At 41.9% G+C, this 72,089-nt stretch overlaps 1 protein-coding gene across 1 annotated transcript; it reads left to right on the forward strand.

Annotated features, from left to right (window-relative positions):
* Nucleotides 1-21,327: 21,327 nt before the first annotated feature.
* Nucleotides 21,328-37,570, forward strand: LOC132403453 (echinoidin-like). The gene is made up of 6 exons (XM_059986857.1): nt 21,328-21,411; nt 25,140-25,210; nt 29,302-29,450; nt 35,380-35,520; nt 37,022-37,133; nt 37,442-37,570. Coding segments are annotated over exons 1-6 (552 nt in total). The 5' UTR covers nt 21,328-21,409; the 3' UTR covers nt 37,519-37,570.
* The last annotated feature ends 34,519 nt before the right edge of the window (nt 37,571-72,089 follow it).

Consider the following 72,089-nt stretch of genomic DNA (forward strand, 5'->3'; position numbering starts at 1 on the left):
CATGGAGAGTATGTGTCAGATTGTTCATAATGGATAACAGATTACAGTCAGTGGGATGAGAATATGTAACAGGGGGCCAAAAGCAAATCGATTGAATAATACAGGACTGGAGGCATAAAATTTGAATGCACGTCTTACACAGAAGAAGGTAGATGTTCTTTTTGTGCAGACAGAGATCGGCCGGCATGACATTGTGGGCATCTCTGAGTCATAGCTGAAAGAGCATAATGAAGAGCTTAACATCCAAGGATACATATTGAATTGAAAGGACAGGCAAGCAGGCAGAGGAAATGAGATGACTCTGTTGGTAAAAAATTGAAACCAAATCCTTAGAAAAAGGTGACATAGGATCAGAAGGGGTAGAACTCTTGTGGGTAGAGTTAAGAATATGCAAGTGTAAAAAGACCTCAACGGGAGTTATATGCAGGCCTCCAAACAGTAACACAGATGTGGGATACAAATTCCAATGAGAGATAGAAAATGCATGGAAGAAGGACAATGTTACAATAGCCATGGAGGATTTCAAAAAGCAGGTAGATTAGGAAAATCAGATTGGTATTGGATCCCAGGAGATGGAATTTGTTCAATGCCTACATGATTTGTTCTTTTAATACAGCTTGCAGTTGAGCCATCTATGGGAAAGGCATTTCTATTTTGGATATTGTGTAATGAATTGGAATTGATTAGTGAGCTTAATGTAAAGGAACACTTAGAAGTCTGTGATCATAAGATGATAGAATTCACCCTGCAGTTTGAGAGGGAGAAGTAAAAGTCCGATATATCAATATTACTGTTGACTAAATAGAATTATTGAGCTATGAGAGAGGAGTGGCTAAAGTTGATTGACAGGGGACATTAGCGATGTAGAACAGCAATGGCTGCAATTTCTTGGAGCAACACAGAAGGTGCAAGATAAATATATCCCATGAATGAAGAAGGATTCTAACAGGAGGATGAGGCAACTGTGGAAGTTAAAGATAGCATAAAAGGACAAGAGAGGGCTTATAATAGAGTAAAAATTAGCAGAAAGTTAGAGGATTCAAATGCTTTTAAAAACCAGCAGATGGCAAATGAAGGAGAGAAAAGATAAAATATGAAGGTAAACTAGCCAATAATATCAAAGAGGATATTAAAAGATTTTTCATATAAAGTAGAAGAGAGAGACATGAGAGGATATCATGCCCCTGAAAAATTACACAGGAGAGGGAAAATAGGGGGACAATGAAATGGCAAAGGACCTTTATAAGTATTTTATGTCAGTCTTTAGAATGGAAGACTATGATTGACAGACAGACAGACAGATAGACATACAGTAATAACAATAGTAAACACAAAGTTCACTGCAGATGCTGTGGTCAAATCAACATGTACAACAAACTGGAGGAACTCAGCAAAGTTTGTAATTGTTTAAGTAATTTAAGTAATTAAGTAATGATTTAAGTAATAACAATTGTTGCTATTACTGAGGAGAAGTTGTTTGGGCAGCTGAAATTGCTGAAGGTAGATAATCACTGGACCAGATGGACCCCATTCCAGTACAGACTATCAGGTCCACTGAGATATATCAGTATGCACAAAACTATAAAACATTATCTGTGTAATTCACCTCGCTCTGTGAAGACATAGTTATCAGTTTGTTTACTGTTCAAAGTAACTTCCGTGTTGGCTTTTATTCAATGTTTCATCTTCTTTGTCAGCACATTTCCATGGAGAAAAGAGAGAGGAAAATCAGGAACTATATACCAGTTTGGTTAACAGAAGCTGTACAATAAACATTGAAATCCACTAATGAGGAAATGGGTGCCAGGCAAATGGAAGATCAAGGCATGATGAGGGAGGACCAACATCAACACTGGTGCACCTCAGGGGTGTGCACTGAGCTGACTGCTCTACTCTCTATATACCCATGACTGTGTGGCTAGGCATACCTCAAATATCATCTAAAAATTTGTTGGTGATACAACCATTTTTGATAGAATCTCAGATGGTGACAAGAGGGCGTACAAGAACAAGATATGAGAAGTAGTGGAGTGGTGCCACAGTAGCAAACTGGCACTCAACGTTGGTAAGACAAAAGATCTGATTGTGGACTTTGGGAAGGGTATGATGAAGGGACACCTACCAATCCTTATAGAGGGATCAGCAGTGGACAGAGTGAGCAGTTTCAACTTCCTGGGTGTCAAGATCTCTGAGGATCTAACCTGGTCCCAAAATATCAATGCAGTTACAAAGAAAGCAAGACAATGACTAAACTTCATTAGGAGTCTGAAGAAATTTGGCATGTCAGCAAATACAATCTGACAGACTGCACCACTGTCTGGTATGGGGGTGGGGGGCTATTACACGGGACCAAAAGAAGCTACAGATGGTTGTACATGTAGTCAGCTCCATCTAGGCTAATAGCCTACAAAGTACCAAGGACATCTTCAAGGAGTGGTATTTCAGAAAGGCAGCATCCTTTATTAAGGACCTACAGCACACAGGCCATGCCCTTTTCTCACTGTTACCATCAGGTAGGAGGTACAGAAGCCTGAAGGCACACACTCAGTGATTCAAGAACAGTTTCCTCCCCTCTGGCATGCGATTCCCAAATTGACATTGAACCCTTGGACACTACCTCACTTTTTAAATATATATTATTTCTGTTTTTGCATGATTTTTCATCTATTCAATATACTTATACTGTAATTTTTTATTATTATTATTTTTGTTTTGTTTTTTTCTTCTGTATTATGTATTGCATTGAACTGTTGCTGCTCAGTTAACAAAATTTCACGACACATGCCGGTGATAATAAACCTGTTTCTGATTCTGATTCTGATACTGAAAATTCACAGTACAGAAAATATTTGAAGCTCAGACAGAAACCACAAGGTCACAAAATTATGCTGATGATAAAATATTTGCTGTAATCAAATTCTGTTTCACACTGACATGGTGTGAAAACCAGAGCAGTGATTTTGTCAGTTAGTCTGTGTTGGATCATAAATTGCCTGGGTGAGAACAACTGTGTTAATTGAATGAGGAATATACAATTGGAAACAAGTAAATTCAGGTCAACAGCCCAATTGAGAGATGGAGAGAACCGACTGAAAGATAAAACATTCATGAGTGATCAGAATGAACAAGACTGTCTGTCAGTAAGAGTGGATGTGTGTGTGAATGGCTGGGTAGGAAAGAGTCTGTTTTGGTATTGTCTTGTTGCTTGTTATGTTCAGTTTTGTTCTACATTGATGTGGACATGCTATGTAGGTGATGGATTGGCTTTTCATCTCCATCTGGAAATGAAAGAAGCAGCCGGTGCTGGAAATGGAGTTAATGTGCCAGGTGAAAGACTGTTTGACACAAATGCGGAGTTAGATTTCAGTATCAGAGAAGGTGTGTGAGGGACACATGGAACAATGGAAATATTTCTGATGGGAGACCAAAGCAGTGAGCTGGAAGCATTGGTCATGGAAAGAGATGTCATTGGTTTCAAATTTCAAAGTTCAAAGTGAACTTATTATCAAAGTACATATATGTCACCAAAGACAATCATGAGATTCATTTTCATGCAGGTATTGAAAGACCACAGACACCAAGATGCACAAATATCAATGTGCTAAAGATGATAAACAGTGCAAATACAAAGGGAGAACAATTAATAATAATAATAATAATAATAATAAATAAGTAAGCAATAAATTTTGAAAACGTGAGATGAGGAGCCCTTGAAAGTGAATCCAGAGGTGTTAGACTCAGATCATTCAGCCTTACATGAATCTCCATGAACACAGCCAAATGAAACAGAAGGCAGTTCCTCCAGAGCCAACATGCAAAACACAAAGCTATCAGTCATAGACAGCCAAAGACACACAGAGCATGTATAAGAGAACAAGTGAACATATAAGCACACAAAAATATTTGTAGCTCCAGTAAATTGATGGTGCATGGGTGTCGTCGGCAAGAACAAACAGTTCTCAGGCAAATGTATGCACACAAACCAGCTGAGCAAACACTGGAGAGCAGCATCAACAGAAGAGGCTAGACCCCAACCCAGCATAGACGCCACTCGACACCACCTCTGGCATCTCCTCTCCTGAACTGCTGCAACATGCAAGCCCATGGTTTGAGGGCCAGATCTCACTACAATTGAGGCCACACAGCACCCAGGCCATCCGTCTCACTATTAAATAAGGGAAACAGTATTTTACATTACCAATGTCAAACAATGCCTTTGATCACAAGAGACACATCCAAGACAATCATTTCCTGTTAAACTGCACACCACTTTTGTTCAATAACTCCGATGCCTTCCGTAGGAGGCAGTAAAGTGGTCCACATCAGATCCAGCTCCTCCACCAACAAGCAGTTTGTTCATAGGGTAGTCCAGCAGTACTTGAAGCTCTTAAAGCCCAGCATTCTCTTATGAAAATAAAAATGACTAAATGAAATTCAAAACACACCTTTGGTTGACCCTGGAAAGGCAGCTGTGACAATAAGATCATAAGACATCGGAGCAGAATTAGGCCATTTGGCCCATCAAGTCTGCTCCACCATTCAATCATTGATGTTCCTTTTTCCCTTCCTCAATCCAGCTCCACGGTCTTCTAACCATAATCTCTGATGCCATGTCCAAACCAGAACCTATCAATCAATGCCTTAACTACACTCAACGTCCTGGCCTGCCAGTGCTGCCAGTTGTAACAAATTCCACAAATTCTCCATCCTCTGGCTTATGAAATTTCTCCATATCTCTGAATTAAATGGCTGCCCCTCTATCATGAGGCTGTATCTTCTAGTCCAAGACTCCCCAGACATGAGAAACATCCTTTCCACATCTACTCTGTCTTGGCCTTTCAACATTCAAAAGTTCTCAATAAGATCCACCACCCCATCCTTCTAAATACCAGAGACCCAGAGCCATCAAACATTCTTTGTATGATAACCTTTCAATTCCCAGCATCGTCCATATAAACACACTTTGATACACAACAAACACCATAGTTTTTTATTTTTATTTCCTTTATTTAATTGTCACTTGCACTTTGAAAATGCAGTGAAATGTGAGGATGGCTTCCCCAACCAACACAACATGCCCACAGCACACCAGCCCCGATGACACAGAACTGGAACACAGGAAACTGATGCACCCAGATGAAATCCACATGGTTGTGAGGAGAATTTACAATTTCCTTACAGAGAGCAGGCAGACTCCAATTTTGAACTTACAGCTGACTCTGTAAGGCATTGCACAAAATGCAAATAATGTTTTCTTTGACATGGTACCTTACAGAGAACCCAAATGTGCTGCTGTTCCTGAAGCTGGTGAAGTGGGTCCAGAGAGTCCTGTACCTCCTTCCTGGTGTTAGCAGTGAGAAGAGAGTATGACCTGGAAGGTCAGGACCTTAATTATGGATGTTGCTTTTCTGCATCAAAACTCCATGTAGATATGGTCAATGGTTGGCAGGACTTTCTCTGGGCATTATACACTATTTTTGTAGGCCTTTCTAATTAAGGGTATTGGTGTTTTCATACCAGGCTGCAAAGCCAGTCAATATGCTCTCCACAGCACATCTATAGAAGTTTGTCGAAGTTTTGGATGACATGCCAAATCACAAACTTCTAAGAAAATAGAGGTGGTGCCCTGCTTTCTTTGTAATGACACTTTCATGTGAAACTCAGGACAGATCCTCTGAAATGATAACACCGAAGAATTTAAAGTCTGATCTTTCCCATCTCTGATCCCCCAATGAGGTCTGACTCATAAACATCCGGATTCCTCTTGCGAAAGTTAATAATCAGCTCTTCCTTTGCGATGACATTGAATGACACCACTCAGCTAGATCTGATTCGGCCAACAACAGTGGTGTCATCAGCAAACTTAAATATGGCAATGGGAGCTGTACTTAGCCTCTGAGTCATATGTAAAAAGAGAGTAGTACAGGGGCCAGGTACACAGCCTTGAATGCACTTGTGCTGATATACTTTCGGAGGAGATGTTGCTGCTAATATGACCAGACTCAGCTTTACAAGTGAGGAAACTGAGGAGGTAGAGAGGCCTAGGCCTTGCAATTTATTGATTAGTTTTGAGAGGATGCTAGTATTGAATGCCAAGTGTAGACAATGAAGAGCATCCTGATGTATACATCTTCACTGCCCAGATGTTCCAGGTTGAGTGAAGAGATAATGCAATGGCACTTGCTGATGACCTGTTATAACAAGAGGCAAATTGCAACACATCCAAGTTGGTTCTCAGACAAGATTTGATGTATTTCATCAGCAGCCTCTGAATGCTCTTCATTACAGTGGATGTAAGTGCTACTGGATGATATTCATTAAGGTAGGTTACCACGTTCTTCTTTAGCTTTGGCAAAATTGAAGCCTGTTGAAGTAGCAACCTGCTGAACTGAGGGGTTAAAGATACTATTGAACACTCCAATCAGTTGATCAGTACAGCTCTTCAGAACTGACCAGGTATCCGGTCTGGGCCAGATGCTTTCCATAGGTTCACTCTCCTGAAGGATGCTCTCATGTCAGCTTCAGGGACTGAAATCATAGTGCCAATGGGGTCTGTGGGATTTTGTGAAGGTGCTTTCACATTTTGATGGTCAAAGCAAGCTTAAAAGGATTTGGACAACAGAGAAAAAAAACTTACTGTTCTCTATGTCACTTGGTTTCACTTTGTTAAAAGGGATAGCAACTAAGCCCTGCCAAAGCAATTGATCATCCATCAGTAATTCAAGTTTAGTCCAGAATTGCATGTTAGATGCCTTTATGGTGGTTGTAGCTGGACCTCTTCTATTTTGCTTGCTTGCCAGACCTGAACACCACTGGCCCAGCCCTCAGCAGATCGCAGATCTCATGGTTGGGGGAACAAGATTGTGACAAAACCACTATATCAAGCATAACAAAAAGTTTTTCATGAAACACAAAATCCAACCTTTTGCCTTCTTCGAATCAGCAGTCCAGTTCACCCGGTCTGCTGAGAAACCTCCGTGTCTTACTGATGTACCCAATGTATCTGAGGTCAGCCATATCTCTGTAAAACACAGAATGCAGCAATCTCTCATTTCCCTTTGATACAGCTACCTTGCCATGAGATCCTCAATCTTGTTTTCTAGTGACTTGTTTTGGGAAGCCATGAGTCTGATGTTTAAGAAAAGCTCCAAAAAGCAAAGCAGGAAATATGAGGCTGGTGAGCCTAGTGTCAGTAATAAGGAAGTTATTGGAAGGTATTTCATGGGAGTGGATATGAGTATTTGGATCGTCATCGCTGATGCAGTGTGATGTATTATTTTAGAGCAATGACTGCACTTAGCACTACATATGTGTTGTCTACGCATGCGTATTGATCTGTTGTCTACACAAGTACATTTATCTCTTTGCTGAATTGATATATTCTTTGCTGAATGTGCGCTAGAGTGTGCAGTCTCTTATTTTACTTAGTAGCACCTAAAAAGCCAAAAAGCAAGATATTTGACCAAATAGTTACGATTATACAAAACCACTTGAGCTCTAAACCACTGGTAAGAGCTGAGAGACTTTGTTTTTTTATAAAGCAAGCAGTCAAAGGAGGAAAGCATTTCTGAATATATTGCAGAACTGCACAAAATTTCTGATACCGTGACTTCAGAGATGAACTTTCTGATGCATTAAGGGGCAGGCTTGTATGTGGCATGCTTAGTCAAAACACTCAAAAAAGGCTACTGTCAGAAAGAGACCTAACCTCAGAATGGACATTGACCATTGCAATATCATGAGATATTGCAGCAAAGGATGCAGCAGAAATACAGAAAAGGTGTTTAGAGTGTGAAATGCACAAAATGTCCCTGAATTATAACCATATAACCATATAACAATCACAGCACGGAAACAGGCCATCTCGGCCCTCCTAGTCCGTGCCGAACTCTTAATCCCACCTAGTCCCACCTACCTGCACTCAGCCCATAACTCACCACTCCTTTCCCGTCCATATACCTATCCAATTTTACCTTAAATGACACAACTGAACTGGCCTCTACTACTTCTACAGGAAGCTCATTCCACACAGCTGTCACTCTCTGAGTAAAGAAATACCCCCTCGTGTTTCCCTTAAACTTCTGCCCCCTAACTCTCAAATCATGTCCTCTCGTTTGAATCTCCCCTACTCTCAATGGAAACAGCCTATTCACGTTAACTCTATCTATCCCCCTCAAAATTTTAAATACCTCGATCAAATCCCCCCTCAACCTTCTACACTCCAATGAATAGAGGCCTAACTTGTTCAACCTTTCTCTGTAGCTTAAGTGCTGAAACCCAGGTAACATCCTAGTAAATCGTCTCTGCACTCTCTCTAATTTATTGATATCTTTCCTATAATTCGGTGACCAGAACTGCACACAATATTCCAAATTTGGCCTTACCAATGCCTTGTACAATTTTAACATTACATCCCAATCTCTGTACTCAATGCCCCGATTTATAAAGGCCAGCATTCCAAAAGCCTTCTTCACCACCCTATCTACATGAGACTCCACCTTCAGGGAACTATGCACTGTTATTCCTAGATCTCTCTGTTCCTCTGCATTCCTCAATGCCCTACCATTTACCCTGTATGTTCTATTTGGATTATTCCTGCCAAAATGTAGAACCTCACACTTCTCAGCATTAAACTCCATCTGCCAACATTCAGCCCATTCTTCTAACCGACATAAATCTCCCTGCAAGCTTTGAAAACCCACCTCATTATCCACAACACCTCCTACCTTAGTATCATCGGCATACTTACTAATCCAATTTACCACCCCATCATCCAGATCACTTATGTATATTACAAACAACATTGGGCCCAAATCAGATCCCTGGAGGCACCCCGCTAGTCACTGGCCTCCATCCCGATAAACAATTATCCACCACTACTCTCTGGCATCTCCCATCTAGCCACTGTTGAATCCATTTTATTACTCCAGCATTAATACCTAACGACTGAACCTTCTTAACTAACCTTCCATGTGGAACTTTGTCAAAGGCTTTGCTGAAGTCCATATAGACTACATCCACTGCCTTACCCTCGTCAACATTCCTCGTCAACATTATGCAAAAAGCCAAAATGTTATTGATGTGATAAACCCTCCCATGATGCAAAAAATTTGATTCAAAGAAGAAATTTGCAGAAAGTGTCACAGACAATGTCACGTAGACAACGTGCAAGGCAGACAAAAAATACAACCAAGTGAAACGTTTGAAACACAAAACTAAGCAAATGCATTAAGTGACTGAATGTGAAACAAAGTCAGACAACAAAGAGTCCAACAAAGGTGAGTTGTTAAGCAAAGAATCACATCATATTACTGAAGAAGATCACAAAATCATAGATCACAATAGATGTGTCCAGTGTAAAAGTAAAAATGGAGCTGGATGCAGGGTCAGCTTTGTTGATAATTTCAAGGGCAGGCCGCAGCAGACTGTTTTCTAAGTTACCATGAGAGAAAATCTCAGAGATGTTAAAGATTTAGGTTGTCACGAGGTGGGGACAAGGGTGTTGGGAGAGGACCCACAAGCAGAACACAAACACTTCTTTCTTAGGTATAATAAAATAGCATTTATTATTCGCTACACAGAAGATCGGGAAATCAAGGAGGACTAAGAGGAACACGAACCTCGGACTAGGGGACTAGTGACTAGGATCGCCGCAGACCTGAGACTTGGAAACATGGAACTGGGGTCGCTGCGGCCATGACTTGGACAGGGGGAACATGGACAGCTGCGGAACTTGGGCTTGGACAGGGTGAACATGGACAGCCGCGGAACTTGGGCTTGGACAGGGGGAACATGGACAGCCGCGGAACTTGGGCTTGGACAGGGGGAACATGGACAGCCGCGGAACTTGGGCTTGGACAGGGGGAACATGGACAGCCGCGGAACTTGGGCTTGGACAGGGGGATCATGGACAGCCGCGGAACTTGGGCTTGGACGGGGAGCATGGACAGCCGCGTAACTTGGGCTTGGACAGGGGGAATATGGACAGCTGCGGAACTTGGGCTTGGACAGGGGGATCATGGACAGCTGCGTAACTTGGGCTTGGACAGGGGGAACATGGACAGCCGCGGAACTTGGGCGTGGACAGGGGGAACATGGACACCCGCGGAACTTGGGCTTGGACAGGGGGAACATGGACAGCCGCGGAACTTGGGCTTGGACAGGGGAACATGGACAGCCGCGGAACTTGGGCTTGGACAGGGGGATCATGGACAGCCGCGGAACTTGGGCTTGGACAGGGGGATCATGGACCGCCGCGGAATTTGGGCTTGGACAGGGGAGCATGGACAGCCTCGGAACTTGGGCTTGGACGGGGGAACATGGACAGCCGCGGAATTTGGGCTTGGACAGGGGAGCATGGACAGCCTCGGAACTTGGGCTTGGACAGGGAGAGCATGGACATCCGCAGCCATGACTGGGACCATTGGGACTGGGACCGCCACGGCCCTTGGACTTGAAGACTAGGACCTTGATTCACCGCCGCCAGACACTTGGATACCATGGATTGCTGCAGCCAGAAACATGGACACTAAAACACAGGACAAGGAATCTTGAACCATGACTCCTCCTTCAGATCAGGCACCGAGCCGGGACTCTTCTTCAGGGGGTAGACACAGACAATGGTCATGAACCTCGAGCCAGGACTCTGCCTTCAACTCAGGCACCAAGCCAGGACTCTTCAAGGGGTAGACATGGACAAAAGCATGAACGTCGAGTCAGGACTCTGCCTTCAGCTTGGGCACCGAGCCGGGACTCTTCAAAGGGTAAGCATGGACAAGGGGTATGAACAGCGAGTCATGACTCCGCCTTCAACTCACCCCCGGTAGATTGACCTTACCCGGACCCACTCCGGCGACGGAAGGCGAATTGCTGGTACTCCGATGCGGGCTGGATCACTCTGGCTTGTGGTAGCGGCGGCAGCGAACTGCGAAGGCTTCTTAACACTCTCGCCCCGAACGGCTAAAGCCAGGGGCTTATAAGCTGCCGGTTCAGGTCAAGGGTAGATGACCTTGATTGCCAAGCTCAAGGGACGTGCAAAACGGAATCAGAAGGGAACAAGTCGTCAATGGTCCGGATCGCAACCTAACTAAATTTAAAGGGGAACCAATCAGGACTATGACATAGATAGGGGAAAAAGTATCTCCACAAGGCAAATTGAAAATAAATATGACCAATAGAAGCCAAACATAGCAATTAGAACTGTATGTGTTGAAAAGTGGAGGGCCAGCACTTTTCAGGTGTGAATGGTTAAGAAAGATACAACCAGACTGGCACACAATCAAAGCTCTCAATGTGACATAAACAGGCAACTACAGCTCAAACGATAGCACTGACCAGAGACAGTCACAGCTGCTTAATGTTAAGGAGAATGTATTTGAGAAGAGTATTGGTAAACTCAAAGGCATGAAGGCCAGAAATGAACTGGATGAAGCAACATCACCAAGATTCCATAAAGCATGTGAAGTGCCTTACACACTACTTTCCAAAGTTAATGCTGAATTTCCGAGCTTGGAGGTGTCTAAAATTCACTGTAAGTGAGTAGAGTGATTGGGCCATGCCCATTGTCCTGGTGATCATGGAAGGAGTGGCCAAAGACATTCACATATGTGTGGATTTCAAAGTGAGCATTCACCCGGTGCTGTATACTGTACGGAGTCCCCTGCTACAAATAGAATGCATTTCTTGCATCTTCAGCAGACAGGGAATGATTTTCAAAGATTGAATTGTCTCAAACCTATCTGCAAATGGAGATTGAGGAGTCAAGAAAGTAATTCCTCCAATCAACACTCTCAAGGGACTATTCCAATGTAATCACCACATCATTGGTGTTGCATCAGCTCCAAAAACTAAGCAAAGAGCAGTGGACCAAGTGCTCCAAGATATCCCAGGAACATAATGTTACCTTGATGACATCATTATGACTGGCAAGAATGATGAAGAGCACATTTGGAACCTTGGTAAAGTGCTTACCAGGCTGAGTGAGTCAGGTCCGCATGCAGAGAGAGAGAAAAGTAAATTTTTCCAGATTGAAATCTCATATTGTGGACATGTTACTAACATGCATGGTTGACACAAGTGAGAAAGGAAGATTGAAGCATTGCTACAGGCACCCAAACCTGAAAATATGTCACAACCCAGGTCATACTCGGGCCTTGTAAACTACTACCACTGGTTTCTCCCAAACATTGCATTCATTGAACATGCTGTTACAGATAAGGGCCAAGTGGGAATGGTCAGAAAGATGTGAAAAAGCATTCAAGGAAACAAAGAGATTAATAACATCAGGTGAACTGCTCATCTATTATGACCTATTTCTGCCTATCAGACTGGTGTGCGATGTGTCTCCTTATGGTATTGGTGCCATTTTGTCACACTCTATTAAAGATGGATCTGAATACCCAATTGCGTTTATTTCAAGATCACTGACGAGTGTAGAACGTAACTACACAGATCGACGAAGCGGCCTTTAGTCTAGTATGGGGAATAAAGACGTTCCACCACTACCTCTACTCACAAAATATTATGCTAGTGACAGATCACTATCCCAGTTTGTCCATATTCAATCCCAGAATGAAGTTTCCAGTGATGTCTGCTTCCCTATTACAATGTTAGGTACTTTTCCTTGGACCCCACTCTTATGATGTAGAGCTCAAAGGTACCAAACAACACAAAAACACTGATGGCTTGTCAGATCTTCCACAGTTGGGAAATGAAGAATGAAAGTCTTCATACTGTGACTCAGCAGAAGTTTTCCACAGAGCATTGACGGGTGGGCTAGTTGCCAGTAGCAAATTCTGAACTACAAAGATAAACAAGGAATTGTCAAAAGTCTATGACATCACCATACAAGGATGACCAGCTCATGGTAACCCTATGATTCCAGAGTTCTCGGTGAGATGAGACCAACTGACTGTGTGTCAAAGAACCCTGATGTGGGGATCTCGTGTGTGGTTCCTGCTAAACTGCACACCAGAGTGTTAGAGAATCTGCATGAGACACAGTCAAAATGAAGAGTCTCCCTAGGAACTATGTGTGGTGGTGAGAATAGATAAACAGATTGAAGACTTGGCCAAAGCTGTTGGGATGCCAAAAAAATTGAAAATTTACCTCCACAGGCACTGTAACTCAGTGGGAGTGGCCATCATCACTTTGCAGGACCGTTCATGGCCTCCAAGTTTCCAATTGCTATGGATGCTCATCCAAAGTGTGTGTGGCATCCGTTAGTCTTGCGTGACCATGGATCTGCACCTGGAAAGCCTTGCAGGAGTGTCCTCTCCAGGGCACTGGCCTGGACAAAGTTGTATGGAAGACTGGCAGTTGCCCATGCAGTCAGTCTCCCCTCTCCACACCACTGATGTTGTCCAAGGGAAGGGAAAGGGCCAATAGAGCTTGACCCCATGGGTTCAGGGGTGTTATACTGAAAGAAACAGACCTCCACCCAAAACACTCAATCTTTAGTATAGTGAAGTTAGTTACGTACTGTTATTGTAAAAGCATGTTTGTTTGAAAATGGTTTGTAAAAGGGACTTAGAATGTTTTTTACATATACAGTTTTATTTTGCATTAATCTCAAGGGGGAGCAAGTGTAATGTATGGATCTATTTCTTTCAGAGCAATGACGAACACCTAGCACCATACATGGACTATTGCCTACGCATGTGTATTGATCTGTTGTCTATACATGTGAATTTCTCTTTCTCACTGCAGTATGAATACACCAGAGTAAAGCCATCTTCCACATATGTGCTTTTATTTATATTTAATATGCAGTGCTACAGGCACGTTCATCACCATGATGAGCAGTCCTGTCTAAAAAAACATACAGAGATTTTAGAAGAAGTTACCAGGAAAGTTGATGAAGACAAGGCAATAGATGTTCTCTACATGGTCTACAAAGTCATTTGACAATGTCCAGCAAGGAAGGTGCAGCTTTTCACAAATAAAATGATGCGAGGCATTTTATGTAAAATAAAAACCATAACAACTCATTGATTGTACTCCGAACAATGAGAACAAAATGTGTGATAACAGAACTTCACGTAATACATCATCACGTCAGACCAGCTTCTTAAAGTGAACCCCAAGTCAATATCGGTGGTTGTGAATTGCATAATTTTCACCAATTACATTCCCCTCCAGAGGCCCCTCCCAGAATTCATTAAATCCAGCACCAGGAGCCTGTCTGGAGCTCAGATGAGCCACCCGGCTCAAGGCCTTTGTTCAATAGGTGGAGATACAGCAGGTGACTCTGGCTCATCCAGAGATGTGATGACACACTTAAGGTCATGTCATAACGGCAGGAACACAGAAGCAGAGTCCTCCAAATCTTGGTGGTCCGGTTTAAGGCGAACTACCGAGAAACATTTGGGTTTATCCCTCTTATCTATGATGAAAAAAATTTCTCCCCATTCCAAAGTGCAGAAAAGGCCATCACAAGGGGGCCTAAGGAGATGTTGGTATGCATCATGGTGGATGAAATCAAGCAAAGAGGATTGTAGTCAGCAGAAACCCAAGAGTGCTGTATGCCATGATGGGTCAGAGGAATAACTGCAAAGGAATTGAATTTACTGAGGAGGGCGGAATGCTACTGAGAGACCAACCAGGCAGTTGTGCATCAGGAGTGAAATCATCTGGCACTGGCAATGGCTGCCCATAAACCAACTCAGCAGCAGACAACTGCAAGACCTCTTTTGGAACTGTTCTGAGACCCAGCAGAACCCAAGAAGATGATCATGACAACACTCATCCATCAGGGACACCATCAGAGCAGCCTTTAAGGAACGGTGAAATCACCTGCATAGGCCACTGGACTGTGGGTGATACGCCATGGTGTGATGCAGCCTAATGCTGAGGTTCTGGACCATCACAGCCCAGAGGTCTGAAATGAATTGGGGACTGCAGTCAGAGGAAACATCAGACGGGGAGCCAAACTGAGCAACCCAGCTATTGAGGAAAGCCTGAGCCACATTTGCGGCAGTTCTCAATGCTCGTCGGACACAGCTAATGCTTTTGGCTAACTGCGTTAGTGAGACTGCAAGAGGAGGGAAGAGGACCAACAAAGTCCATATTTTCATTGTTAAACTGTCACTCAGGGACCTCAAAAGTTGACAGTGCAGCTGAAATGTGTCAGTTTCTCTGAGGCTTCCAGCATTTTGTGTGTGCTGAGATGTAAAGCAGTCAGGTTAAAAACTGCCTCCACCCGTCTTTAGCCTGGTACTAGAGTGAACATTTTGCCAGTGTCTTCGAACATTCACCAAATCTCTCACAGGTGTCCCTCTGCCCCTCACTACACTGTCCCTGCATGATGAATATTAATATGGAATACCTCTCTCGAGTGCACCTGCTCCCCACAATATGTTCCCCAAATGCCATGCACTGTTCAGAATACTGCATGCTATCAAATTCCCATTTAAAACCACATACCAATGGTAATCTCACAGCTGGTTTTCTTCTCTATTCCCTCGATTCTGCATTTTGCCTGCTATGGAGAGGGAGCTCAATGGGAGCATAAATCACTGCATCTTTCCAAAGGTGGGACAATGAGAATTTCCCACAAATCAAAAGAGAGAGAGGAGGAGAGAGATTTGGTTGGTGGTGTCAGGGATGAGAGGTGAGTTTGGGGGAAAGTACCCACAAAGAGGAAATGCAGCAGTCAGCAGGACATGGTGGAGAAAAAGAAACCTGTATCATATTGAGCACGTGACTTTGCAAAGTTTTGAAGAAAACTTTGACAATCATTTTTGAGATATTTTATCTTTTCAAATCTTATCCAATGAATCTTCTATATATATCCAATGGACCTGTATCCACAATCATTGTCTAGGGCACAGACAATCTCCTGAACTGTCTTAAATTGGAGATGAATCGGTAAACTTGGAGTGTACCATAGAGAAATGGAAAGTTCTGCTGTTTGATGGGAGAAAGAGCAAAACAGAAGATTGTACACAGTGAGGAACCAGTAAATGATGGTGAGTGGATGGGTCCTGGTGTGCTGGGTTACCTGATGCTGAAATTTATTCAGTCGGTAGAGTGAGAAATTAGGAAGTCAAATAGCAGGTGGTCAGATATTGTAAAGACTTTAGTGAACTAAAACAAGGAAGTCTCCCTGATATTCTACAGTGTTACACTGAGACCTCATTCGGAGTTTATTAAGATCACTCAGATGTCACAAAGATACCTTAAAATTTTGCATCAATGGCATTATCCAGCAACAAGCTTGGAGGAATTTCTAGTTTTATCAACAACAGATCTCAACTGTTACACAGAAAAAACAAACAATGGACCTGCTTAAGGAAGAAACTGAGTTCCACCCTAACGTGCTCTGCATCATTCCTGTCTCAACAATATTACATATGTGTCAGTTTTGTTTAAACTTGTGCAATTACTCTCCAATCAACAATTCCTTTAACCCTTTCCACACGCTACTACTCTAAACCATTCACATTTTAGACCTGATAAACTGTTGGCGATTTCAGTGGGACACCCATTGATAATGGAAAAAAAATATGTCTATTTTAGTATTCTCTCCTCCTCTTTATGTACATTTGATAATTCACCAACTCTGTTCACCCTCTTTCAGCCCTCCCAATCACCCCCAAGCCTCACTCACTTTCTTTGCCCTTCACCCCACTTTCTTTCAAGTCTGAAACTTATTCTACACAGTTCCAGTACATATTTATTCGTACTTTCTCATGTCTCCTTGCGCAAATGGTGTGTAACTTGCAATAAGTGCAGCATTTTAATTTCATATTTACAACATCTGAATTTTTTTCCTTTCTGAATAAGGGTTAGCTTTGTATTCTTTCTTCCAGGAAGTTGCTAATGTCTTCTTCTTGTCTCCATGATAAATGCGTCAGGTTAAAAACTGCCTCCACCTGTCTTTAGCCTGGTACTAGAGTGAACATTTTGCCAGTGTCTTCGAACATTCACCAAATCTCTCACAGGTGTCCCTCTGCCCCTCACTACACTGTCCCTGCATGATGAATATTAATATGGAATACCTCTCTCGAGTGCACCTGCTCCCCACAATATGTTCCCCAAATGCCATGCACTGTTCAGAATACTGCATGCTATCAAATTCCCATTTAAAACCACATACCAATGGTAATCTCACAGCTGGTTTTCTTCTCTATTCCCTCGATTCTGCATTTTGCCTGCTACGGAGAGGGAGCTCAATGGGAGCATAAATCACTGCATCTTTCCAAAGGTGGGACAATGAGAATTTCCCACAAATCAAAAGAGAGAGAGGAGGAGAGAGATTTGGTTGGTGGTGTCAGGGATGAGAGGTGAGTTTGGGGGAAAGTACCCACAAAGAGGAAATGCAGCAGTCAGCAGGACATGGTGGAGAAAAAGAAACCTGTATCATATTGAGCACGTGACTTTGCAAAGTTTTGAAGAAAACTTTGACAATCATTTTTGAGATATTTTATCTTTTCAAATCTTATCCAATGAATCTTCTATATATATCCAATGGACCTGTATCCACAATCATTGTCTGGGGCACAGACAATCTCCTGAACTGTCTTAAATTGGAGATGAATCGGTAAACTTGGAGTGTACCATAGAGAAATGGAAAGTTCTGCTGTTTGATGGGAGAAAGAGCAAAACAGAAGATTGTACACAGTGAGGAACCAGTAAATGATGGTGAGTGGATGGGTCCTGGTGTGCTGGGTTACCTGATGCTGAAATTTATTCAGTCGGTAGAGTGAGAAATTAGGAAGTCAAATAGCAGGTGGTCAGATATTGTAAAGACTTTAGTGAACTAAAACAAGGAAGTCTCCCTGATATTCTACAGTGTTACACTGAGACCTCATTCGGAGTTTATTAAGATCACTCAGATGTCACAAAGATACCTTAAAATTTTGCATCAATGGCATTATCCAGCAACAAGCTTGGAGGAATTTCTAGTTTTATCAACAACAGATCTCAACTGTTACACAGAAAAAACAAACAATGGACCTGCTTAAGGAAGAAACTGAGTTCCACCCTAACGTGCTCTGCATCATTCCTGTCTCAACAATATTACATATGTGTCAGTTTTGTTTAAACTTGTGCAATTACTCTCCAATCAACAATTCCTTTAACCCTTTCCACACGCTACTACTCTAAACCATTCACATTTTAGACCTGATAAACTGTTGGCGATTTCAGTGGGACACCCATTGATAATGGAAAAAAAATATGTCTATTTTAGTATTCTCTCCTCCTCTTTATGTACATTTGATAATTCACCAACTCTGTTCACCCTCTTTCAGCCCTCCCAATCACCCCCAAGCCTCACTCACTTTCTTTGCCCTTCACCCCACTTTCTTTCAAGTCTGAAACTTATTCTACACAGTTCCAGTACATATTTATTCGTACTTTCTCATGTCTCCTTGCGCAAATGGTGTGTAACTTGCAATAAGTGCAGCATTTTAATTTCATATTTACAACATCTGAATTTTTTTCCTTTCTGAATAAGGGTTAGCTTTGTATTCTTTCTTCCAGGAAGTTGCTAATGTCTTCTTCTTGTCTCCATGATAAATGCGTCAGGTTAAAAACTGCCTCCACCTGTCTTTAGCCTGGTACTAGAGTGAACATTTTGCCAGTATCTTCTAGTATTCACCAAATCACTCACAAGTGTCCCTCTGCCCCTCACTACACTGTCCCTGCATGATGAATATTAATATGGAATACCCCTCTCGAGTATACCTGCTCCCCACAGGATGTCGCCCAAATGCCATGCTCTGTCCAGAACACTGCATGCTATCACATTCCCATTTAAAACCACATACCAATGGTAATCTCATGGCTGGTTTTCTTCTCTATTCCCTCAATTCTGCATTTTGCCTGCTACGGAGAGGGAGCTCAATGGGAGCATAAATCACTGCATCTTTCCAAAGGTGGGACAACGAGAATTTCCTACAAGTCAAAAGAGAGAGAGAAGGAGAGAGATTTGGTTGGTGGTGTCAGGGATGAGAGGTGAGTTTGGGGGAAAGTACCCACAAAGAGGAAATGCTGCAGTCAGCAGGACATGGTGGAGAAAACGAAACCTGTATCATATTGAGCACGTGACTTTGCAAAGTTTTGAAGAAAACTTTGACAATCATTTTTGAGATATTTTATCTTTTCAAATCTTATCCAATGAATCTTCTATATATATATATATATCCAATGGACCTGTATCCACAATCATCGTCTAGGGCACAGACAATCTCCTGAACTGTCTTAAATTGGAAATGATTTGGTAAACTTGGAGTGTACCATAGAGAAATGGAAAGTTGTGCTGTTTGATGGGAGAAAGAGCAAAACAGAAGATTTTACACAGTGAGGAACCAGTAAATGATGGTGAGTGGATGGCTCCTGGTGTGCTGGGTTACCTGATGCTGAAATTTAATCAGCCGGTAGAATGAGAAATTAGGAAGTCAAATAGCAGGTGGTCAGATATTGTAAAGACTTTAGTGAACTAAAACAAGGAAGTATCCCTGATACTCTACAGTGTTCCACTGAGACCTCATTCGGAGTTTATTAAGATCACTCAGATGTCACAAAGATACCTTAAAATTTTGCATCAATGGCATTATCCAGCAACAAGCTTGGAGGAATTTCTAGTTTTATCAACAACAGATCTCAGCTGTTACACAGAAAAAACAAACAATGGACCTGCTTAAGGAAGAAACTGAGTTCCACCCTAACATGCTCTGCATCATTCCTGTCTCAACAATATTACATATGTGTCAGTTTTTTTAAACTTGTGCAATTACTCTCCAATCAACAATTCACCAACTTTCCTTTAACCCTTTCCACACACTACTACTCTAAACCATTCACATTTTAGACCTGATAAACTGTTGGCGATTTCAGTGGGACACCCATTGATAATGGAAAAAATATATGTCTATTTTAGTATTCTCTCCTCCCTTTTATGTACATTTGATAATTCACCAACCCTGTTCACTCTCTTTCAGCCCTCCCCATCACCCCCAAGCCTCACTCAATTTCTCTGCCCTTCACCCCACTTTCTCTCCAGTGTGAAACTTATTCTACACAGTTCCAGTGCATATTTATTCATACTTTCTCATGTCTCCTTTTGCAAATGCTGTATAACTTGCAATAATTGCAGCATTTTAATTTCATATTTACATCATCTGAAAACTTTTCCTTCTAAGTAAGGGTTAGCTTTGTATTCTTATTTCCAGGAAGTTGCTAATGTCTTCTTCTTGTCCCCATGATAAATGTATCAGTCTTTGGTGCTGATAAATGAATGGTAATGCCCACAGCACAAACATGTGTCAGGTCCCCGTCTCATTCAAACCTACCCCAATATGCATCTAATCAAGAACCTATCTTTGATCCTTACGATAAGTGAACCTGTCTTCAATTCTCCCTTCCTCTCCAAAGTCTGCAACACGGATTCCATATACCAGTGGACAGTGGGTGATACCCCATGGTGTGATGCAGCCTAACACTGAGTTCTGGGCCATCACAGCCCAGAGGTCCGAAATGATTTGGGGACTGCAGTCAGGGGAAATATCCGATGGGGAACCAAACAGAGCAACCCAGCTGCTGATGGAAGCCTGAGCCACATCCGTGGCTGTTGTCAATGCTTGTGGGATGACTCTGGCTACCCAGTGTTACAGTCCACCATGGTAAGGAAGTGAGTGAAACCGCAAGAGCAGGGAAGAGGACCAACAAGGACCACATTGTCGTGGTGAAACTGTCATTCAGGGACCTCAAAAAGTGCCAGTGTTGGCTAAACATTGCAGTTAATTTTGCCCACAGGCATTCCAGACAGACTGCAGTCCAATCACACACATCCTTTCTAAGGCCATGCCTCACAAACTTCAGTGCAGCCAGTTTCTGTGCGGCCTTCCTGCCCAGATGTGAAAGGCCATGAATGGAGATGAAAACGGTCTGCCTTCAGCTTGCAGGCACTATGGGGAGAAGGCAACTTATTGAGACATCACACAGCAGAGACACACCAGCTTACCCAAAATTAATGTCAGCCAGTCGCAGGCCCATGATTGCTGTTTGGTAAGCCTGGTCCAGTCAACCCCTGTGTGTATGGCCTCAACAGCTGGCTGAGAGGCAATCTGCCAAGAGGTTATTTCCCCCCTTGTTGTTTTGTTTGTACGGAGGCCAGGTTGTGTGGCTGCCAAGGCAGGCCAATGGTCTGATACTTTTGGCCATCACGTGCACAAGGGGTTTGTTTACGACAATATCTCACAGATAATCTACAGTGTTGCACTGAGACCTGATTCAGAGTTTATTAAGATCACTCACATGTCATCAAAATTAATACAATGATATCTTAAAGTTTTGCATCAATCGCACTTTCCAACAACAAGTTTGAAGAGGAATTTCTAGTTTTATCTACAACACATCTTAGCAGTTGCAGAGAAAACCAAACAATGGACCTGCTCAAGGAAGAATGTGAGTTCCACACAAACATGTTCTGCATCATTCTTGTCTCAAAAACCTGACATGTACTTCTGTTTTATCAAACTTGTTCAACTACTCTCCAATCAACAATTCACCAACTTTCCTTTAACCCTTTCTACGTACTGCAACTCTAAACCATTCACATTTTAGATCTGATAAACCACTGGCGATTTCAATGGGACACCCCTTGATAATGGAAAAAATATATCTCTGTTTTATTATTCTCTCTGCCCCTGCATGTACCTTTGATCATTCACCAACTCTGTTCACCCTCTTTCAGGCCTCCCCATCACTCCCATACCTCACCCGCTTTCTCTGTTCTTTACCCCGCTTTCTCTCCAGAGTGAAACTTGTTCTACACAGCAACTGTGCATATTTATTTGTACTTTCCCGTGTCTCCCTGTGCAAATGCTGTGTAACTTGCAATATCTCCAGCATATACATTTCACGTTTTTTTTTTCTTCTGAATAAGAGTAGCTTTTTGTCCTTTTGAACAAACTCTCCAGGAAATTGCCAATGTCTTCTTCTTGTCCCCATGATAAATGCAACAGGTTTTAGTGCTGATAAATGAATGATAATACCCACAGGACAAACATGGGTCAGGTTGCCTTCGCCTTCAAATCTGCTCCATCATGCCTCCCATCAAAAACATATCTCTGATCCTTACTACCAGTGAAGCATCTTCAATTTTCCCTTCCTCTCCAACACAGACTGGCCCGTAAAGCAGATTCCAGTGATGCAGGACTTCTCCAGCCCAGCTAAATACTGGGCAGTCCCTCTCTATCATTAGCAAATTTGATTGAAGAAGTTGTGTACAGAGCAGTCCTGTCATATACAGGGGCATTTCTTTTTAAAAAAAGAAAAGGTTTGTTTTCAGTTAGTATGTGGATTTTGTTTTCTCATACCTCGTGGGTATGCAGTATTCCTTGGACTGTTTACCATTTGTATCTAATCCCTGGATTCGCTCCGAGTTTTTATAAGACCATAAGATATAGGTGCCGAAGTAGACCATTTGGCCCATCGAGTCTGCTCCACTATTCAATCATGGACTAATCCAATTCTTCCAGTCCTCCCCACTCCCCTGTCTTCACCCAATACCTTTGATGCCCTGGCTACTCAAGAATCTATCTATCTCTGCCTTAAATACACCCAATGTCTTGACTTCCACAGCCACTCTTGGCAACAAATTCTAAAGATTTACCACCATTGACTAAAGTAATTTCTCCATATCTCTGTTTTAAATGGACATCCTTAAAACCTGAAGACGTGCCCTTTTGTCGTAGACTCCCACCCATGGGAAATAAATCTGCTATATCTAATCTAATCAGACCTTTAAGCATTCTCATATTCTATGAGATACCCCCTCATTCTCCTGAACTTCAGGGAATCCAGCCCAAGAATTTCAAGATGTTCCTCATATGATAACCCTTTCATTCCTGGAATCATTCCAATGTCACTATGTCCTTTCTAAAATAAGGAGCCTAAAACTGCACACAATCCTCCAAGTGTGGTCTCTTGAGTGACTTATAGAGTCTCAACATCACATCTCTGCTCTTATAGAATGACAACAAATCCTACAGATTTACCACCATCTGACTAAAGTAATTTCCCTGCATCTCAGCTCCAAATGGACATCCTTCAATCCTGAAGCCATGCCCTCTTGGCCTAGAATCCCCTACCATGGGAAATAACTTTGGAGACAGTCTATTCCTCTGGAAATGAATTCCAACATTGCATTTGCCTTCTTCAGCACCAACTGAACCTGAAGGTTCACCTTTAGGGTATCCTGCACAAGGACTCCCAAGTATCTTTGCATCTCTGCATTTTGAATTCTCTCTCCAACTAAATAATAGGCTGCCCGTTTATTTTTTCCATCAAAGTGCATGACCATACTCTTCCCAACAATGTAATTCATGTTCTACTTCTTTGCCTATTCCCCTAAACTATCTAAGTCTCTCTGTTTCCTCAACACTACCCGCTCCTCCACCTATCATTGTATCATTGGCAAATTTAGCCACAAATCCATTAATCCCATCGTCCATACCATTGACATATATCGTAATAATTAGCGGTTCCAACTCTGACCCCTGTGAAACCTGATTGGTAACCGGCAGCCAGCCAGAATAGGATCCCTTTATACCCGCTCTCTGCTTTCTGCCGATCAACCAATGCTAGTAATTCCATGGGCCCTTATCTTGCTAAGCAGCCTCATATGTGGCACCTTGTCAAAGGCCTTAAAAATTCTCAACAGTACATCCTTGCTTTTATATTTTAGTCCTCTTGAAATGAATGCTAGCTTTGCATTTGCCTTTCTCACCGCAGAGCCAACCTGTAAAATAACATTTGGGGAATCCTGCACAAGGATTCACAAGTCACTTTGTGTTTTTTGTATTTTCTCTGCATTTATAAAATAGTTAACTCTTTCATTTCATCTATCGAAGTGCCAAACCATACACTTCCCAAAACTATATTCCATCTGCCATTTATTTGCCCATTCACCTAATCTGTCTAAGTCCTTCTGTGGCCTCTCTGTAGCCCATGGCATTACAGAAAAGATTCTAGCAAGGGTAAATCAGTGGCTGATTGGCATGAGTCAGAGAGCAGGAATAAAGGTAGCCTTTTCTCTTTTCCTGTTGGTGTCCGTTGGGGTTCCGCAGGAGTCTGTGTTGAAACCAATTCATTTTACGCTATATGTCAAAGACATGGAATTGATGTTTTTGTTGCAAAGTTTGCAGACAATACAAAGATAAATGAAGGGGCAGGTAGTGTTGAGGAAATAGAGAGGCAACAGAAGGACTTAGATTAGGATAAAGAGCAAAAGAAGTGTCAGATTGAATACAAAGAAACTGGAGAGGATTCAAAGGTGGTTCACAAAAATGATTTCATGATTAAAGGGCATTTCATATGAAGAATGTTTGATGGCTCTGGGCCTGTATTCACTACAATTGAGAAGAATGAGGGGTAACCTCATTGATATTGAAAGAGAGCTGAAAAGCCTTGATACAGTGGATATGGAGAGGATGTTTCGTATGATGGGAGTATCAAAGACCAGAGGACACAGCCTCAGAACAGAGGGGTGTCCTTTTAGAACAGAGGCAAGAGATTTCTTTTGCCAGAATCTGTGGAATTTGTTGCCAAAAGGAGCTGTAGAGGCTAAGTCTGTGTGTATGGTTAAGGCAGAGGTTGATGGATTTGCAATTGGTCAGGGTATGAAGGGACAGGGGAAGGAAGGCAAGTGACTGGAGCTGAGAGGAAAATTTGATTGGCCATGATGAAATGGCAGAGCAGACTTGATGGGCAAATGTCCTAATTCTGCTCCTATATCTTGGCGGTCTAAATTTGATTTCATGAAAAATATTATGCAAACATAAATTTTTCTGCAGCCTTCATTTCTCAGTGTTCAGTTACAAAGCAATGTTCTACAGTCACACTTGAAGCTCACAAGACAATCGTGTGGTTTCCCAATCCTGTAATTCAAATTTTTCACTCAGTGATTGGTTGACAGAGATTTTTAGGTGGGGTTGCTGACAAATGGGTTTAACTTGAATGGTCTCCAAGATCTCAGATCTACATATATATATATATATAGGGTTGCATCAGAATTGGAAATCTAATCAACACAGACATCTTGGAAAGGGAGAGGTGGGAACCGTGGCAGGATATCCCCACTTTCACTGGGAAACCTGACACTAATGATGAATTATTTTCTTGTGTTTCAGGTTTGAGGGAAGAAACATGATGCTGGTGCGGGTTTTGGTGGTGATCGCACTGCTTGTTAGTGATGTGGCAGGTAAGGTCCATTAGTTCCAGGATCGTTATAAATATATTGCTGTGAGGAATGACTGCACAGGCACTGCGCTGGGACTGTGAGACATGGGAAATTGTGGGTATTGGGTCTGGTTGGGACGTGGAAGGAAATTGAATTGATTTGATTTGAATTGACTTTATTTCTTACACCCTTCACATACGAGGAGTAATAATCTTTGCATTATGTCTTCATTTAAAAGTATGATGTGCAATCATAGTAATTTATAATAAATAGAATAGTCAATGTAATACAGAGTATACTCAACTCAGTGAGTTCATCAGTCTGATGGTCTGGTGGTAGAAGCTGTCCTGGAGCCTGTTAGTCCCAGCTTTTATGCTGCGGTACAGCTTCCCGGATGGTAGCAGTTAGAATAGATTGTGGTTGGGATGGCTTGGGTACCCAATGATCCTACGGGCCCTTTTTACACACCTGCCCTTGTAAATGTCCTGAATCATGGGGAATTCACAACTACAGATGTGATGGGCTGTCCACACCACTCTCTGCAGAGTCCTGTGATCAAGGGAGATACAGTTCCCATACCAGGCAGTGATGCAGCCAATCAGGATGCCCCTGTAGAAATTTCTTAGGATTTGGGGGCCCATACCAAGCTTCCTCAACCGCTTGATGTGAAAGAGGCACTGTTGTGCCCTTTTCACCACACAGCTGGTGTGCACAGACCACAGGAGGCCCTCGGTGATGTGGATGCCGAGGAAGTTGAAGCTGTTTATCCTCTTAGCTCCGGATCCATTGATGTCAATAGGGGTTAGCTTGTCTCTTTTCCTCCTGTAATCCACAACCAGCTCATTTGTTTTTGTGACATTGATGGAGAGGTTGTTTCCTTGACACCACTGCGTCAGACAGATGACTTCTTCCCTATAGGCCACCTCATTATTGTTTCAGATAAGGCCAATCAATGTAGCGTCATCAGCAGATTCAATTAGCAGATTAGAGCTGTGGCTGACGATACAGTCATGGGTATATAGGGAGTAAAGGATGTGACTCAGTATGCAGCCCTAAGGGGCTCCTGTATCGAGAGTCAGAGGGTTGGAGGTGAGGGAGCCCACTCTTACAACCTGCTGGTGATCTGACAGGATGTACAGGATCCAGCTGCACAAGGCAGGGTCAAGGCTGAGACCTCTGAGTTTCTTGTCGAGCCTGGATGGAACTATAGAGCTGAATGCCGAACTGTAATCCAAGAACAGCATTCTCACATAAGCATCCCTCTTCTCCAGACGTGTAAGGATTGTATGTAGTGCAGTGGCTATTGCATCATCTGTTGATTGGGTTGAGTCGGTAGACAAATTGTAGGGGGTCTAGTTTGGGTGGTAACAAGCTGCAGATGTAATCCTTGACCAGACTCTCAAAATATTTGCCTGTTATTGAGGTGAGTGCAATAGGACGTCAGTCGTTCAGCCATGTACCCTTGGTCTTTTTTGGTACAGGGACAATGGTGGACAGTTTGAAGCAGGAGGGCATTCCACACTGGGAGAGGGAGAAATTAACAATGTCTGTAAACACACCGGCCACTTGTGTTGTGCAAATTTGAAGTACTTGCCCTGGGATGTCTTCCAGTCCCGTGGCTTTGAGACCTGTCCACTCATTGGAAACATCTGCATATCTCAGCCTCAGAGATGACCAGGATGTCCTAAACAAAATGTCTCTAGTTTAGGACATTCATCTCTAAAATACTGAGATGGAGGATGAGTCAGAGACTCTCTTATGGAGAGCAGACAGAGATTTCTCCATAGTGTCACTTCATAGGGAAACATACTTGTACGCATGATGGTGAGAATGAAGACAATAGTGAGGATGTCCACAGAGCTGGCAAAGGTTGTAGTTGTGCCTGATTTGATAACTTAACTGACACACAACATCTCTTCAAAATATCAAAAATTTTGCAGAATATAGCATTGAGACAGGCAGGTGACAGAGATGAGTGGAGGAAGCACTTTGGGTTGAGTGATCATGATTTCATTAGTTTCAAGACATTATGATGAAGAATAGGACTGGTCCTCAGGTGAATTTCTAACCTAGATGAAGGTCAATTCCGATGGATCTACCAGGTGTAGATTGGAATAGATTGTTTTCCAGCAAACAGATGCTAGGAAAGTGGGACTCCTTCTGAAGTGAAATATTGCATGTACATGCAAACACGAGGAAATCTGCAGATGCTGGAAATTCAAGCAACACACACAAAATGCTGGTGGAACGCAGCAGGCCAGGCAGCATCTATAGGAAGAAGGACAGTCGACGTTTCAGGCCGAGACCCTTCGTCAGGACTAAACAGAAAGAAAAGATAGTAAGAGATTTGAAAGTAGGAGGGGAAGGGGAAATCTGAGATGATAGGGGAAGACAGGAGGGGAAGGGGTGAAGCTAAGAGCTGGAAAGGTGATTGGCAAATGGGAGACAGAGCTGGAGAAGGGAAATGATCATAGGACAGGAGACCTAGGAAGAAAGAAAGGGGGAGGGGAGCACCAGAAGGAGATGGAGAACAGGCAAAGAGTGATCCTGAGAGAGGCAGAGAGAGAAACAAAAGAAGGGGGGGGAGGTGGAATGAATAATTAAATAAGGGATGAGGTGAGAAGTGGAGGAGGGGCATTAACAGAAGTTAGAGAAATCAATGTTCATGTCATCAGATTGGAGGCTACCCAGATGGAATATAAGGTGTTAAGGTATTAAGGACTCCCTTGTCCATTCATCCCCCCCATCCCACCAATCTCCCTCCTTGCACATACCCTTGTAAGCAAAACCAGTGCCACACCTGCCCATTCACTTCCTCCCTCATCACCGTTCAGGGCTCAAGACAGTCCTTCTATGTCAGGTGACACTTAACCTGTGAGTCAGCAGATGTGGTATACTGCCTCTGGTGCTCCCGGTACAGCCTTTTATATATTGGTGAGACACAGACTGGGAGACCGTTTTGCTGAACACCTACGCTCAGTCCACCAGAGAAAGCAGGATCTCCCAGTGGCCACACATTTTAATTCCACGTCCCATTCCCATTTTGATATGTCTATCCATGGCCTTCTCTACTGTCAAGATGAAGCCACACTCAGATTGGTGGAACAATACGTTATCAAAAATTCACTAAAAAGTCAACAGATTGGACAACAAAAAAGCCATTGTCAACCATATCCATGCCAGCCACCAAGTACAATCGATGTCATCTCCTTCACCAGTACTTGGCCTGCAACCATCCATCATGCCATTATGATTCAACTGCTTCTTCAATGTTTCTAAGTGCTGTGAGAGTACCTAACTCTCCCACTGTCTCAGGAAATGCATCCAAGATTGCAAATATACTTCTGGTGAAAAAAATATTCAGATGCCCTCTGAATCTCTTCCACCTCACCTTAAATCATGTCCTCTGGTTTTAGATGTCTCTGTACTGAGGAAGAGTTTCTCATATCCACGGATTCCATGCCCCTCTTTATATTGTGGATCTCGATCACATCTTCATTCAGGCTCCTCTACTCCAGGGAAGCAAACCAAGTCTATCCAGTCTCTTCTCATGTCTGAAACACTCCATCTCAGACAATCTCCTGGTGAATCTCCTGTGTACCCTCTCCTGAGCTCCAGGTGTGAACAGAACAAAATGTTTCATAAAGCTGTTTCTCTTGGATCTTCTTCAATCATCCACATGGGATTTTCTCAAACACTATTAAAATTGATGTTTGCCATATCAAACTTCCTATCCTCACTGACACTTGATGAGAGCTCTAAAAACTTAATTCCTCATCAGATACAACCATCTCTTAACAAAATGTTTCATTCTTGAATAGCCTGCCAATCTCTAAATTTCAATTGGTCCCATTCTTCATAATTGCTTATAAACATTTCCCACCACCAGTGTCAGACTGTGATCTGTAGTTGCCCAATAAACCACTGTCCCTATTACAAAGATTGTGTCCCTCCAGAAACCCTTCAGTTCTCTGGCACCATGATGTAGACAAAGTGCATTGGCCAACTTCTGCAGATTCACAGAGTTTCTGGTGTTGTGACTATTTGGAATTGATGTTTTAATAATCCCCTGTAATTATTCCATTAACACTCAACACCTGTTTAATTGAAAGGGAACAACAATACCTTGGAAGTGGAGGAGCGACTGTACAATCCTCATCATCTAACTCAAGGACATTGTGATGAAAATTGGTTTTATTTTCCTCCTTTAAACACCTGTAATCGGTTTTTCCGTGACCAAAAGACATGGAAGGAAGCTGAGGTAAGTCATTGAAACCCAGCGATTGCTCTGGGAGTTCTGGAAAATGTTGGTCTCTGCTTGTTCATTCCCATGAACTCACAGTACAGCCTCTGATTGAATTCTCCATGATGGGTCCTTGTGTTACAAGGTGCACTTCCCTGCAGCTGTGGGCTCCGTTTCCTATCAGTCAGGTCAATGTGTGAATTTTTTTTTAATAAACCATAAGCCATGGAGTAGAATTAAGCCGTTCCATCATGGCTGACTTATTATCCCTCTCAACCCCATTCTTCTGCCTTCTCCTTGTAACATTTGATAACCTGATTAATCAAAAAATTATCAACTTTTAGCTTAAATATACCCAATGACTTTGCCCGCATGGTTGTCTGAATTCCAGAAATTCACCACCCTCCTGATAAAGAAATTTTCTCTCATCTGTTTTCCAAATGGTTATCCCACAGTTCTGAAGCTGTGCCCTCTGGTCCTCAACTCGTCCACTATAGGATACATCTTCATTACTTCCATTGTATTTTGGCCTTTCAATATGTGATAGGTTTCAAAGAGATCCCCCCTGATTCTTCTAAACTCTAATTACTAAAGCACACAAAATCAATCACTCCTCATGTGTTACTCTGTATTTCCTGACATCATTCCCATGAACCTCCTCTGGACATTCTCCAATGCCAGTGCAGATTTTTTAAGATAAGGGGATCAAAACTATTCACAATACTCCTAGTGCAGTCTGACCAATGCCTTATAAAGGCTCAGCATTTCATCCTTGTTTTCATATTTTTTGTACTGCTTGTTTTCACATAACTATTTAATAGACATGTGTATACTTCAAGTACTGTTGCCATAAGGGTAACAAATTCCACAACAAATGCCAGTGATATTAAATCTGATTTTGATTCCATTCTCGTTCTCTTGAAACGAAAGCTAATTTTGCATTTCCTTTCTTTGCCACCGACTCAGCTTGCAAGTTAACCTTTAGGGAATCCAGCACGAATCCCTTTGAACCTCTGATTTTGAATTTTCTCCCCAGCATTGTCTATCCTGCCAGTTTTTTGCTCAAAGAATTCCAACAGATTTGTCAGACAATATTTCCTCTTTAGAAAACTATACTAACTTTGGCCCATTTTATCATGTGCCTTCAGGTATCCCAAAGGCTCATCGTTAATGACAGATTCCAATATCCTTCCAACCACTGTTCAGGCTAACTGTCTCCTGTATGAGTTCTTCAGCTAAACATTCATGTGCCAGATCTTCCCATTCTTAATCCCTCAATTGCATGTGTCACAGGCAGCAATCCAGAGATCATATCTCCAGAGGGTTTCTGCTTTTCAGTTTCCTGCCTAACCCCCTATATTCTCCATTCAGAGTCTCCTCCCTTTTCCTACCTCTGTCTTTGCTACCAATATGTAGCACAACTTCCAGTTGTTCATCATCCCCCTATAGAATGCCGTAACCCCATCCAAGACTTCTATGGCCCTGGCACCTAAAGTGTAACATACCATCTGGGTGTCTATTTCACATCCATATAACAATTACAGCATGGAAACAGGCCATCTCGGCCCTTCTAGTCCATGCCGAACGCTTACTCTCACCTAGTCCCACTGACCCGCACTCAGCCCATAACCCTCCATTCCTTTCCTGTCCATATACATATCCAATTTTACTTTAAAAGACAATACAGAACCTGCCTCTACTACTTCTTCTGGAAGCTCGTTCCACACAGCTACCACTCTCTGATTAACGAAATTCCCCCTCGTGTTACCCTTAAATTTTTGCCCCCTAACTCTCAACTCATGTCCTCTTGTTTGAATCTCCCATAATCTCAATGGAAAAAGCCTATCCATGTCAACTCTATCTATCCCGCTCATAGTTTTAAATACCTCTATCAAGTCACCACTCAACCTCTTACGCTCCAGAGAATAAAGACCTAACTTGTTCAACCTTTCCCTGTAACTTAGGTGCTGAAACCCAGGTAACATTCTAGTAAATCTTCTCTGTGCTCTCTCTATTTTGTTGACATCTTTCCTATAATTTGGTGACCAGAACTGTACACAATATTCCAAATTCAGCCTTACCAATGCCTTGTACAATTTCAACATTACATTCCAACTCCGATACTCAATGCTCTGATTTATAAAGGCCAGCATACCAAAAGCTTTCTTCACCACCCTATCCACATGAGTTTCCACCTTCTGGGAACTATGTACCATTATTCCTAGATCACTCTGTTCTACTTTATTCTTCAATGCTTTACCATTTACCATATATGTCCTATTTGGATTACTCCTACCAAAATGTAGCACCTCACACTTATCAGCATTAAACTCCATCTGCCATCTTTCATCCCACTCTTCTAACTGGCCTATATCTCTCTGCAAGCTTTGAAAACCTACTTCATTATCCACAACGCCACCTAACTTAGTATCATCTGCATACTTACTAATCCAATTTACCACCCCATCATCCAGATCATTAATCTATGTGACAAACAACATTGGACCCAGTACAGATCCCTGATGCACACCACTAGTCACCGGCCTCCAACCTGACAAAACAATTATCCACCACTACTCTCTGGCATCTCCCATCCAGCCACTATTGAATCCATTTTACTACTTCAATATTAAAACCTAATGATTGAACCTTCCTACTAACCTTCCGTGCGGAACCTTGTCAAGGCATTAATGAAGTCCATATAGCCAACATCCACTGCTTTACCCTCATCAGCTTTCCTCGTAAGCTCTTCAAAAAGTTCAATAAGATTTGTCAAACATGACATTCCATGCACAAATCCAAGTTGCCTGTTCCTAATTCGACCCTGTCTATCCAGATAATTATATACACCATCTCTAAGAATACTTCCATTAATTTACCCACCACTGACGTCAAACTGACAGGCCTATAATTGCTAGGTTTACTCTTAGAACCCTTTTTAAACAATGGAACCACATGAACAATACGCCAATCCTTCGGCACCATCCCCGTTTCTAATGACATTTGAAATATTTATGTCAGAGCACCTGCTATTTCTACACTAACCTCCCTCAAGTTCCTAGGGAACTGTCAGGTCCCGGAGATTTATCCACTTTTATATTCCTTAAAAGCGCCAGTACTTCCTCCTCTTTAATCCCCATAGTTTCCATAACTTCCCTACTTTTTTCCCTTACCTTACACAATTCAATATCTTTCTCTTTAGTGAATACCAAACAAATGAAATTGTTCAAAATCTCCCCCATCTCTTTCGGCTCTACACATAGCTGTCCACTCTGATTCTCTAAGGGACCAATTTTATCCCTCACTATCCTTTTACTGTTAATATAACTGTAGAAACCCTTCCGATTTATTTTCAACTTACTTGCCAAAGCAACATTGTATCTTCTTTTAGCTTTTTTAATTTCTTTCTTAAGATTCTTTTTACATTCTTTATATTCCTCGAGCACCTCATTTACTCCATGCTGCCTATATTTATTATAGATCTCCCTCTTTTTCCGAACCAAGTTTCCAATATCCCTTAAAAACCATGGCTCTCTCAAACTTTTAACCTTTCCTTTCAACCTAACAGGAACATAAAGATTCTGTGCCCTCAAAATTTCACCTTTAAATGACCACCATTTCTCTATTACATCCTTCCCATAAAACAAATTGTCCCAATCCACTCCTTCTAAATCCTTTCTCATCTCCTCAAAGTTAGCTTTTCTCCAATCAAAAATCTCAATCCTGGGTCCAGTCCTATCCTTCTCCATAATTATATTGAAACTACTGGCATTGTGATCACTGGACCTGATGTGCTCCCCAACACATACCTCTGTTACCTGACCTATTCCATTCCCTAACAGAAGATCCAACACTGCCCCTTCTCTAGTTGGTACCTCTATGTATTGCTGCAAAAACTATCCTGCACACATTTTACAAACTCCAAACAATCCATCCCTTTTACTGTATGGGCTTCCCATTCTATGTGTGGAAAATTAAAATCTCCCACAACCACAACCTTACGCTTACTACAAATACTTGCTATCTCTTTGCAAATTTGCTCCTCCAATTCTCGCTCCCCATTAGGTGGTCTATAATGCACCTGTATAAGTGTTACTACACCTTTCCCATTCCTCATTTCCACCCAGATAGGCTCCCTAGACGAGCCCTCTAATCTATCCTGCCAGAGCACCGCTGTAATATTTTCTCCGACAAGCAATGCATCACCTCCCCCCTCTTGTCCCTCCGATTCTATCACACCTGAAACAACAAAATCCAGGAATATTTAGTTGCCAATCACACCCCTCCTGCAACCATCTTTCACTAATAGCTACAACATCATATTTCTAGGTATCAATCCATGCTCTAAGCTCATCCACCTTTCTTACAATGCTCTTACATTAAAATAAATGCATTCAAGAAATTCTCCACCTCTTCCTCTCTGTTTATCTCTAACAGTACAAAGAGCTTTACTGTCTTCTTTTTCTTCCTTCTCCCATACATCTGTTCCTACTCTCTGGTTCCCCTCCCCCCTCATATCTAGTTTAAATCCACTGGAGCCTCTCTAGCAAACCTACCTGTAAGAATGCTTGTCCCCCTCCAGTTCAGACGTAAACCGTCCTGCCGGAACAGGTCCCACCTTCCCTGGAAAACTGCCCAATTATCTATAAATCTGAAGCCTTCCTTCCTGCACCATGTCTTCAGCCACATGTTGATCTGCACTATCTTACTATTTCTAAACCCACATGCACGTGGCACTGGTAGCAATCCTGAGATTGCTATCCTGGAGCTCCTGTCTAACTTGGATCCTAGTTCCCTAAACTCACCTTTCAGGACCTCCTCACTCTTCCTACCCATGTCATTGGTTCCTACATGGACTACGACAACCGGCTGCTCACCCTCCCTCTTGAGAATATTGAGAACTCGATCCGAGATATTGCAGAGCCCGGCACCAGGGAGGCACAGACCAATCGGGATTCTCGATCTCTTCCACAGAACCTCCTATCTGTCCCCGTAACTATCGAATCCCCTATCACTACGGCTCTCCTCTTTTCCCTCCTTCCCTTCTGAGCTGAGGGTCCAGTCTCGGTGCCAGAGATGCAACCACTTCAACTTGTCCCTGGTAAGTCATCCCTACCAACATTGTCCAAAATGGTATACTTATTGTTGATGGGAACGGCCACAGGGATGCTCTGCTCTTCCCATCTATTCCCCTTCCCTCTTCTGACAGTCACCCAACTACCTGTCTCCTGACTCCTAGGGGTGACTACCTCCCTGAAACTCCTGTCTATTTCTGCCTCTGCCTCTCGAATGATCAGAAGTTCATCCAGCTCCAGCTCCAGTTCCCTAACACGGTTTTTCAGGGACTGCAGCTGGATGCACCTTTTGTAGGTGTAGACATCAGGGACAGCAGTGCTCGCCCTGACTTCCCACATACTGCAAACGGAGCACTCAACTGCCCTAACTGCTGCCTCCATTACCTACTCCTAATCTAATTAGAGTCATTAAAGGAGCTTACCCGGCCTTACCTCACCTGGAATGAAGCACGTACTCAGCCTCTGCTCGCTATTTAAATTCTCCCGCTGCCTCACAGGATCCACAGGATCATCTTTCTGCTCCCCTAACATGGAATACCCTATCTCTACTCACTATCACTATTCCCCTTCATCCCTCGTCATTTCTGAGCCACAGAGCCAGACTCAGTACCAGAGACCTGATTGTTGCCATTTCCACCTGATAGGTTGTCCCCCTCACAAGAGAAACCAAATCAGTCTACTTACTATTGAGGGGAACGGCCACAGGAGAATTTAGGAGAAACTCCACAACCAGCAGTTAAGACAGAGCTGGTTTTTACACCAAAACTTTGAAGAAAAACAAGTCTGTTTAAGGAAATTTCCAACATAAGGTCAAATGATTTACTGAAGGCTCAGTGTGAGGACTAAAGATAATGATACACTTTTATTTATAGGAGTTCTGCAATCAGCTCCCACATTATGGAAATCTGGCAACTGTGACCTCAAACATACACAACATATTCATTGCTAACGTGATCCGTGCTGTGGATGCAAACAGCCCTACGGCATGGATTGGCCTGAACGACATATGGAAGGTGAAGTTTATGATGACATGTTACATTGCCACCACAGACAGAATTACACCGTCCATCCTGCAGAGTAACAGGGGTTTGACAGCATGGGGGTTACATAACTGGGTGTATCCTAATGATTCAGGGACACGAATCAGCTGGGAAATTTGGAAATAAAATGCAATAAATCAATAGTAAACATTTCTATCAGAAATGGTGACAATGGAACTACCAGACAGTTGTAAAAACTCATCCGGTTCACTGTTGTTCTTCAGGGTGAGGAATCTACCATCCTTCCCCAGTCTGGCCTCACTGTGACTCCAGAGATCCATCAATGTGTGACTCTTACCTGCCCTCTGAAATGGTCAGAGGATGATCAGGGAAGGACAATAAATGTTGCTCTGACCAGAGTCACCACGTCCTGTGTACAAATAGATTCCATATGTTTATGTCCCTGTTTATCTCCACATGAGCCTCCTCTCTCCCTCCTTCATCCGATACGATCAGTTTGACTTTCCTTTCTCCATCATGAGTACCTCTGTCTTTTCTCCACCGATCAGTGACCCCAGTGAGTCACATCTGAAACAGTCTGGAGAAAAAGGTTTCTCTCAAGGAGCCTGTTGGATTGGTGAGTGACTCTCCTGTGTTTATGGTCCAGCACCACAAGTGGAAACATTTCTCTATGTTAGCCCTGTTGAATCTGCACAGTTTGAAGGAGGAAACCAGTGAGATTCTCGTCCACTCCACACACAATCATCTGGTTGTACCATCCAAATGTTACTTGTAGCTGTGGCTCTGCTGTTAGATCAGTTACCGAGAGATAAGGAGAGAGAGGGGGATAGAGAGACAGAGAGAGACAAAGAGAGAGAGAGAGAGAGAGAGAGAGAGAGAGAGAGAGAGAGAGAGGAAGTGACACAGAGTGATAGAGAGAGAGAGAGAGAGAGAGAGAGAGAGAGAGGGAGAAAAACAGAGAGAGAGGGGGAGAGTGTCAGTCAGAGAAAGAGAGAGAGTGTGAGTGGGAGAGTGACAGAGAAAGAGAGGGAGAGTGAGAGAGACAGAGGGAGTCAGAGAGAGAAGGAGACAGAGAGTGACAGAGAGACAGAGTGAAAGAGAGAGAGAGTGATACCCTCAGTCAATGAGGTATAATGGCTCAAGTATGTTCTACCTTTATTTATCTGTATCCATTCATGTGCTGTCTTTGTAAGTTCTTGTCATTTGTCCCTCTGGTGTTTATGAGATCAGTCTGTGTACTCGTGCTCAATTACTCTTTGTCTGAGTTGTCATTATTCTTTCTCCTTGATTGTTACTCTCAGATCCAGTTTCGTTTTTTCCCAGGATTCTGTTACTTCCATGAGATTTCCCCCACCCTAACAGTCCGTCATTTAAAATCTCATTCACTGCCCTGTTTGTCCTGTCTGCTCGTATTCTGGTCTCACTCTGACTCAGGTCCAGCTCCTCCCTGTACCATTAAGTGACAGGTTACTCTGCATTCCCACAGGAATAATCATTGATTTATATCCCACAGGAAGGGCCTTTCACATGGAGTGATGGAACTTCCTACACTTACAGATGCTGGGCTGGCCATCAGCCTGATAATCACCAAGGCAATGAAGACTGTGTGCACATTCTTTCTGGAAGTAAGTGTAACAGTGAGAGAAATGTTATTTCCATTTCAGACACAGTATTGAAGAGGCCTGTGGAATGAACCGGCCCCATGCTCAGCAGAACTGGGCTCATTGCCCAGCAGTTAGAGGAGGATAAATGGGATGTAATGCAGGGACAGGGGAACAGTCCGTGTATGAAGATGAAATAAAACAGACAATACTGGGTATTGTCTGAGTATATTTACTGAGTATTTCCAGAATTATTTTCACATTTTCAGCATTTACAACGTTATGCTTGTGAACTAACAGTTCAATGTTTTGTTCCTGTTTTCTGCTTCAAGGTTCTAGAACTTGGAATGATTTGCCCTGTGGAGTTAGGATTGGTTTTGTTTGTGCCTTCAAACTTCACTGTACTTAGAAGACTCCAGTGGTTTCCAGCGGAGGATTCAGTGCCTGATGTCTTTGTAGCTGCTCTCACTGTCTGTGGTGACTGTACTCATTTAGCTTCTCAGCCAATAATAAACAGAATTGCATCCTGAGCTGCGTGTTGTTGTTCTGTGAGTCCATTTTCCAGCAGCCTTCTTGACCCACTTACAACACGCTGGAGGAACTCAGCAGGTCGTGCAGCATCTGTGGAAATGTCCTGATGAAGTGTCTCAGCCCGAAACGTTGACTGCTCATTTCCACAGATGCTGTCCGACCTGCTGAGTTCCCCCAGCATGTTGTACGTGTTGCTTTGTGTTCCTGTCCCACTGTTGCCTCGTCCCCACCTCTACACTTAGTGCTGCACTGAGGAGAAGGCAGCATAGACTCTGCAAAATTAACTCTTTCCCTTTGCCCACACTTGGTGTGTTGGGTCCAGACCACCTCATGTGGAAGTGAAATAAGGATCTGAGGAGGACACAGAGGGGATTTACTGGAATAGTTGCAGGGAGTGAGATTTTACAACACATTGACTGGGCTGCAGAAGATGAAATGGGCCCATAAATATCTTTGCACAATTGCATGAAAACCTCTGTTGTCTGTTTAAAATTCAACTCAACCGTTTGTCAATTTTGCAAACACTTCCTGGTCTTTGACATTTGTCTAGATACAGTATAATCTGATAGAACACAAACCTTGTCCAAGTGTCTCATCAATCTGATGACAGATGACATCAGAGAGGTGAGGAATTGACTAAACTGATAATGAGAGTGAGAGCGACGGTGGGAATAACTCAACGTTATACCCTCTAGCCCATTTGATTCCTATTTAGTTGCTGAACTGATAGTCAGCCCCTTAAAGTCAGTTAGCAAACTACATGCCACTGTGTTCTACATGCTTACACAAGGTCAAGTTTATTGTCATATGCATAAGTACGGTGAATTACAGATACAATGAAAAACTTGCAGCAGCATCACAGGGATGTAGATTCATACAACACACAGAACATATATTATTCATAACTCATGTGTAAATTACAAATAAAGCAAACCTTAATTGTACAAGAGGGTGAAGAAATTGGCTGCGGAAAACAAGATATTAGTGAATCAATCACAATTAGAAACAGGTCCATGGTGATTCAAGCGATGGTCCATAGTGTCCCTGATGCACTATCAATAACTCTAGGAGACTGGAAGTAGAGTAAATAATGATAAGCTTTTACTAACAGCGAAACGGATCATGACCATGTTGAATGACTGTCAGAGGAGCAGTGCCTCAATCACCTTTATACAGGGGTCTGTGGGAGGAGCCACAGGAGCAGTCAGCAAAGGGGCATGTCCAGACAGATATACATGGTTTACCACATTCACCCATCCTTTTTAAAAGAGAGTCCTCACGGGGCGAAGTGACTGACAAGTATATTTACAGGTTAAGTCTATCAGGCAGTTGAGTCCGTTGCTGCGATTTACGTAGCACCAGTGGTGATTGCACCGGTGATGGTGGTTGTGCTGGCTCCGGCCTGACTTGAGGTGCCAGCCCGTTAGGCATCAGTAACCCCTCGTGCATGTGCGTGGCGCCTGGCATGGGAGTGTCATGAGGTGTCTCTGTAGGGCTTGGCATGCATGGTGTCTCGTGGGTATACAGCTCGGTGGGTACGGGGTTCATAGTCACCGTGGAGTGTTCGGGGTAGGGGTCTGGTGCTCCTGCAGGCACCAGGTCGTGGATGGAGACCGTGTCCTCCCGCCCATCAGGTAAGACCACGTAGGCATACTGGGGGTTCGCATGAAGTAGGTGAACCCTCTCGACCATCGGGGAGTATTTACTGCTCCTTGCATGTTTCCGAAGCAGCACTGGCACTGGGGACGTCAGCCAAGCCGGTAGGGTGGTCCCAGTGGCAGACTTCCTGGGAAAAGAAAAGAGTCGCTCATGAAGGGTGGCATTGGTGGATGTGCATAACGGGGAGCGGATGGAGTGGAGTGCCTCGGAGAGGACCTCCTGCCAGCGAGAGACCAGCAGTCACTTTGACAAGGGCTAAGAGTGTGGCCTTCCACACAGTGGCATTCTCCCTCTCCACCTGTCCATTCCCCCGGGGATTATAGCTCGTGGTCTTACAGTAGCAAGCAGTTACTGGCACAGCTCATCACTCATAAACGAGGACCCTCTGTCACTGTGGATATAGCAGGGATATCCGAACAGAGTGAAAAACTTGCACAGGGCCTATATGACGGACCGGCAGCGGTATCGGGGCTGGGGATGGTGAAGGGGAACCGTGAGTACTTGCTGATTATGTTAAGAAAGTACACATTGCAGTCAGTGGAGGAAAGGGGGCCCTTAAAGTCAACACTCAATCGCTCAAAGGGGTGGGTGGCCCTGATTAGTTGTGCCTTTTCGGGTCGGTAGAAGTGCGGTTTGCACTCTGCGCAGACTTCACAGTCCCTGGTCATCGTCCTGATCTCCTCAAGGGAGTAAGGCAGGTACAGGGCTTTCATGAAGTGGAAAAACCGGATGACCCTCGGGTGGCAAAGATCTGCATGTAGAGCGTATAGCCGGTCCATCTGCGCGCTGGCACGTGTACCCCGGGATAGGGCATCGGAGAGCTCATTGAGCTTTCCAGGCCGGTACAGGATGTCATAGTTGTAGGTGGAGAGTTTGATTCTCCATCTCAAAATTTTATCATTTTTGATTTTGCCCCGCTGTTGGTTGTTAAACGTGAATGCAATTGAGTGCTGGTTGGTCAGCAGGGTGAATTTTTGCCGGCGAGATAGTGCCTCCGGTGCCTAATAGCTTCTTTCTCCATTGCGGAGAGCTGAATTTCAGGGCCTTGACGGGTATGGGAGAATAACGCCACCGGTCTTCCTGCCTGATTGTGGGTAGCAGCCAGCGCGAAGTCGGAGGCGTCACTCTCTACTTGGACGGGAATGGTCTCATCCACTGCATGCATTGTTGCTTCGGCGGTGACCCCTGTAATGCAGCTGAAGGCCGCGTGGGCCTCAGCTGAGAGGGGAAATGTGGTGGACTAGACCAGGGGGTGGATCTTGTCTGTGTAGTGAGGGACCCATTGGGCGTAATAGGAAAAGAAGCCCAGGCATCTTTTGAGGGCTCTGAGGGTGTTGGGAAGAGGGATTTCCAACAGGGGGTGCATACAGTCGGGTTCAGGGCCAATGACTCCCTTCTCCACGACATACCCAAGGATAGAAAGTCGGGGGGTTCCAAACACACATTTGTCCCAGTTATAGGTAAGGTGAAAAGCTTTGGACGCTTGGAAAAATTTTTGGAGGTTGTTGTTGTGATCCTGCTGGTTGTGACTGCAGTTGGTGATGTTATCCAGATATGGGAACGTGGCCTTCAGTTGGCACTGATCCACCATCCGGTCCATTTCCCTCTCGAAGACAGATACCCCGTTAGTGACACCGAAGGGGAAGCGCAGGAAATGATAAAGCCTGCCGTCTGCCTCAAAGGCAGTGTAGGGGCGGTCCTCCGGGCGGATGGGGAGCTGATGGTAAGCGGATTTTAGGTCTATGGTCGAGTACACATTGTACTGAGCTATATGATTGACCATATCTGCGATGTGGGGTAGAGGGTACGCATCAAGCTGCGTGAACCTATTGATGGTCTGGCTATAGTCCACGACCATCCTATTTTTCTCCCCATTCCGAACAACGACCACCTGGGCCCTCCAAAGACTTGTGTTTGGCTCAATGATCCCCTCCTTGAGCAGCCGCTGCACCTCCTACTTAATGAAGGCCCTGTCCCCCGCGCTGTACCTACTGCTTTTAGTTGCCACAGGTTTACAGTCAGGGGTCAGGTTGACGAACAGCGGTGGGGGAGGGATCTTGAGGGTGGAGAGGCCGCAAGTGGTGTCCGTAGTGCGGCTGTTGTCATGGCGTTGGGTGGGATGGGCGTGTGTGTATGGTCAGTAGCAGGGTATGTGATGAAGTCCTAAAGAACCGGGGATTTCTGACAGTGATTGGTGGGAGGGGCCCATCATACTCCATTGTCACGCTTTTCAGGTGGCTCTGGAAGTCGAGCCCCAATAGCGCAGGGGCACACAGTTGAGGCATGTCAGTAATGTAAAGTCTCAATATTCTGTGCCCTGCACCACCAGTGTTGCTGCACAATCCCCCCGGATGTCTGTAGTATGCGACCCAGAAGCTGTGGCGAACCTCGGGCTTACAGGCCATGTCACGAGTCTGCAGCATTGCACCGTGTCCGGGTGGATAAAACTCTCTGTGCTGCCCGTGTCAAACAGGCAGCTTGTCCTGTGCCCCTCCACCAGGATGTCCATCATTGACCTTGCAAGCTGGTGGGGAGTGCTTTGGTCGAGTGTTACAGAAGCCAGAGTTGAATCGCCGTCTTGGTCCAGCACGGGGGGGTGCCTGGTAAGCACCCGTGGGTCGTAGTCAGTGCGAGGTGATGGCCTCGCACGTGACGGCGGGCAGCGAAAATGACGGCCCCCATGCCTCGCGCGTGGCACTGCTCGACCCCACTCGCGGTTTCTTACAGGCCTTGGTGAAGTGGCCCTTCTTTCCGCAACTGGAGCAGGTAGCTTCTCGGGCCAGGCAGAATTTTCTGGGGTGCTTCTAGAGTCTGCAGAAGTAACACTTCGCTGACTTGCGACTGGCAGCAGCCATGGTCGATTCGCTGGTGGGTTGCGGAGTCTGCGGCGTCTACGAGGCCTTCGGGAGATCACGTGCCTAGAGAGTATCAGAGTTACGCAGAGCGGCTTCCAGCGTGTTGGCCAGCTCAATTGCCCAATGTAAAGTAAGATCGGCGTGTTGCAGCAGCCGCTGGTGCACGTACACTGACCTGATCCCTGCGACGAAGGCGTCTCTTACCAGGAGGTCTGCATGCTGTTCGGCCGTCAGCCCCCAGCAATATCAGGCCGGCATGAGTGTCTGTAGGGCCTGGACAAACTCAGCACTCGACTCTCCTGCCCGCTGCTGCCGTGTCGCTAAGCGATGCTTTGCGTAGACAGTGTTTACCGGCCGCTGGTATTGTCTTTTGAGGATGTCCATCACGCCCTGGTAGCTCGGCTGGTCTCTGATCAGCGAGTAGACCCGTGGACTGACCCTGGAGTGAAGAACTCTGTGCTTCATGTCAGACTCGATCACTTGAATTTCCTCCAGGTATGATTCGAAGCACGCAAGCCAGAGTTCGAAAGCGTTGTCAGCCTCAGGTGTTCATGGGTTGATATCCAAATCCAATCTATCGGCTCTTAAAATGCATTCCATGTTTTAAAATCGCTGTTAATAAAATTGATGCACTATCAATAACTCTAGGAGACTGGAAGTAGAGTAAATAACGATAGGCATTTACTAACAGTGAAACGGAGCACAACCATGTTGAATGACTGTCGGAGGAGCAGTGCCTCAATCACTTTTATACAGGGGTCTGTGGGAGGAGCCACAGGAGCAGTCAGCAGAGGGGCATGTCCAGACAGATATACATGGTTTACCACAGTCCCAGTGCTGAGCTCGTATTAGGGAAGTGGAGTCTAGTTCAAGACTCTGATGGTTGTAGGACAGTCACTCTTCCTGAACCTGGTGATGTGGCATTTCAGACTTTTACATCTCCTGCTTGACTTTACCAGCAAGCAGAGGGGATGGTCCAGATGGTGAGGATATTTAAGGATAGATGCTGCTTTCCTGAAGCTGTGCCTCATGTAGATGCTCTTGATGATAAGGACAGCCATGTCCATGGTGGACTGGACTGTGTCCACTGCTCTCTGCAGTGAGTTGCGGTCATAGCTCAGCACATCAGGGAAACCAACCTCCTCTCCACGGAGCCTGTCTACACTTTTCACTGCCTCAGTAAAGCAGCCAGCATAATCAAAGCCACCACCCACCCCACACATTCTCTCTTCTTCCTTCCTCCATTGAGCAGAAGGTACCCAGCCTGAAACACGTCCCACCAGGATCATGGACAGCTTCTACTCCACTGTTATAATATTATCAAATGTTTCCCTGAGTACATTATGCTGGAATCTGGAGCTGACAATCTACCTTGTTATGATCTTGCACTGTATTGTTTATCTGCTCTGTCCTTTCTCTGAAGCCATCACACATTATTCTGCATTCTGTTATTTAGAAATACACACACAGCACAATCTATCTCGTTGTAGCCTTACCCCTTATGGCCTGTCTGCACTGAACTTTCTTTATAACTGGAATTGGTTTAGCAAGTTACACTGAAAATTTTATTCACAAACAAGAGAAAACCTGCAGATGTTGAAAATCCTGATGAAGGGTCCTGATGAAATGTTGACCTATTACTCTTTTCCACTGAAGCTGCCTGGCCTGCTGAGCTCCTCCAGCATTCTGTGTATGTAACATTGAATGGTGTGGCTTGTTCTGCTGTTCGTATCGATCAAATCATTACACACTGCATTGAGGAGGAACAAAGTAAAACAGTAACAATGCAGAATAAAGTGTAAAAGCTACAGAGAAAGTGCAGTGTCAGTAAACAATAAAGTGAAAGTTCATAACAAAGTAGATGTGAGGTCAAGAATACAAGATGTCCATTCAGGAGTCTGATAACAGTGGCATAGAAACTGTCCATGAGCCTGGTGGTATGTACTTTCAGGCGTTTGTATCTTCTGCCAATTAGGAGAGGAGAGAGGAGAGAATGTGTGGGACGGGTGGGGTCTGTGATTATGCTCAGTCTTTACTGAGGCTGCAAGTAGTGTAGACAGAGTCCACAGAGGGGGGGCTGGTTTCTGTGAGGTACTGAGCTGTGTACACAACTCTCTCCAGTTTCTTGTGGACACATACAGAGCAGTTGCCATTATGCATCCAGATAGAATGCTTTTAGTAAAAATTGGTAAGGGCTGACGGGCACATATCAAAAATGTGTCTCCAGAGGAAGTAGAGGCAATAATGAGCTTTCTTGTCCATGACATCAACGTGTTTGGACCAGGATAGGTTATTGGTGACGTTCCCTCACAGGAACATAAAGCTCACAACCCTCTCAATCTCAACACCGGTGATGTGGACAGGAGCATGTGCACTGCCCACCTCCTCAAATCAATGACCAGCTCTTTTTTTTGCTGTTTTGCTGACATTGGTTGTTGTCACAACAACAATTCACTGAGCTATCTATCTGCTTCCTACACCCGACTCATCGTTATTTGAGATACAGCACACTACAGTGGGATTATCAGCAAACATCTAGATGGAGTTGGAGCAGAATCTGGCTGAGCAATCATGAGTGTAAAGGGAGGAGAGTAGCGGACTGAGGACTCAAACTCCCTGGGGCACCTGTGTTTAGAATGGTCATGATGGAAGTGTTGCTGCCTATCTTTACTGATAAGACCAGAAGACCATAATAAATAGGAGCAGAATTGGACCATTCAGCTCATCAAGTCAGCTCTGCCATTCCATCATGGCTGATTTTCGGTTAAGATCGCGCTTCTGAGCCTTTTCAACTTCTGATTGGTGGTTAACAAAACAAGGAGAGCGACTAAATACTTCATTAGCCAGACTTTTTCTGGCAAATAATCATTGCAAGTAATAATCTGTAACTTCCCTTTGGACTTGGAGACAATTCAATGTAGCAGAACCAAGGCAATGCAAGTCAACAAATTGTCAGCGAGAGCATGGAAGAGCATAAAAAAATCATGCACAGAACAAATTGAAGCTGCCAGGTCTGGGTGCCAGACGCAACAGAGCACCATGTATGAATGGAGGTTTACAGACCAATTCAAAGTGGCTGTCCAGTGTTTCCAAATGGCAGAACCTGTTGTTCAGACAGAGAGCTAAACGCCAGGCTAGATTGAAAAGGTCAGGGTGTGGAGGCCTGAGGTTAGGTATGAGCCGGTTCAGATCTCTGCTCAAAGCAGCAGAACCAGATGGTCGGATGGAGCCAGGCCAGATTGAAAAGGTCAAGATGTCGGAAAGGTCAGGGAGTCGGGGCCTGAGGCGAGGTATGAGCTGATTAAGATCGGAGAGCCACGACATTTACTCAGCTCTACGATGAACTATGGGTCTCATTTGCAGACTTCAGTTCAGAAACACTATTTGCTTGTGGTTACTCTTTGCATGATTTTTTTTTATTGCACACTAGGTGTCAGAGTGTATTTTTTCCTCGGTCCAGCCATATTAACCTTTGCCTTCCTCTGGTCCAAATGTGACCGGCTGGCTGCCAACTTGGTGCTGACCAGCACTGTCGGGCAGTCTCCCTCCCGCCGGGCCACTCTGTCTCAGGAGCCCCTGTGCGCAAAACAAGCTGCTGGTGGCCACGTAATGGTCGGTCCTGCTGGTTCATGGTAAACTGTCTTGTGATTAAGCTGTTGTCATTATGTACAATGAAGAACTAAGTTAACAAATAACTGATTAACAAAGCTAAGCAATGTGTCAGTAATAAGAAGGAAAAATAAAATATTAAGAATATTTTGCTTTGAAAGAAAGAAAGAAAGAAAGAAAAAAGAATCTCCACTAACTAAGAAAAAAAACCCCTTCTAACAAAAAAAACTGAAGAAAAGCCCCATTGGGAGAACAACCCCGGAGCTACACAACATACAAGCTTCCGTAGAAGAAAGCCAACTCAAATCTATTTGAACCAAAATCTGAAGAAAACCATATTAATTAGCTCAAATCAGAAGACTGTAGCAAGTAAATGAACCCCACCTTTTCTTTTTTTATATATTATTTATTTATTAATTTTTAGAAATTACAAAGAATAAATGTGGTGATAAAATAGTAAGAAAAATAATATTAACCCTCCCCCTCCCCTTAACCCCCCCCCTTAACCCTTATCTAAAGAAAGAAAAAAAAGGAAAGGAGAGAAAGATTGCCTGGATATCAGAGGATCCCCACATGCTCCATAGAGTTCAAAATAATTTTGATATTTGTTTTCACTTTCCCCAATTACTATAATTTTATCTTCAAAGGACCTATGTATTTAATCCTATCTTTTGTAAGTATGGGAACCAAATTTTCAAAAATATATCATATTCATTTCTTAGATTATACGTAATTTTTTCAAGTGGAATACAACTATGTATTTCATTATTCCAACGATCCACAGTTAAATATAAATCAGATTTCCAAGTAACTCAATAACTTTTTTGGCTACTGCCAATGCAATTTTTATAAATTTTTTCTGATACTTATTCAATTTAAGTTTCGTTATTGTCCCCTCAATGTCTCCTAATAAAAATAATAGTGGACTATGTGGGAGTTGTACTCCAATAATTTGTTCCAATAAAAGTCTTAGATTTATCCAGAATGGTTGAATTTTAAAACAAGACCAAGTAGAATGTAAAAAAGCACCAATTTCTTGATTACATCGAAAACATTGGTCAGACATATTTGAATTTAATCTATTTATTTTCTGTGGTGTTATATATGAATGATGTAAAAATTATATTGTATTAATCTAAGTCGAACATTTATTGTATTTCTCATACTATCAGAACATAATCTTGACCAGTTTTTTCCATCAATTTTAACATTCAGATCAGATTCCCATTTTTGTCTTGATTTATGAATTCTTAATTTAATTGTCTGCTTTTGAATCAAATTGTACATACAAGATGTAATTTTTAAAATTTTTCCTTTCTGAATTAATATTTCTATTTCACTAGGTTTTGGCATCAAAATTGTTTGTCCCAGCTTTTCTCGTAAATAAGCTTTTAATTGAAAATAACAGAAAAGAGTGTTATTTGATATTTTATATTTATTTTTTAATTGATCAAATGATGTCAATATACCTCCTTCAAAACAATCACCTATATATTTAATCCGCTTTTGGAACCAATTATGTAAAAGTTTATTATCCATTGTAAAAGGAATAAGCCTATTTTGAATTAAAGTTCTTTTTGCTAATAAAGATATCTTTATCTCATCGTCCATATTTACCTTATTCCATAAATCAATCAAGTGTCTTAATATAGGAGATTCTTTTTTTCCCGTATCCATTTGGATTCCCATTTATATATAAAATCTCCTGGTATATTTTCTCCTATCTTATCTAATTCTATTCTAATCCATGCCAGTTTTTCTTCATCAAAAAAAGACGCAATAAATCTAAGTTGATTTGCTTTATAATAATTCTTAAAATTTGGAAGGAGTAACCCTCCTAAATCAAATTTACATGTCAATTTTTCCAATGTTATTCTTGACATCTTTCCTTTCCAAAGAAATCTCCTTACATATTTATTCAGTTCTCGAAAAAACTTCTGAGGTAATTGTATTGGTAAAGTTTGAAATAAATATTGTAATTTAGGAAATATATTCATTTTTACAGCATTAACTCTACCTGTTAATGTTATTGGTAACGTCATCCATTTATCAAGATCCTCTTTTTTTTTAATAATGGCAAATAATTTTGTTTATATAAATTTTTTACATCATTATCAACTCTAATACCTAAATATTTTATCCCATTTATTGACCATCGAAATTGAGTTGCTAATCGACATTGATTATAACTTCCTTTGGTAAGGGGTAAAATTTTATCCCAATTTACTTTTTAGCCTGATACTTTCCCATATTCTTCCAGTCTAAAAGATAATCTTTGCAAAGATTGCAATGGGTTTGTTAAATAAATCAAAACATCATCAGCAAATAAATTAATCTTATATTCTTCTTGATTAACTCTAAAGCCCCCAATATCTGAATCTGTTCTAATTAATTCAGCTAATGGTTCTATTGCCAATACAAATAAAGCAGGTGATAATAGGCAGCCTTGTCTAGTTGACCTCGTTAAGCAAAATGGTGTTGAAATCTTTCGCTTGAGGATTAGTATTTAAAGTTTTAATCCATTGTATAAAAGATTTTCCTAACTCATATTTTTCCGATACCTTAAATAAAAAATCCCATTCCAATCTATCAAATGCTTTTTCTGCATCTAAAGCAACTGCCACACTCATTTCCTCTCTTTTTTTGAGCCAAATGAATTATACTAAGTAACCGGGTTATATTATCCATTGATTGTCTATTTTAATAAAGACTTGTTTGATCCATATGTATTAATTTTGGTAAATATTTAGATATTCTATTAGATAAAATTTTTGCTAGTATTTTATAATCTGTATTCAACAAAGGAATAGGCCTATATGATCTTGGTTTTAAAGGATCTCTATCTTTTTTTGGCTTTTTGGTAATGATGTTAATAATACAGTTATGATCGCTGTTAAAAAATATTGTGGGAGTTTATGCATTCTTTCCACTTGGTATATTAATTCCATAAAAGGAGGAATTAATAAATCTTTAAATTTTTTATAAAACTCAGGAGGAAAACCATCCTCTCCTGGGGATTTATTACTCTGAAGTGATCCTAAAGCTTCTTCAACTTCTTTTAATGTAAAGGGCATATCTAATCCTTTCTGTTCTTCCAAATTTAATTTTGTAAGGGTTATTTGTGATAAAAATTTATCTATCTCAGCAAACTTATTTTTTGATTCTGATTGATATAGTTCAGTGTAAAAATTTTTAAAAGTTTCATTAATTTCTAAAGGCTTATAAGTAACCTTATTTACACTTGTTCTAATTGCATTTCTTGTTTTAAAAAGCTGTTCTGTTTTCAACTGCTAAGCAAGAATTTTATGTGATCTTTCACCTAATTCATAATATTTCTCATAATTACTTTTTCTGTACAATATGTCTGGAGTGTATTATATTGTAGTTTTTTATTAACAAGTTGTCTTCATTTTTCTTCTGTCATATATCTTTGAGATTCTTTTTCTAACTTTATGATATCTTTTTCCAATTGATCTATCTCTGCTGCATATTCCTTCTTTAGATGTATAACTTATAATCTGACCCCTTAAATATGCTTTCATCGCTTCCCATTATATAATTTTACCCTCAACTGAATGTAGACTTGTATCCAAAAAAAGTTGAATTTGTTTTTTCATAAAATCACAAAAATCTTGACATTTTAATAGAATTGAATTAAATCTCCATCTATAGATCGATTCCTCCTTATCCATCATTATCATTGTCATTATCAAGGGGGAATGATCTGACAGTATTCTTGCTTTATATTCCACACTTTTCACTCTATCTTGAATATTTTTGATAATAATAAAAAAAATCAATCTTTGAGTAAGATTTATGTCTATTTGAATAAAATGAATAATCTCTTTCTCTTGGATTAATTTTTCTCCATATATCAATCAGGTTTAAATTTTTCATTAATGATAAAGTTAGTTTTGTTACTTTTGATTTTGTAGCAACTTTAGTTGACCTATCCAAAACTGGATCTAAACAAAAATTAAAATCTCCACCTATTAATATTTTATCATGTGCATCAGCCAATTTCAAAAAAACTTCTTGTATGAATTTTGCATCATTTTCATTTGGTGCATAAATGTTCATAAAAGTCCATAATTCTAAAAAAAATTTGACAATGTATAATCACATATCTCCCCCCCAGAATCAATTATTAATTTTTGTATTTTAATTGGTAAAGATTTATTAACCAAAATAGCAACTCCTCTCGATTTTGAATTAAATGAAGCTGCAATGACATTTCCAACTCAATCTCTCTTTAATTTCTTATGTTCTGTTTCTGTTAAATGTGTTTCTTGTAAAAAAGCTAAATCTCCTTTCATTTTCTTAATATATGTTAAAACGCTTTTTCTTTTCACAGATCCATTAATTCCATTAACATTAAAATTTAATAAATTAAGTAAATTAATCATTCATAGAATCCTTGGGAACTCTTTGAAATTATCCATGTTGTTATGAGTCTCTCCCGAACCATCCAGGCAAAAAAGAAGAAAAATAGAAAGACAACTAATATATAAGAAAAAAAAGACAAAATACCCCCCCCCACTAATGTTGCGAATAAAAAGAACACAACATTACCCTCCCCCATTTTATGGGTCATGGCAATCGCCATGATTGTACACGTGAAACTTGCAGCCATCGATCAGGAGCTCCTCCAGCTCCCCCGCAAAAAAAAATAGAAAATATATTAGTGAAGAAAAAAAGAAAATAATTAATGTCTCTACTCCCAATTAATACTCCTCGACTATTTTTCTTCCTTATAAATGTCCATCAAGTCCAACCTTGTTTCAGTCTTCATCATTAGTCCATTTCATTTCCATAATTCTTTACTCCTCTTTATGGATACCACGTAATTCTTGTACAAATTTCTCCGCTTTCCGGTAGTCAACGACAAAACTTCTTTCTCCATTATCCAGGAAAATTATCAATTTTGCGAGGTAGCTCAATAAAAATTTATAGCCCTTTACCCATAAAGATTTTTTCACTGGATTAAATTCCTTCCACTTTTTCAGAAGATCATAACTTATGTCTGGATAAAAAAAACTCTTTTCCCTTCTATTATCAATGGTCCATTTCTCTTTTTAGCACCTTGAGTAGCTGCCTTCAAGATCATTTCTATATCGTGGTACCTTAAGCATTTTATCAAAATTGATCTTGGATTTTGATCTTGTTGAGATCTTGGTCTTAAAACTCTGTGTGCTCTTTCAATTTCAATTACTTGACTTCCTTCTTTCATTTCCAAAATTTTCGGAATCCATTCTTGAAATGACTAGTGGGGTGCCTCAGGGATCTGTTTTGGGCCCAATGTTGTTTGTAATATACATAAATGGTCTGGATGATGGGGTGGTAAATTGGATTAGTAAGTATGCTGATGATACTAAGGTAGGAGGTGTTGTGGATAATGAGGTGGGTTTTCAAAGCTTGCAGGGAGATTTATGCCAGTTAGAAGAATGGGCTGAACATTGGCAGATGGAGTTTAATGCTGAGAAGTGTGAGGTTCTACATTTTGGCAGGGATAATCCAAATAGAACATACAGGGTAAATGGTAGGACATTGAGGAATGCAGTGGAACAGAGAGATCTAGGATTAACAGTGCATAGTTCCCTGAAGGTGGAGTCTCATGTAGATTGGGTGGTCAAGAAGGCTTTTGGAATGCTGGCCTTTATAAATCGGGGCAGTGAGTACAGAGATTGGGATGTAATGTTAAAATTGTACAAGGCATTGGTAAGGCCAAATTTGGAATATTGTGTACAGTTCTGGTCACCGAATTATAGGAAAGATATCAATAAATTAGAGCGAGTGCAGAGATGATTTATTAGGATGTTACCTGGGTTTCAGCACTTAAGTTACAGAGAAAGGTTGAACAAGTTAGGTCTCTATTCATTGGAGCGTAGAAGGTTGAGGGGGGATTTGATCGAGGTATTTAAAATTTTGAGAGGGATAGATAGAGTTGACGTGAATAGGCTGTTTCCATTGAGAGTAGGGGAGATTCAAACGAGAGGACATGATTTGAGAGTTAGGGGGCAGAAGTTTAAGGGAAACATGAGGGGGTATTTCTTTACTCAAAGAGTGATCACTGTGTGGAATGAGCTTCCTGTAGAAGTAGTAGAGGCCAGTTCAGTTGTGTCATTTAAGGTAAAATTGGATAGGTATATGGACAGGAAAGGAGTGGAGGGTTATGGGCTGAGTGCGGGTAGGTGGGACTAGGTGAGATTAAGAGTTCGGCACGGACTAGGAGGGCCGAGATGGCCTGTTTCCGTGCTGTGATTGTTATATGGAAAGAATTTTACTGGATTTTCTCCCTCTGTACCTTCCATAAGACCAACAATTTTAATATTATTTCATCTACTAGAGTTCTCAAGCGCATCCATTTTTTCCAACATCTGTTTTCTTTCTATTGTCCAGGCAAGATTATTGTCTTCCATCTTGTCTATTCTTTCAGTTTTTTCTTCCACTTTTACTTCCATCTCTTTAACTTTATTATCCATCTTCTTTTGTTTTTCCACCACATTATCAAGGGTATTCTGCATCCTTCTTATATCTGTTCTTATAGCTTTTAATTCACTTGTCATACCTGTTCTTATAGCTTTTAATTCATTCGTCATATATATCAGGATATCTTTTATGTCTCCTTTAATCTCTTCCTTCTTTTCCTCTTCTTCTTCCTCTGAATTTCCCAAAGAGTCTGTTTCTACTTCCGATCCACTTCCAATTTCACTTCCAACCGTAGTTGGGATTTGTAGTTTTGTTAATATCATACTTTCACGCATGCGTTGTTCTTGCCGTTTCTTCTTAGAGACCACCGACATTGCTGCAACTTCCTTTCCCGCATCATCAGAAGTGCCATGCACTTCGCAGGGAGGAGATCCAACTTGAGTCCAAGGCTTCGCCAAGACGGTTAGGCCTTTTTCTCCGCCGATTTGCGCAGTCTTCGAAGCAGTAGCTTTCTTCTGTTTCAGTTTAGGAGCCATAGCAAAAGATAATCCTGAGTTGCTTATAAATAGTTTCTAATAGATATTTGTTAACTCTTCTTCATTTAAACCCTCTTTCATTACTTTTTAGGAGGGAGCTGGATTCCCAACGTCTCGATCCTACATCATCACGTGACGCCCCCCCCCCCCCACCTTTTCTCAAAATCAAATCAAGGATCAAAATCTCAGCTTCTGTTTTTCTCCAAACTAAAACATAGCGTCACCTGAGAGAACCATTGTATCAAATTCGGAGCAGAAGCATCTTTCCATTTCAACAAAATATCCCTTCTGGCCAATAATGTAACAAATGCAATTACATGTTGGTCTGATGGAGAAATACCATGAATATACTGAGGGATTATACCAAACAGAACTGTCTATTTATTAGGTTGTAAATTAATTTTTAAAACTTTAGAAATTGTAGAGTAAATAGATTTCCAAAATGTTTCAGTACAGAACACAACCAAAGCATATATGTCAATGTGGCTGCCTCAGTTTTACATCTGTCACACTGACTATCAACATTAGGAAACATTTTAGACATTCTCTCCTTTGTCAAATAGTAACGATGTACAATTTTAAATTGAATTAAAGAATGACTAGCACAAATCGAAGAAGAGTTAACCAACTTCAAAATCCGCAACCAATCCTCTGTTATAAAGGTCATGTTAAGCTCACTGTCCCATTCTTACTTAATCTTAAGTGAAGGGTAATTGTGTTGTTGTAACAATAAATTATGTTTTCCCAATAAAACCCTTCACTAAAGGGTTAATGTTTAAAATGATATCTAACAGGTCAGAATCCTCTATTTATGGAAAATTACTTAAATATTCTTGTAAGAAGTGTCTGACCTGAAAATATTGCAGGAAATGTGAATACGAGAGAGTACTTATTTACAAATTTCTCAAAAGACATCAATCGGCCATCATGGAACAGATCTATAAAGGAATAAACTCCTTTATTCCTCCAAAGAAAAAAGGTAGGTTCACTTAATGAAGGTATAAATAAATAATTTCAATAAATTAAACTAAGATGTTTAAATTTTTTAAGATTGAAAAAATTATGAAACTGGGACCAAATTCATAATGACTGCTTAATCACAGGGTATAAATTTAAATTAGTAATTTTAGCCAGTTGTACAGATAGAGAAGCTCCTAATAATGATATTAAGTGAAACTATTTCACAGCATTCAATTCCAATTCAGCCAAAGGTGGTCATTCATTTCTATCAGCCCAATATAACCAAAAACACGCAGTGTATTACGTATATTAACAGCCAAATAATATTTTCTTAAATTAGGCAAAGCAAGTCTTCCATCCTTTTTTTAATTTGTGTAAATGATATTTACCAATTTTTGGTCTTTAATTATTCCAAACAAAAGATGAGATAATAGAGTCAACCTGGTCAAAAACTTCTTAGTTAAAAAATAGGGATATTTTGAAATACATATAAAAATTTTGGTAAGATCATCATTTTAACTGCACGAATTTGGCCGGCTAACAGAAACGTAAGTGGATTCCATCTACAAAATAATTGTTTCATAAAATCCACTAAAGGAACCAAATTAGCTTTATAAAGGTCTTTATGATTTTTAGTAATAATAAGACCTACATGTTTAAAAGAGTCCGTAACTCTAAAAGGAATGTCATTCATACATAGAAGCAGAATCATTTAGGTGAAATAATTCACTTTTATGAATGTTTAGCTTATATCCTGAAAATTTTCCAAATTCGTTTAGTAGTTTCAATAAACTAGGAATAGATTCTTCAGGATTCAAAATATAAACTGAGATCATCAGCTTAAAGGGAGATCCTGTGAATAGTCCCATTTATGAAAATTCCTTGAATAGCTTTAGCTTCACGAAGTGCAATATCCAAGGGTTCCAACACCAAATTAAATAACAAGGGACTTAATGGACATCCTTGTCTCATACCCCCCCAAAAGCTGAAAAAAAGAGATCTGCAATTATTAGTAATAAAGTAGCAATAAGGCTTTTATATATCATTCTGATCCACTTATTAAAATAAATAACTAAGCCAGATTTCTCTAAAACATTAAAGAAGTATTTCCATTCAACTCTTGCAGCATCAAGAGAGATGACACATTGGAGAGCCTTAGAAAAGGATGAATATATAACATTTAACAGTCTCTGAACATTAGAGAAGGAGTAATGACCCTTTACAAAACCTGTTTGGTCTTGAAAGATAATTGTAGCTAGATAATTCTCCAGCCGATTAGCTATTATTTTGAGAGAATTTTAGCATTCATATTTAATAATAAAATAGGTCTATATGAAACACAGTCAGTAGAGTCTTTATCTTTCTTAAGAGTTAAAGAAATAGAAGCTTCATAAAATGTGGGAGGTAACTCTCCTATCAAAAAAGAATCTTTAAGCATTTCCCACGTAAAGGAGAAAACAATTTTCAATTTTTTTAAATAAAATCCTACAGAATAACCATCCAGTCCAGGAACTTTACCAAATTGCATTGAAAACATAAATAGCTTTCTGAATTTCGTTTTCAGTAATCAGAGCATCAAGAGTTTGTTGATCTCCAACAGAAATTTGAGGAAAATTGATTTTTTGTAAAAAGGCATTCATTTTAGAAGAATCAAATAGAAACTGTTTACTGAAGTTCAATTACATGCTAAATTACCATCTCCCTTACGAATTTTTAAAACTTGTCTTTTTGTTCTAGCTGCTTATAATTGCTAATAGCTTATTATTTTTATCCCAAAGCACATAAAATTGACTTTTCAATTTAAGCAGATTTCTTTCAATAGGATAAGTTAACAATAAATTATATTGAAATTGGAGTTCAACTCTTGTTTGAATAAATCAATGTTAGGAGAGAATGCATAAATATTATCCAAGTATTTCATTTGTTTTGAAATCTTATCTAACGTTGTTTTTGTCTGTTTCTTAAGTTTAGCTAAATAGGAGATTATCTGACCATGAAAAATGCTTTAAATGTATCCCATATAATCAATTTTAACACATCTCCCATATTATTTTAAGAGAGTTTAAGAGACTACTAGACAGGTATATGGAGGAATTTAAGGTGAGGGGTTATATGGGAGGCAGGGTTGAAGGGCTGAAGGGCCTGTAATGTGCTGTACTATTCTATGTTCTATGTTCTATTATTTAAAAGAAAAAAATCTTATCTGAGTCTCAATAAATTTGACAAAGTCCGAATTTTGTAATAAATTCTCTGGAAAACGCCAAGGCAAATTTGCAAGAACAACATCATTCAATTCAAAAGCTAAGCTTAAAGGTGTGTGATCCGAGAGAACAATAACATCATAGTCACATTTCTGGACTTTGGACAAAAATCAGGGATCAGCTACAAAATAATCAATTCTCAAATATTTTTGTGAACATGTGATAAAAGGAATAATTTCTATCATTAGGATGTAAATGCCTCCAAATTTCAACAAGGAAAAATCAATTTAAAAAGTTAGTAAGTGATGCAGAACAACTCAGAAGCTGCTGATTGGTTGAACTCTTGTCAATCAAAGGATTTAAACAAAAGTTTAAATTACCACCTATTAACAACATATATTAATTTAAATCCAGCAATAAAGCAAATACACTTTTAAAAAAAAGGATCATCTACATTAGGTCTATATAAATTAACCAGGACAATTTTTCTATTACAAATTGTTCAACAATTTAAAATCTTTAACAATTAAAAATCTGCCATTAATATCTGACACAATGTCTTCTTGGATGAATAAGATATTAGATTTAATAAAAATAGATACTCCCTTTCCTTCATGTCAGTTGTCAGGAAGTTGTTGGAGAAATTTCGTAAGGATAGGGTATTCAATCATTTGGAAACCGATGGCCTAAATTGAGAGAGCCAGCATGGATTAATGAGTGGTAGGCCTTGCCTTGCCTTGATTGAGTTTTTTGACAAAGTGACGAGAGAGACTGATGAGGGTAGAGCAGTGGATGTTGTCTACATGGATTTTGGTAAGGCCTTTGATAATGTCCCACATTGGAGGCCAATACAGAAGGTTAAATGCATGGGATCTGCAGCAAATTGGCTGTTTGGATTCAGAACTGGCTTGCACATAGAAGACAGAGGGTAGTGGTTGAAAGGACTTATTTGAGGTGGAGGTCTGTAATTAGTGGAGTTCCACAAGGATCTGTGCTGGGATCTCTGCTGTTTGTAATGTATATAACTGACCTGGATAAAAATAGGTGAATTAGTAAATTTGAAGAAGATACCAAGATTGATGGAGTTTTGTCTGGTGTGAAAGACAGACAGAGAATACAGTACAATATAGACTAGTTGCAGAAATGGGCTAAGAAATAGCAGATGGAGTTTAACCCACATAAATATGAGGAGTTGGACCTCAATTGGGCAAAAGCAAGGAGATGGTTCACTGTTAAGGGCAAGGTTCATAACAGTGTTGCTGAGCAGAGAGTTCTTGGGATCCAAGTCCATGGTTCCTTCAAAGTGGCTATAAAGGTTCAATTAAAAGTTTAAGAACTATGGAATAATGGCCTGTTCCAGTGCTTTTATCTATGTTCAATGTTCTAAGGGGCCAAAAACTGCTCATTATACTTCAAGTGAAGCCTCACCATTGCCTTATAAAGCTTCAGGATTACATTCTTGCTTTTAGATTCTAATTCTTCGAAAATGAATACTAACATTGTGTTTACCTCCCTTACCAACAACTCAACAGGCAGCATAAACTTATGGGAAACCTGCTTGCAGACATGTTTGATACTGGCACCTGAGGGTGTAGCATGTCGTCCGGAAGTGTCATTATTGTCCACAAAATCTCCTTTCATTACTGCTTGCTTCTTCTCGCCACTTCCCTTCTGAGCCACACAGTGAGACTCAGTGATCTGACAGCTGTGGATTTCCTCTGCGCATCGCATGTCAGGTGTGATGGTGTTGGACGACCTCTAGTGGATGATTTGGAAAGCGCCACTTCACAAAATCCCTCTTGGACACAGGAGGCTCCTGCACTATTCTCAACACACACAAATAGTTACCTAGCAACTAGAAAACTGAGGCAACTGTTAGTTATCATTAGTGGATTCACTGTACAGAAACAGAAGGTCGGTATCAGTGTTCCTCTTCCATTTAGCTTCTTTGAAATTGTACCATCCTGTTTTATCAATTTATACCCAGGAGCAGAGCACATTTTGTGTTCTGATTTGATGCAGAGGCTTTTCCTTTGTCTAGGCCCTGTGAAGAAAGGAAATCATAAGCCAGTAGGCCATTGGCAATTAGCCAATGTTCTACTCGTGCTAGAATCTTTCCTGTAAACCTTGGGTCTTATCTTGTTTAGCTGCCTCAGGTGCAGCACATTTTCAAAATCCTTCTGAAAATCCAAGTACACAATATTGATCGAATCTCCTTTGTCAATCCTGCTAATTATTTCTTCAGAGAATTCCAACAGATTTGTCAAGCAAGATTTTCCAATAAGGAAGCCATGTTGATTTCAGCCTTCTTTGTACGTATCTCCAACCCCAAACCACATCTTTAATAACTGACTGCAATATATTCCCTACCACTGAGATCAGGCAAACTGGCCTATAATTTCAACCCCAACTAACCAATGGCACAGGGTGGTCCTGGTAAGAACCAGTCGATATCATTTGAGTATCATTATGAGAGTACTTTATTTGTCATAACTGGATTCACAGGGCCTAAACAAAAGGAAACCTCTGCATCAAATCAGAACCCAAAGTATTCTCTGCTCCTGGGTACAAATTGATAAAACAACAGAATGGTACCTAACATGAAAAGAAGAGGAACACTGATGCCTCCCTTTTGTGTATGTCCAGTGAATCCACTACGGATAACTAACAGTTGCCTCAGGTTTCTAGTTGCTAGGTAACAATTGGGAAGTGTTAAGTATAGTCTGGAGCCTCTTGTGTCCAAGAGTGTGAAGCGGCACTTTCCACACCATCCAATAGAGGGCGCCCAACACCATCCCACCTGACATTAGAAACCCTGGGGAAAGCCTTCGCAGTCAGTACTCTGGCATTGAGACTGGCTCCGGAGCACAGAAGGGAAATGGGGAGAAGAGGAGAGCTGTAGTGTTAAGGAATGGACAGGAGATTTCTGGATGATAATGAAACTCCTGGATGGTATGTTGCCTCCCAGGTGCCAGGGTCAGAGATGTCCTCGTGCATGATTCCCTAAGGTTTACCTTGCATGTTGGGTTGTTGGTAAGGAAAGCAAATTAAATGTTATTGTTCATCTTGTGAGAACTAGGATATAAAAGCAAGGATGTAATGCTCAGGCTTCATGAGGCATTTGTCAGACCGCACTTGAAGTATTGTCAGCAGATTTTGGCCCATTAGAACTTAAAACTTGGAAGAGGACAGCACAGGAACAAACCATTACTCCATAAACTTTCTTATCAAGCTGTGTAGCCTCTTTGAAGGAGCCATGAACTTGGATCCCAAGAATTCTGCTCAGCAACACTGTTATGAACATTGTACTTCCCAGGGTACTATCTTCCTGCTTTTGCCCTACTGAGGCTCAACACCAGACATTTATCTGGGTTAAACTCTCCAACTGGTCTGTATCATGCTGTATTCTCTGCCTGTCTCCTACACCATTCACCACTACATTCATCTTTATATCATTCACAAATTTACTGACCTACAAATCTATATTTTTGTCCAAGTCATTTACATAGATTACAAGCAGCAGCAGTCCCAGCACAGATCCCTTCAGGACTCTACTAATTACAGGCCTCCAGCTCAAATGAATCCTTCCAACCACTATCCTCAGTCTTCTATGTGCAAAACAGTTCTAAACCCAAACAGCCAATGTGATGCAGATCCCATGAATCTTAATCTTCTGGATTAGCCTCCCATGAGAGACATTGTCAAATGACTTACTAAAATCCATGTAGACAATTTCCACTGCCCAATCTTTCTTGTCACCTTGTCAAAAAACTCAATTAAGGCAAGGCATGACCTGCTACTCATGAATCCATGCTGGCTCTCCCAAATCAGGACAATGGCTTCCAAATGCACATATATCTTATCCCTAAGAAAGTTTTCCAACAATTTCCCTACAACTGACGTGAGACTCACGGGTCCAGAGCTCTCAGGATTTTCCCTTCTTCCCTTTTTAAATGGACGTACAATATTAACCAGTAGCTCGTCCTCCAGAACCTTACCTGTGGCTAGAGAGAACACAAAGATACAGATCAAGGGCCCAGGATCTCATTTCTTGCCTCCTTCAATAACCTGGCATAAATCTTTTAAGGCCCTGGGGATCTCGCTACCTTAATAATACTTCAGAGGCCCAACACATCCTCCTCCTTGATCTCTAAATGCCTTAACGTATTGATTCACACCCTTCCCCAGAAAAGACTTCAATAATCAAAGGACTTGAAATCCTGTCCCCGCACCATCTCTGCAGCCACTCATTCATCGATGCTGTCACCCCATTCCAACCTACACTAGCCCGTGGCACATGGTGCAAACTGGTAATAACAACCTATGACATCCTTCTCATCAGCCTCTTTCTTTACTCTGTACACTCACTGTGTAGCACCTCTTCCCTTTTTCTGCCCGCGTCATTGGTGCCAATATGCACCACAACTTCTGGCTGTTCACCTTCCCCTTCCGAATATCCAGCAGTCGCTCCGATACAACATGGACCCGAGCAACTGGGAGGCAACACACCATCCTGATACCTATTTTGTGCCCACAGAATCTTCGTTCAGTCCCCCTAACTATCGAGTCACCTTTAACTACCATACTGCCTGACTTTACCTTTCCTCTCAAGGCACAGAGCCACAATGCCAGGCAGCTGCTGCCATGATCAGATGAGGCGTACCGCCCGAGCAGTATCCGAAGGGGTATACTTGTTGCTCAGGGTACTGGCAACAGGGGACTATGACTCTCTTCTTATTCCCCTGACCTCTCCTGATAGTCACCCCTCTACTGTCCAAAGCCAACACTCTGGGTGTGACCACCTCTTCAAAAGCCTTGTCCCTAATGATCCTGAATACCTCCAACTCCAGCTCCAACTCCTTACCCGGTCAGTCAGGCACTCAATTTGAGTGCACTTACTGAAAATGTAATCATCAGGGAAACCGTCAGGTGACCCATGTTCCCACATCAGACAAGACGAGCATTCCATCCTGACTAATCAACACCAAAAAAGGAAAAAAGGCTTGTGTGGTGAACTACATATACCTGTCTGGACACACCCCGCCCCCCGCTGACTGGTCCTGTGGCTCCTCCCACTGACTATGTTATTGATGGTGCATCAGCTTGCTTCTTCCTAACTCTGTCTCCGCATGTTCATATGGAAGGCTGTTAAGCCAAAGCCTTCACATTCTATCACTCTATCCCTTATCTAAGAATGAATGTGCTGCATTGGAGAGTCCAACGAAACCTCACATGAATGATCCCGGGAAGGAAATGGTTAAGGTGTGAAGTCAGCTTGATGGCTCTGGCCTGTACTTGCTGGAGTTTAGAAGACTGAGGGGGGATCTCACTGAAACTTAATAAATTTTGAAAGTTGTATCTTTAGAATGGATGTAAAAGGAACTTTCTTTAGCCTAATGGTGATGAATCGTACCATAGGTGGCTATTGAGGCCAAGTCATTGTGTACATGTAAAGCAGTTCATAGGTGATTGATTAGTCAAGGTGCCAAAGGTTATGGGGAAAAGATAGGAGAATGGGGTAGAGAGGAATAATAAATCAGCCATGATGGAATGGGGGAACAGATGCCATGGGCTGAATAGCCAAATTCTGTTGCTTAACCATCTTATGGTGATATGGTTGACAAGACATACAGGGAGGTAGTTACACCCAAGGTGCAGGACACAGGTAACTGGGTGACTGTCAAGAGAGGAAAATGGGATAAGCAGCCAGTGCAGAGTACCCCTGTGTCTGTTCTTCTAAATGACAGGTAGACCACTTTGAAAACTTCTGAGCTAGCAGAGAATGAATAAATGAAATTAGTTTATTTCAGTTAGTTTAAAAATAACAAAAAGCATCACTTACAATGATGATTTCATAGGACAAGATTACAACAAAAATACATAGATATTCTTTAAAACAGACCAAAAGGTTGTTAGCTGAAGCTACAGCTTATTACGCCTATCCCTCTTACAACAACATATTTCGCATCAATCCTCACATCAAAAACTAAAAATTTCATAATCTTTTAACACAAAATCCAATTTCAAATATCATTTATTTACCTTTCTCCCATTCATTTTAAATCATGTATTTTATATTTGTTCATTAAATAATTTTTAAATATTTTTTTTTAAACTTGTTAAGTGTGGTGCATGTTTTAAAATTCTTACTACAACTGTTCCATAGATTCACCCCTCTGACTGAAATACAATGATTTTTTTATTAAACAAAATATACTTTATTCAAAAATAAAATTATGTACAATAAACCATTCAATGACTCTTAGTCCTTTGCAAATGTTTCCATTACAGTCTTTATATTCCCACACTTTTGCCACCCAGGTGGCACTGTGTTACTTCATATTTACATACACTTGTTCAGGGGTATACACCCCACCCCCCTACCCCTCAACTCCCGCGGGAGAAGAACCCTAGACTGTGGTCCTTCCCCACTGGGCCCTTGGGGTGGCTGCACCAAATTTGAGTGCGTCCCTCAGCACGTACTCCTGCAGCCGAGAATGTGCGAGTCCACAGCATTCCCCCACGGACATCTCCATGTGCTGGAAGACCATCAAGTTTCGGGCCGACCAAAGAGCACCTTTCACCGAGTTGATGATCTGCCAGCAGCACCGGATGTTGGTCTCCTGTGTGTCCCTGGGAACAGCCCGTAGATCAGAGAGTCCTCTGTTACACAGCTGCCGGGGATCAACCTCGACACTGTCCCTTCCATCCTCCTCCACACCTCCTCCATGAACCCACAGTGTGCAAAGAGGTGGGTCACCAACTCCTCCTCACTGCAGTCCTCCCGCGGGCAGAGGGGTGTGGAGACGACATTCTGGGTGTACAGGAGGGATCGGACTGGTAGGGCCCCTCTCACCGCCAGTCTGGTGAGGTCTGGTGATGAGGCATTTTGCCAGATGAACTGGACGGTCTGCTCAGGGAACCACCCCACTGTGTCCATCATGTCCTTCTCCTGCAGTGCCTGTAGGACCTTACATGCTGACCACTGCCTGATGGCCCTGTGGTCAAAGGCGTTGACCTGAAAGAACTTCTCTACAAAGGACAGGTATGGTGGCAATGACCAGCTGACAGGGGTGTTGCATGGGAAAGGTGCCAGACCCATCATTCGTAGCCAGGGTGACAGGCAGAACCTGGGCACGTAGTGGTACTTGGTGCCCACGTACCTGGGATCCACACACAACCTGATGCAGCCACACACGAAACTGGCCATCCGGGTGCGGGTGACATTGGGGACGTTTTTGCCCCCGTTGCCCAGGGACTTGTGCATGGTGGTCTGGCTGACCCTCTCCATCTTGGATCCCCAGACGAATCTGAAGATGACTCGGGTGATTTCCGAGCTGAAGGGGCGGGGGACTAGCCACACCTGCACCAAGTACAGCAGCACGTCACACCTGATGACCAGGTTCAGTCAGACAGACAGACAGACAGACATGCTTTATTGATCCCGAGGGAAATTGGGTTTTGTTAGAGTCGCACCAACCAAGGATAGTATAGAAATATAGCAATATAAAACCATAAATAATTAAATAATAATAAGTAAGTTATTCCAAGTGGAAATAAGTCCAGGATCAGCCTATTGGCTCAGGGTGTCTGACACTCTGAGGGAGGAGTTGTAAAGTTCTTGCCCGCTATCGATAGGGGTCACCCTCCCCACAGTCCCAGTTTCTTTTTGACCTTGGCAGTCCACTCCTGCCAATTCCTGTTGCACACCTCAGCTCCTCCGAACCAGATCTCCAACACCTTCACGTGATCAGACCTGATGGTGAAGGGGACGCTGGATCGGTCGGGCCAGTTGCCGAAGAGTATGGCTTCGCTCTTCGTGCGGTTGACCCTGGTCCCCGACGCCTGCTCCAACTGTTTGCCGATGCTTATCAGCCTGCGAACTGACCTCGGATCAGAGCAGAAGACGGTGACATCGTCCATGTACAGGGAGCTTTTGACTTGGGTTCTTCCGCTGCCTGACAGCGTCATCCCTCTTATGCCCTCATCCCTCCTGAGGGCTTCAGCAAAGGGTTCTATACAGCACATGAACAAGACAGGGGAGAGGGGGCAGCCCTGCCTGACTCCAGAGCTGATGGGGAAGCTGTCTGTTTCCCAACCGTTGACCTAGACTGTGCTACAGATGTCTGGGTAGAGCAGTTTGATCCAATTCCCGATTCCCTCCCCAAATCCCATTTTGGAGAGTACATCTGCCATGTACGTGTGCAATATCCTGTCGAAGGCATTCTCCTGGTCCAAGATGACCAGACAGGCGTTCACCTCCCTGTCCTGCACGTAGACAATGTTTTTTTTTTATTTGTTCTTATCCTTTGATTTTGAAATATATATGTTCCTCTCAAATCATGTTGACTTTCTCTCATTTTAAACAATGATACTTTGTGGTAGCTGTCCATTTTTACTTTATACATAATTTGTATTATTTTTAAATCTACAAAATCTCTGAATTTTAAAGTGTTTAGTTGAATAAATAGTGGATTAGTTGGCTCATAATAACTTGTCTTATTTACAATTCATATAACTTTCTTTTGCAGTAGAAAAATTGAATTTGAATTTGTTTAGTATGTATTTCCCCATACCTCTACACAGTAAGTCAGATATAGGAATATAAGTGAACAGTATAATGTATACAAGGATTCCTGATTTAAGAAATCTTGCACTTTGTACAGTATTGCAATAGATTTTGATATTGTTGCTTTGACATAATTTATTTGTGGTTTCCAGCTTAATTTACTATCTATTACCATTCCTAAAAATGTTGTTTCGGATACCTTATCAATTTCAACATCATTTATTCTAAGTTTACTATATGAGTTTGGTACACGATTTCCAAATATTATGAATTTACTTTTACTTAGATTCAGTGATAATTTGTTAGTATCAAACCATTTCTTTATCATTTTTAGTTCTTTCTCCACTGTACTCAAAAGTTGTTTCAGATGTTCCCCACTACAAAATCGAGTTGTATCCTCAGCAAATAATATACATTTTAATATCTAAGAGACCATACATATATCGTTTATATACAAACTGAACAGCAATGGACCAAGCACTGAACATTGTGGAACCCTACAAGTTACCCTCAGAAGAATAGCCATAGTGTTTAACTCTCTGACACTGGGTTCGGATTTGTTGCTTGAAAGGGTGGGGGAAGAGAGACCGGTAATGATAGGAGATTGGATACTTGGAGAAATAGACATGAGATTCTATGCAAACAAATGAGACACGAGGATAATTTGTTACCACCCAGCCGTCAACGTCAAGAATGCCTTGGCACTGGTCCAGAGCATTCTAAAGGGGGAGAGTTACATGCAGGAATTTTGGTGAATATTACGAAGAACAATATAGGAGACAGACCCAGAAGAGAGAACATCCAATCTTTTAGAATGTAGGGAGACAGAGGAATGGAAGTTACAGGCCTGTAGCCTGACTGCAGTGCTCTTATGGTCTTCTGCTCTTTATCAGTAAGGATGGGCAGCAACACCTCCATCATGACCATTCTAAACACAGATGCCCCTGGGTGTTTGAGTCCTCAGTCCCCTACTCTCCTCTCTTTACACTCATGACTGCACGGGCAGATTCTGTTCCAACTCCATCTAGATGTTTGATGATAATCCCACTGTACTGTGCTGTATCTCAAATAACGATGAGTCAGGGTGTGGGAAAACAAAACGGAAGAGCTGGTCATTGATTTGAGGAGGTGGGCAGTGCACATACTCCTGTCCACATCACCGGTGTTGAGATTGAGCGGGCCGTGAGCTTTATGTTCCTGTGAGGGAACATCACCAATAACCTATCCTGATCCAAACACGTTGATGTCATGGACAAGAAAGCTCACTATTGCCTCTACTTCCTTTGGAGACACATTTTTGACATGTTGCCATCAACTCTTTTATTTCAAAAGCATTCTGTCTGGATGCATAGTGGCTTGGAATGGCAATTACTTTGTATGTATCCACAAGAAACTGGAGAGAGTTGTGTACCCAGCTCAGTACATCACAGAAACCAGCCCCACCTCTGTGGACTCTGCCTACACTACTTGCAGCCTCAGTAAAGAGTGAGCATAATCACAGACCCCACCCGTCCCACACATTCTCTCTTCTCTCCTCTCCTAATTGACAGGAGATACAAAAGCCTGAAAGCATACTAGCAGGGTCAAGGACAGCTTCTATTCCGCTGTTATCAGTCTCCTGAATGGACCTCCTGTATTCTTGACCTCACATCTACTTTGTTATGAACTTTCACTTTATTGTTTACTGACACTGCACTTTCTCTGTAGCTTTTACACTTTATTCTGCATTGTTACTGTTTTACTTTGTTCCTCTCAATGCAGTAGTTTACTGGCTGACTTTAAAGAGCTGAATGTCAGTTCAGTAACTAAATAGGAACTATGTGGGTTAGAGGGGTATAATGTTGAGTTATTCCTACATATAGGATGTTTATCTCCGAGGACCTGAAATACTGTACTGTAATCGGGTCGATACATGGGGACAGACACCACTATCCCCTAAGTCAACCCACATGCAAGTTCATTTCTGAGCCATCTCGAAAATCACTGAGCATTCAAGAGCCTGAAGTTCAATTTCTTTGGATGATAGTAGTTTTCTGGGTACATGGATGTGGGATTTCAAACTTATGGAATTGTTGCCACACTTAAGGAGATGTTCAGCCTGTCAAATCTGTACGAACACTGGTTAAGAGTGATCCAGATACTTCAACTCCTCCATGTAGTACCCACAGCCCCGCACCTTCCTTTCTCCCTCATCACCCCCCAAACCACTGACACCTCTTTCCATTGCGAGATGTGGGAAGACAGGCAGACCTCTGACAACTACACCTACATGAAGATCACCCATCTGCAGCTTCTTTAAGAATATGCTCAGGAGCTAGAGCTGGAAGTGGATGAACTCCAGATTATTTGAAAGGCTGAGGGGTTGATCGACAAGACATACAGGGAGAGAGTTACACCCAAGGTGCAAGGCACAGGTAATTAAGTGACTGTCAAGAGGAGGAGAGGGGATAAGCAGCTAGTGCCGAGTACCCCATGTCTGTTCCCGTCAACAACAGGTATGCTACTTGGGGGAGGACCTAGCAGAGGATAGCCACAGTCTTTAGGCCCCTGACATTGAGGTTTAAAAGGGCAGGAGAGGAAGAGGTGTGCAGGAATGAGAAGGTGTTCGATCTTTAGAGTACCAAACAGGAAATTCTGTGAACTGAAAGGGGCACACAGATGATATGTTGCCTTGGAGGTGCCAGCATCAGAAATGTCTTGGATCACGTTTATAGCATACTTCAGAGGAGAGTTATCAGTGGATCTTCAGTTCATCTACATAGTGGCTCTGCTAATGTAGATGAACTGAACACACTGATGAGGGAGAGGGAGGAGTGGAGAGTCCGACATCATGCTCGACGCCGGCCCCCTAGGCCTGATTCGACGCAGTAGTAGTAGTTGCCATTTGGAATCATGGTACATATTGATAAGAACAACATAGTTAGGAAAAGAGAGGAGATCCTGGAGAGAATATCGACTCTTTAAGAATGGAAGGAAACAGAGGAAAGGAAGTTTTTGGCCAGTTCGCCCTACTGCAGGGGATGGGAAGATTCTAGAGTCCATTATTAAGCATGAGGTTTAAGGGTACTTAGAGGCACTTGATAAAATATATTAAAGTCAGCCTGGTTTCCTTAAGGGGAAATCTTCCTTAATAAATCCTTTGCAATTCTTTGAGGAAGTAACAAGCGGAATAGGCAAAGGAGAGTCAGTGGATGTTGTATACTGGATTAAGACAGACAGACAGACATACTTTATCGATCCAGAGGGAAATTGGGTTTCATTACAGCCACACCAAGAATAGTGAAGAAATATAGCAATATAAAACCATAAATAATTAAATAATAATAATAAGTGAATCATACCAAGTGGAAATAAGTCCAAGACCGGCCTATTGGTCTGAGGGAGGAGTTGTAAGGTTTAATGGCCACAGATAGGAATGACTTCCTATGCCGCTCAGTGTTACATCCCGGTGGAATGAGTCTCTGGCTGAATGTACTCCTGTGCCTAACCAGTACATTATGGAGTGGATGGGTCATTGTCCAAGATGGCATGCAACTTGGACAGCATCCTCTTTTCAGACACCACCATCAGAGAGTCCAGTTCCACCTGCACAACATCACTGGCCTTACGAATGATTTTGTTGATTCTGTTGGTGTCTGCTACCCTCAGCCTGCTGCCCCAGCACACAACAGCAAACATGATAGCACTGGCCACCACAGACTCGTAGAACATCCTCAGTATCACCCGGCAGATATTAAAGGACCTCAGTCTCCTCAGGAAATAGAGATGGCTCTGACCCTTCTTGTAGACAGCCTCGGTGTTCTTTGACCAGTCCAGTTTATAGTCAATTCGTATCCCCATGTATTTGTAATCCTCCACCATGTCCACACTGACCCCTTGGATGGAAACAGGGGTCACCGGTGCCTTAGCCCTGCTCAGGTCCACCACTAACTCCTTAGTCTTTTTCACATTAAGCTGCAGATGATTCTGCTCGCACCATGTGACTAAGTTTCCCACCGTAGCCCTGTACTCAGCCTCATCTCCCTTGTTGATGCATCCAACTATGGCAGAGTCATCAGAAAACTTCTGAAGATGGCAAGACTCTGTGCAGTAGTTGAAGTCCGAGGTGTAGATGGTGAAGAGAAAGGGAGATAGGACAGTCCCCTGAGGAGCCCCAGTGCTGCTGACCACTCTGTCTGACACACAGTGTTGCAAGTGCACATACTGTGGTCTGCCAGTCAGGTAATCAATTATCCATGACATCAGGGAAGCATCCGCCTGCATCACTGTCAGCTTCTCACCCGGCAGAGCAGGGCGGATGGTTTTGAATGCACTGGAGAAGTCAAAAAACATGACCCTCACAGTGCTCGCTGGCTTGTCTAGGTGGGCATAGACATGGTTTAGCAGGTAGACGATGGCATTCTCAACTCCTAGTAAGGGCTGATAGGCGAAGTGGAGGGGGTCTAATTATCAGAAGGTATTTGACAGGGTGAAGCACATGAGGCTGCTTAACAAGAAAAGAGCCCATTGATGTACAAGAAAGATACTAGTATGGATCGATAATGGGCTGACAGGCAGCAGGCAAAGTGTGGGAATAAAAGGGGCATCTTTTGGTAAGTTGTCAGTGATTTGCGGTATGCTGCAGGGGTTGGTGTTGCGACCACTCTTTTTACATTACATGTCAATGATTGGGATGAAGTAATTGATGGTTCGGTGGTCAAATATGCAGACAATTTGAAGATAAGTAGAGGGGCAGGTAGTGTTGTGGAAGCAGAGTGTCTGCAGAAGGACTTGGTCAGTTTAGGAGAATGGGCAAAGAAGTGGCAGATGGAATAGAGTGTATGGTCATGGACTTTGTAGAAGGAATAAAGGTGAAGACTATTTTCTAAACGTGGAGAAAATTCAAAAATCACAGGTGCAAAGGTAATTGGTAGTGCAGGATTTCCTAAAGATTACTTTGCAGGTTGAGTTGGTGGTAAGGAGGGTAAATATAGTGTTGGCATTCATTTCAATAGGTCTAGAATATATATGCCAGGATGTCATGCTGAAGCTTTGCAAAGCATTGGTCAGATTGTACTTGTTGTTTTGTGAGCTGTTTCGGGCCCCTCATCTAAGCAAAAAAAAGAATTGCCATTGGAGAGGGTCCCCTGGAGATTCACGAGAATGATTGTAGAAATGAAACTATTAACATATGAGAAGTGTTTGATGGGTCTGGGTCTGTAGTTTCAAAGAATCAGGGAAACCTCATTAAATCCTTTTCAGTGTTGAAAGGCCTAGAAAGTGTTGATGTAAAGAGGATGTTTTCCATAGTGAGGGACTCAAGGCACAGCTTCAGAATTGTGGGGAACAGAGATTTTTAAAAATTCTTTAGCCAGTGGGTGTTCAATCTGTGGAATTCAGAAAGCTGTGCTGGCTGAGTTATTGGGTATATTCAAGGTGAAGTGTGATAGGTTCTTGATGAATAGGGTGTTGAAGATTTTAGGAAGAAGGCAGTATAATGGAAGTATGACGGATTATCAGTTAGCTATGATGCGAGTAAAAAAAAAACCACAACATTACCCCACTCCATTTTGCGGGCCATGGCTGCTGCCATGATTACACATATGAATCCCTCAGCAATCGATCAGAAGCTGTTCCAGTTCCCCGTAACAAAATACATATATATATTAAAAAAAATTTAATATCACTACTCCCGACTAATATTCCTCAAACTTTTATGTCTCTTCCCCTCTGTCATATAATTAAGAACATATTTGTATATTTTTCCACCCTTAAATATCCACCAAGTTTATTCCCTATCCCAGTCTTCAACTTTAATCCATCTCGCTTCCCTGGATTTCTTCCTGTATCTAGCAAATAATCAAAGATTCTTGTACAAACTCTTCTGCCTTTCGATAATCAGTAAAAAAAATTTCTTTTTCCGTCAGCCAAAAAAATCTTCAATGTTGCAGGATGGCGCAGTATAAATTGATAACCATTTTTCCATAGGACTTTTTTCACTGGGTTGAATTCCTTCCTTGTCTTCAAAAGTTCATAGCTTATGTCAGGGTAGAAAAGAACTCTGTTCCCTTCGATCATCAACGGCCTGTTTCTCTTTTTGGCAGCTTGGATAGCCACCTGCAGAATCCTTCCTTGTCTTGATATCTTAAGCATTTTATTAAAATTGATTGCGGATTTTGGTCATGTTGTGGTTTTGGTCTTAAAGCTCTATGTGCCCTTTCAATTTCAATTGACCAATTTCCCTCTTCCATTTGCAAAATTTCTGGAATCCATCTGTGAAAAAATTTTATTGGATCCTCCCCCTCTATACCTTCTTTAAGATCAACAATCTTAATATTATTTTGCTTACTAAAATTTTCCAGCACATCCACTTTTTCCAACAGCTGTTTTCTTTCTGTTGTCCAGGCAAGGATATTATCTTCTATCTTGTCCACTCTGTCTTTGGTGTCCTCCATTATTTCTCCCAACTTTTTAACTTTCTTATCCATTTTCTCCTGTTTTTTCATAACATTATCAACTATAGTCTTTATGTTTTTAACATCTGTTTTTATTACTTTTAATTCAGCTATTATTTGCACTAAGGCCTCTCTTAAGTCTCCACAATGTATTTTACTTTTAATCTCTTCTTGTTCTTCTTCCTCCTTTTCATCATCTTTATTCTCTGGGATATCTAATTCTAACTCCAAATCATTCTCACTTTCAGTGGCAGTCGGAACTTGTAGTTCAGCTTCTACCGATTTGCGCTTGCCCGCTTCTTTATGCATGTGCAATTCCCCTTTCTTCTTCCTAGAGATCACTGCCATTGCAGCTGCCTCCTGTTCTTCATCACCAGAGACAAAGTGTGCTTCCTCGAAAGGAGATCCAACCTGAGCACAAGGTTCCATCGTAGTAGTAGCCCCTTTTTTCCTTCCCATCTTGTGGTGTCATCAAAGCGGTAGTCTTCTTCTGTTTCTGTTTATAAGGCATATCTTAAAATAATCTTGAGTAGTTTATAAGTAGTTTTCAAAAATTATTTATTAACTTTTCTTCATCACGTCTCAATCCTATGTCATCACGTGACGTCCCCACCCCCCACCCCGGAGAGGATTGGGCCTCAATCCCCTCATTTAGTTTCAAATCGTTCTCAGGTTCCATTAACTACTCACACCTGCTTTCCATCAGAAAATGCAGGATAGAGACCCTGTGATCACAACAAGGAGCTGCCAGTTCGTTGGTTGACCCGGGTGTGAGTAACCTTGTTTCATTGTTCTTTGGACTGCCAGTTCTAAGTCTAACATTGCTCCTGGATACCGATTCCATGTTCACTACATCAATAACGTCTCTCAACACTGTCTTCGCACCCATGTTCTGCACTTGGGTTTGTCCATGTAACAGAAACACAGGGACCCATCATAGACAATTAAACCAGAAGCTGTGCTGTGACTTCATGAGAATTAACCAGCAGAAACCAACATTCCCTCGGACTCTCAGAGCAATCACTGGATTTCAGGGACATAACTCAGCTTCTTTCCATGACTTTTAATCATCAAAAACTGATAACAGATGTTTAAAGGAGGAAAATAAAACCAGTTTTCTTCACAATGTCCTTGGAGTAGATCATGAAGTCTGTACAGATACTCCTCCACCTTCAAGGAAATGGTGTTCCTGTTCAC

Source organism: Hypanus sabinus, chromosome 13 (genome assembly GCF_030144855.1).
Source record: "Hypanus sabinus isolate sHypSab1 chromosome 13, sHypSab1.hap1, whole genome shotgun sequence".
NCBI classification, from domain to species: domain Eukaryota; kingdom Metazoa; phylum Chordata; class Chondrichthyes; order Myliobatiformes; family Dasyatidae; genus Hypanus; species Hypanus sabinus.

Bases quoted from the DNA above. Each gene is read 5' to 3' on its own strand.
- LOC132403453 (XM_059986857.1), top strand. The intron at 29,451-35,379 runs GTAAGTCATTGA...TTTTATTTATAG, and splicing joins AGACATGGAAGGAAGCTGAG to GAGTTCTGCAATCAGCTCCC. The intron at 35,521-37,021 runs GTGAAGTTTATG...TATATCCCACAG, and splicing joins GCCTGAACGACATATGGAAG to GAAGGGCCTTTCACATGGAG.